Genomic DNA, 72,089 nt, shown 5'->3' on the forward strand with positions numbered 1-72,089 from the left:
TCTGCCAAAAGCCACTGGGTTTTGAGATTTGTTCCTGAGTCTCTGGGATCATGGAGGTTGAGCAGCTTGATCAGGAGCGAGAGAGGCTGTTTGTGGCTGATGACTTGGGGTCTCGTTGGGACGGGAAGACCAGGACCAGCTTCACCCCCATCCTGTGAAGACCAACAAGTTTCGTCACTGCGGGCCCAGACCTGACTGTCCAATAGCCTCTGGAGTATGATGGCCACCGATTTGCCAAGGGGGAGCAGGCGGAGGGACAACATCCGTTCCCCCCTGGGGTTGCCCGGCGACAGTAACCTACTGCGGGGTCCGGCCGCATTTCTGCCAAAAGCCGCTGGGTTTTGAGATTTGTTTCTGAGTCTCTAGAATCATGGCCATTAAGCAGCTTGATCAGGAGCCAGAGAGGCCGTTCGTGGGTGATGACTTGGGGTTTCATTGGGGTGGGGAGGACAGGCCCGGGTCCCCCCCCACCGCCCCCATCCTGTGAGGCCCAACAAGTTTTGTCACTACGGGCCCAAGCCTGACTGTCCAATGGCCTCTGGAGGATGACAGCCACTGAGCTGCCAAGGGGGAGCAGGTAGAGGGACAATAACCTTTCCTCCCTGGGGTGTCCTGGCGACAGTAACCTACTGCGGGGTCTGGCCGCATTTCTGCCAAAAGCCACTGGGTTTTGAGATTTATTTCTGAGTCTCTGGGATCATGGCTGTTAAGCAGCTTGATCAGGAGCCAGAGAGGCCGTTCCTGGGCAATAACTTGGGGTCTCGTTGGGGTGGGGAGGACAGGCCCACCTCCCCCCCCCCCCATCCCATGAGGCCCTGCGTGTCTCGTCACTGGGGCCCAAACCTGACTGTCCAGTGGCTTCTGAAGAATTGCGGCCACAGAGCCACCCAGGGGAACAGGCAAAGGCACGAAACCCATTCCCATCTGGGTTGGCCCAGCATTGTTAACCTACTGCAGGGACCGGACGCATTTCTGCCCAAAGTGCTGGGTTTTGAGATTTGTTTCTGAGTCTCTGGGATCATGGTTATTAAGCAGTTCAATCAGAAACAATAGAGGCCATGCCTCTAATTATATAGCTAAGCCAGAGGTGGTTTGTGGGTGTGTTTCCCACATACCTAACTTTTGGCCGTTTACTTTCTTGGTAAACTTTGCCCCAAGTTTTTTGGGTCTGGCCAGAGGCATAGCAGCAATTTGGGGGCACCTGAAAGTCTGAAGGCGCCATAAAGCTGCTGATGCACTCACCTCACAGGTACAGATTGACCCGCTGGTGGCACCATACCCCTGAGCTGTGGAAATTTTTATACGTGAAATTTTAGCACTATATATGGGTTCTGAAATAGAAAAGTATATCAGGCCCTAGATTCAGGTGTAAGTACTGACATTGATAAAGTACACTTGGTATGTTACAAGAATTAGTTCCAGTATGAGCAAAGGAAGCAGAATAGTACTGAGGGCAGAGAAAAAGGCAATTAAATCATAAATGATGTTGAAGGCATTTTGAACAGTTTGAAACCAGGGAATCAAGTGGTCTGATTTTAATTTTTAAAAGAGGAAAGAATTATTGAAATATCACATTTTTTGAGAACAGGGCAAAGTCTCCTGCCTCCGCGCTTGGCTGTCCTCACTGGGGCCCCTTGTAGGAGAGTGGGTTGAGCTTCCCTCCCCACCCCGAGCAGAGCCCCAGCCGCTGAAGACCTCTGGTTCCAGCCATAGTCATGCTTAAAACCATTCTCCACATGTTCAGATGAGCCTCAAGCATGAAAGAACTGGCAGAGGAACCCAGGTGTGTGGGACCCGGGGCGTAGATCTCCAATCCTGCTCGGATTGGGATTAGGGCCTCCTCCACCCAGATCCCCCATCTTGCGGTATGTAGGCATTACACCCACCAACTGTCTCTGGTGCCGTGTAATCCCATCAATGGCCAAGACCCAAAGACTATAAAACCCTGCTCTCAGAATCAAATGTTGCCGCGCAACATCTTATTATGTAGTTCTTACTCTGGAGAACCTGGAAGGCTACCAAAAGTATCCTGCCCACACGGAAGAGTCTGGCATACTCCCCGTGGCATATTCAATATGCCAAAAATCAGTAATAATGATAGGTCTCATTCTCCTGACCCTGAAAGAGCCTCGAATGTGGCACTTTTTAAAATCTCAGGGCTAGGACGAAGGAGACGTTGCTGGGGCCTGCTCGAGGCAATGGATGAACAACGGGATGACAGTGATACAATGATACACATTTTTTGAGATTTCAGTTATTCTAACACTGGTATTTTGAAATACCTTAGTCTAAGAAACAAATGACTAAAGCCATCGGCAAAAGGCTAATTAAAAAGTTTGTAGACGTTTGGCTGGAGCAATAACACAGTGGGTAGGGCATTTGTCTTGCACTTGGCCAACCCGGATTTGATTGCTCTGTCCCTCTCGGAGAGCCCAGAAAGCTACCGAGAGTATCCCTCCCCCACGGCAAAGCCTGGCAAGCTCCCAGTGACATATTTGTTATGCCAAAAATAATAACAACAAGTCTCACAATTTGTTGTGAGATGTTACTGGTGCCCACTCGAGCAAATTGATGAACAATGGGGAGGACAGTAATACAGTGCTAGAGTAGAAGTTTGAGTAGGGATAAGGGAAAAAAATCATGCTAAACTGTATGAAAATCTGGTATTCCATATATTCTCCCTTCATATATTCTTCTCCTCTTTTCCTCCTCTCACCCCTTCACCTTCCCTTTCCCTCTCCCCTCTCTTCCCTTACCTTCTCCCCCTTCCCTTCTCTTCTCTTTTCTATTTCCGTTATTTAGCTTGTTGCTGTTGCTATTGTTTGCTTTGCTTTGCTGTGCTGTGCTTTGCTTGTTTTTGACTTCACCTGGTAATGGTGCTCTGGGCATACTCTTGGCTTTGCATTCAAGAGATCCTACTGGTGGGATTTAGGGGACCATACAGGTTGATATCAAGTGCTAGGAATTGAGGGGTGGAAACACCAAAGGCAAGCACCCTACCTGTTGTACTATCTTTCCCTCCTATGGTTATTTATTCTTATTATGACTACTTGGTGATCTTTTCTTTACTCATCTAAAACAGAATTTGTTAATCAGTGTTATTGTAAGAAAATATAAAAGGGCTACACAGTGCATTCACTTTGCTTCAACTAAAGCTTTTGCTTCTGAAGACTAATTTCTGTTGTGTAATCACTATCAAGTATCTGGATCTATGCAGAAACTCACTTTCCTAACAAGATTTAATGATATGAAAAGTACCAAATGAAGAAAAGATTGTTCCACACTGAAGACTTCTTCCATTTGTGTGAAAAATGTTCTGAACATACTTCTATACTAAAGAACCAAAGAATGAAAAGTGACAAGCAGATACTTTTTTAATGGAGTCACTGTGTAATGTAGTGCCAAGAAATACTTTCATTTCTGTGTTTTATTTCCTGGAAACCATAATGTAGCTATATGAAGCAGGTCACCTTATATTCTTCACTTGTCTAGGAAAGAAAATTATGTCATTTAAATAAGAAAAACATGCTTGCAGAATATTTTCTATTAGCTATTAATTTAAGCTTCAACAAGCTTTCCCACTTATTAAAAATTAAGATAGCTTTTTTAATAGATATGGCAAACCCTTAATTCTCAATCCAATATTTTAAATACTAAATATTTTAAATACTAAAAGTTAATACATTTCTATCACAAATTATCATATGTATACTTTATTTTTTTAATTTTTATTAGTGAAACACCATGTATACTTTCAAAATGGTTTATCATTCTTTTGATTTAGTACTTAAGATACTGTGTTGTTTTTCTGTTGCATATGCCAACTCTTCTTGGATAAGACTTGCTTTTTATGTGCCAGACTATTGGCATTAGAGAGGAATACGTTCTTTTTTGCAAGAGATTTCAATGGGATATAGACATTTAAAGATTTTTTTCCTTGACTATGTAAAATAAAATGTGTGATTATATATCTTGGAGGCCAAATATCTTCCTACACTCAGATAAATAATTTAGAATAAAAATCTAATTGATTTAGTAATTTTGTATCTCTTATATTCACAATCCAAAGTGGTTATTAAACAGTATTTAAAAGTACTATTAGAAAAAATAGTTAAAGGAATCCATCAAGATTGATTGAACTACTGAGTGCTAACAGTGGAATTAAGCAACCACTACCTTTGGATTCAGTGGGATTGGAGGTAAGAGCTGTTAGCAGAACGTAAGAGCAATCCAGTCATAGATAAAAAACACAATCAAGAAATAAGACCTTTAATAGAGAAAGTCGTTTACCCCTGTAGAGTCACAAAAAGGAACGTCTTGTTTTATTACACTGTTCAGTTTCTTGCTAGTAATTGCCATCAGTCAAAACCAAATAGAAATCAGAGAACAAATGGTCATTAAACTAATACTTCGGGGACACACCAGAACAGAGGAAGGTGGAAATTATGGAACGTGGAAGATTTAGAAGAACTAGCAATCACCTCATATTTATCATTTCCTTCTGTGCATTTTATCTGATAACATTCACACAAAAATAACAAAATAGTTTTGGGAGTGGAATTGCAACTCCTGAAAATCAGTCTCTTTCTTTTTACTTTCATACTCTGAAACTTTAGATGTCTCAGATTAGTCGTTACGAATCTGAACCACGGACTCGTGTATGTACTCTGAATACTGCTTTGCTCCCAGCAAGCCCGACAGTCATATAACAGGGATTCCATTTTGTTATTTATTTCTTGAAAAAAACAATAAGGCAAGATGGACATTAAAATTACATTAATTTACTGAAATTACTTTAGCTCTGCTAACTTCTGTATAGACTACAATTTGAAGTGAACTGTTCAAGACAATGGTCTATAGAATCTCTTTTCATGTTTCTTTAACAAAACAGAACAAAAATAAAAGGAACAGGTGTGAGTATACCTTACTTTAGAAGGCACAATTTCCATCTGTTATGGATCATTATTACCTATTGAAAAAATTGAATATGATTACCAAAGGCATTCTTTCAAGTTCCAATAATTTAGCTAGATGAGAATAAGCCAATGTAATTCATTCAGTATATATTAATGGGCATATTTGCTGAAGATTCTTAGAGAACTGTTAGATTACTATATACCTACATTTACATATTAATTAAGTGAATTAATTTTATGACTCACAGAGGAGAAAAATACAGTAATTCATGCTGCATAATGTGGGCATTGGATATCAAAATAAAAAAAATTATATACACTTTAATACTATTTGATACCTGTCAAATATTACCATCTATATCTGTAGAAAATTATACGATATAGTCACTGTCACTGTCACTGTCCTCCCGTTGTTCATCGATTTGCTCGAGCAGGCCCAGTAACGTCTCCATTGTGAGCCTTGTTCCTGTATTTGGCATATTGAATAGGCCATGGGGAGCTTGCCAGGCTCTGCCGTGCGGGTGAGATACTCTCTGTAGCTTGCCGGGCTCTCTGAGAGGGGTGGAGGGATTGAACCCGGCTAGGCTGGGCCTGCCATGCACAAGGCAAACATCCTACGGCTGTTCTATCGCTCCAGGCCCTAAACTACAGTAACAAAATTCAAAAGATGTGGCTGGGGGTGGGCAGGAACATGGGGACCCTGGGTGTGGATGCTTGAAATGGGTTTGGGATTGGAACACTGTATGTCTGAAACTCAACAATGGATAACTCTGTAAATCACACCTTACTAGAAAGATAATACGGAGAAAGTGAGAGAACAGAGATAGCAGTGCCAAGTGAGCCACTATCTCCACTTCATTCGGACTGTGTCCTGTCCCCACCCCACTATCCCACCCCTTGCCAGCCCTCTGTTACCACTCTGAGGCTACCTTCAGGCTGTTCTTTTTTTCTTTTTGGCTTCTGGATCACACCTGGTGATGCTCAGGATTTACTTCTGACTGAGTGATCCCTGAGTACAGACTCAGGGATTTCTCTTCGCTGTGCTCAGGGGATGCCATGGATCAAAGCAAGGTCGTCCTCATGCAAGGCAAACACCCCACTCACTGAACCATCTCTCTGGCCCCTCTAGACTATTTATTCTTAAGCTTCATTTCTGAGAGAGAGGGACAATTCTCAGAGCTGCCCTGGAGGTGACAGTTTTATTTCAGGGTACCTAGTACAAGTGTAGGAATGCCCCTAATCCGAATCTCCCCCTAATATTATTCCCCCACCTGACTCTAGGAACCTGAGTGATTTTGGTGGGCGTGGGTGGGTGAGAGGTCAGGAATGACAGGGATCTTGAATTCAGGAACACACACACAAACACACACTGCTTTGCATTTTCTTTTCTTTTCTTTTTTTATCTTAATTTAGAGAAGTCGTTGGGCAGAGCTGTTAAATATTTAGACAAAAACGTTCTTCCCTCTTCCCCACCCCAGGGCAAGCTCATGGGGTGCTCAGGCGGCCATACTCCAGCCTCAGCGGGCTAAGCCTCTCTGCTTCTGCTGCATCATTTTCCCTTCTCTAGGGCACTCCCGTCAGGAGGCCACTTGGTGTGGTCAGTTTCAAACTGACCAGCTCCAGGCACAAGTCCCTGAACTGGTGAATTATTACCAGTAAAGGAAGTTACAGCAAAGGGCTCAATGATCACCTCAGGGTACCATGCTCCAGGGGCTAAGAAACAAAGCACAATAATATCATCACAACTGCAAAGACATTGTATAAGAAAAAAGAATCCAAGTGCCAAGTAAGTCCAAGATACAGGTAGATGGTCAACATTTGTCTTCAGTTAAAATATATGATATATTCAGTTAAAATATATGATATAGAGGAAGATAAATTTTAACTTGTGTGTCTGTGGTATTTATTGCTTTTATAATAAATACACAAACATATATTTGTTCCAGTATTAGGGAGATGTCAGACAACCCTTGCAATTTGTTATTGTGTTGAGAACAATGCAGGTGTCACAATATATTACATGGCATTTGGAAAGTATTCAAGGATACAGTAACTGCAGGTGGAGCCAAGCTTGATTTTAGAGGATCAGAATTTTTTATTCTAACCCAGATTTCCAGACAGAGGAGAGGTATGATAGTTTGAATTAGTTGAAAATATCCAATAACTTAATTAGCCATGCCATTCAATGAAGTTCCATAAAAACTCAAAAGGAAAAAGCTTTGGGATTAGTGGATATTTGGAGATACTTAGAGAGTGGGACTCAGAGAGAGGACAGGGACATTGCTAATTCTTTCCACATAGCTGCTCTCAATGTCTTTCTCATCTGACTCTTCTTTTATTGGTACTGGAAGAAAGCTTTCCCTTCCCATCTATAGTATTAGTAAGATGGATGGATTTAATATACATTTTAAAAACATATTAAGAAAAATGTTATCACTATCACTATCATCATGTTGTACATCGATTTGCTTGAGGGGGTGCCAGCAACGTCTCCATCCGCCCCTGTCATGTGCTAGTGTAGCCCGATGGCATATTGGGGGCTCTTTCAGGGTCAGGGGAATGAGGACTCAGGGGAATGAGGACCATCATTGTTACTGTTTTAGGCATATCAAATATGCCACGGGTAGCTTGCCAGGCTCTGCCATGTGAGCGGGATACTCTTGATAGCTTGTCGGGCTCTTTGAGAGGGATGGAGGCTTTTGGGGCAGCCTCTAATCACCTTTACAGGTGTTCCCACTAAGGCATATATGTGGGCAGGATACTCTCGGTAGCCTCTGAGAGCGAGACCTAGACAATAAGAGTTCGCAAGGCCTCTAATGTGGCTGTATACTTCTAGGAACTTGGTTTTACAGTCTCTGGATCTTGGCCATTGATGGGGTTACACGGCAGTTGGTGGGTGTAACCGTCTAGCTACTGGAAGATGGGGGATCTGGGTGGAGGAGGCTGAACCGAGCAGGCTTAGAGATCTCAGTCCCTGGTCCCGCACACTTGGGTTCCTCTGCCAGTTCCTTCATGATTGAGGCTTGTCTGAGCATGTGGAGAGTTGTCTTAGCATGGCTGTGGCTAGGACCCGGAGGTCTTCAGCTGCCAGGGCTCTGCTCAAAATAAAGAGGGAAACTGAAAAACAAATGTTGTAAGTCACGGTCATGGTCCTCCCGTTGTTCATCAATTTGCTGGAGCAGACCCAGTAACATCTCCATTGTGAGACTTGTTACTGTGTTTGGCATATTGAATATGTCACTGGTAGCATTCCAGGCTTTGCTATGCGGGCGGGATACTCTCAGTAGCTTGCCGGGCTCTCCAAGAGGGGCGGAGGAATCAAACCCGGCTCACAGGGCTGGCTGCGCACAAGGCAAACGCCCTTCTGCTGCACTATCGCTCATGATGTAAGTCGAATATTTAAAAACAAATTGGACCAATGGAGCTGGAAAAAGAACAGTAGGGTTAAGGCGCAGTCCTTGTATGTGGCTCACCCAGTTTAATCCCTAGCAGCACATTGTTCCCAGAGTACCCCATGACTGGGTGTGACTCTAGAGTCTTCTGAGCACCATCAAGGTGGCTTAACTAATTTCTTGTACCAAAGGACCCATGCAATGCCTCATCTTTGGTCCCTTACATCAAGCCATTGACCTGGTTGATCAAAAGTTGTTGGAAGATGCTTCATGGCTTCCCTGAGCAACTTTCATGAACAGCCTCTTCTAAGAAATTGAACATACTTAGGAGAAAAGCATTGAACAAATATATTATGAATAGTATGCAGATAATATACATGAATATGATGTGTGAATAAAAAACTTACTGATAAATAATACCTTATTAAAAGCTGCTGATGGGGATCTTTTAGATAGAGAGTTACATGCTGGCCTTGCACATGGCTGACATTATGTGATGCTCCGAACCAGAAATGATTCCCCAGCACTATCTGGACTGGTTTTTGAGAGCAGAGCCATGAGTATGCTTTGTGCAACTCCAACAAACAAACAAACAAACAACAAACAAAAACAAAGGATGCCTTGCAAAGGATAGTAATGCTTCTAATTGGATACAAGTAGTGTAACTAATAAAAAACTCTATTTTACTTTGGGACTTAATATCTAACTGTCTTTGGCACAAAAGTTATGTCAATAATAACCTGATAAATGACTAGCAATTATTACTTGCTTTGTTTAATTTTTAGTAGGTTGGAATGATAATTCTTTAATTACATATAAATAAAATGTCACAGTCATGGTCATGGTCCTTCCATTGTTCATCGATTTGCTTGAGCGGACCCAGTAACATCTCTATCATGAGACTTGCTGTTACTGTGTTTAGCATATCGAATACATCACGGGTAGCTTGCCAGGCTCTACCCCATGGGTGAGATACTCTCGGTAGCTTGCTGAGCTCTCCGAGAGGGGCAGAGGAATCGAATCGAACTCGGGTCGCCCACATTGGTCGCTAGTAAGGCAAACGCCCTACCGCAAAATGTATCAAGATTATAAAAAATGATATTCTTTAATATATCCAAAATATTTCATCTTTCTATCAGTGATTCAGACTTGATATAGTAGTTAAAAGCAGAAAAGGTGAAATTAATAATAATAAGCAATGCATATGTAACACAGAATGAATTGATTGACAGTTCTTAGAGCGATTTAATTGTAGTAGGCAACACAACCCAATTTGCACAAAAATTTAAAATTTTAGTTCAAGTTAAAAAAGAGAACATTATAACACAGGATACAAAAGCAACATCATTGCATTATGTTGTCTTAATTTTATAGGAAAATAGTATTTATTTTAAAGAAAGGCTTTTACTCTCTTCCTAATTTGATAATTACAACCATGCAGATCGAGTATTCTGGAGGACAGGAGCTATAATAGCCTGCATGAGCTTCTGTATGGCACAAGGCTTAAAATTTTGATTACCTGGGCTGAAGAGATGGTACAATGGGTAGAGCACTTGTCTTGCATGCAGCTTACCTGTGTTTGACCCCAGCACCACATACAGTTCTATGAGTTCTACCTGGAGTGATCTCTGAATACAGAAATAGAAGTAAGCCCTGAACACTGCAGGATGTGGCCCCCCAAATAAAAATAAAATAAAATTCTGACCTCCATGCCAGCTTCTCAAGGTTACTATTGATCCTCACACACAAAAATCATATCTGGATAAAACAGATAATAAAGTAGCTTTATTTAGAAAATAGGGAAGAGAGAGACAGAGAGAGACAGAGAGAGAGAGAGAGAGAGAGAGAGAGAGAGAGAGAGAGAGAGAGAGAGAGAATATGAGTTTCTGCAAAGAGAGGAGAGTTTACAAACCCCAATTTAGATGAGGTTAACCTCTTAAGAAAAGAGTTCATCTATAAAAACATTCCAAATACAGAGTAGATGAGTATGGGAAGCTCAAGAATAAATTGACCTGCTTGCTTTTGCAAAGCTTGTTTTATAAGATTTTCCAAGTGGCTCAGATTTAGGGGCTGTTGCTATGATGTTAAGGAAGATTTTGTGAAACTTTTTTTAGTGACTTCTTTATGGAATAGAGGTGGTACCCTCATTCTGAATATTTTACTGGTGGCAGCAACCCCTTTTCTGATATTATTTTGGCTTCAACTTTTAAAAATTTTACCTGAAGACATTTCCTGCCTACTTTATTACTTCTGAATGCTGTTTGGGAAATTCATTGCTAAAGGGTTCCATATAGAATATATTTTGGATTAGAAATATGAAATTATGCTCATAGTATAGGACTGGCTCAGTTTCAGTTTTACTGTGCTTATGAACATATAAAGAAAAAATTCCTCTGATTTTAATAGGGAAGACCTAATCCCTCAAAGAAAGATGCAACTTTTATTTAATGAAAGGGAATAAATTATGGATTAGAAAAAATATAGTAATCCTAATAAGAGTACTGACACACCAACATCTATTTTAAAATAATAGATTCTAGGAGGTATGCTTCCTCCTACATACATATAACTCCTACATATATTTAACTTAATATGTGGTGTGTTTTTTCTATTCATTGGAACCTTATTTTTAGATAGAATCTTTCATAAACATCATTCTCTCACACATATCTTAAAAGGCATGTTTCCACTACATTTGCCAATAGAACTCTAGTATTTTAGAGAATAACTTGTAATGAGAACATAAAAATAGACAGAGATTACTGACCCAGAACAAATGCTGTGAAGAGCATTTCAAGAAAGGGCTTTTCAAAACAAAAAAATATAACTCAACAAAAGTGCTGCATAATGTGTAATTATAAGAGACTAAACAAAATACACATTTGTATTGTAAATAACAAAAAAATAACAAAGGGCATACACAAGAAAACTCAAACTAAATAACTGTTGCTATCGATGTTTCTGCTTTAGGATTATTGTTTGCTTTAGAAGAGGAATAACTTGATACTGAAAATATTTTATATTTCATATTGCTTAATTATGTAGAGTGACCATAGCAGATCATTTTAACAGAATTTCAGCTATAAAATAGGATGTCAGTGCAATTTAGATGAAAAGAGACTTTCTTTGTTTTCTAGATTTTAAAGTTTAGGGCTGTCTGGATTAATTAGAGTTCTACTTAGTTCTCTCCAGTACTCTAGAGCAAAATTTTGAGCAACCCTGACCACCTCTGGGTCTGGTCCAAAAATAATAATAATAATAATCTGCATCCTAATATTTGCCACCTCAGAACACAAAACAAAAAAAGGCTGACATTAACTGAGTTTTTACAAAATGGCAGGTGCTTTTCCGAGAGCTTTTCAAGCATTTCATTGTACTCTTGTAAAAAAGATTCCATTATGATATGCACATTAGCACTGTAACACTGTCCTCCTGTTGTTCATCGATTTTGCTAGAGTGGGCCCAGTAACATCTCCATTTTGTGACTTGTTGTTACTGTGTTTGGCGTATTGAATACGTCATGGGTAGCTTGCCAGGTTTTGCCATGCGAGCGAGATACTTCTAGTAGCTTGCCGTGCTCTCCGAGAGGAGCAGAGGAATCAAACCCGGCTCTTCTGGGCTGGCTGCGCCCAAGGCAAACGCCCTACTGCTGTGCTATTGCTCCAGTCCATATACACATTATAAATGAGAAATGTATTACCTCCATATCTATGAAGCTATGTTTCTAACCCAAGTTATTAATGAACTATGTATGTTTAAAGGATACCATATTAAAGTTTAAGATATAAAATGTCCCATACCATATCATTAACACATCATTATATTTTAGATATTTTGTGCTTTCATCTTTAAAGGTTGGCAAGGAAAACTATGACTCCTGTTCAAAAATCTGTGTGACTTTTCAAGCTAAATGTCCTTAAGTACAAATGCTTTAGCCACATGTGCTAGGTGAGAAGGAAGCTCAGATAGAGAAGAGAGCACCAAATAAAGGGTGTTGTGAAGACCCTCCCAGGGTGGGAGAGACATGCTAAAAGTGGTCTATAGACCAAACATGACTGCCACTCAATGCCTCTCTGGCAAAACACAGTACCCAAAAGAAGAGAGAGAGAACAGGGAGGAATGCCCTGCCACAGCGGCAGGGTGGGACGGGGGGTGGGGGGGAGGATGGGGGGTGGGAGGGATGCTAGGACCCGTGGTGGGGGAGGATGGGCACTGGTGGAGAGATGGGTACTTGATCATTGTATAACTGAAACCCAAGCACAAAAATTTATTAGTCTATAAGTGTACTTCATGGTGTTTCACTAATTAAAAAAAAAATGATAATAAAAAAAAAACAAAACAAAACTTTGTCTCTCTGACCCAGACTTGTTGCATAGCTGATACATCAGTATATTGCAATCCATTGAGTCCTTTAGGGGAGGAAATTACAGAAGAGACTTATCTCTACTTTGTACTCAGTCATCTTCCCACTCCAATCACTTTCCTTTTGCCCTCTTTTGGCCTCCAGAGTTGCTAAAATCTGAGGTTCTTTATTCAACACCCCTGGCAGCAAGCTGAACCTTGTAGTCTGTGCTGATCCACATGACCTTTGACCAGTGCAGTGTGCTGGGTGGGAAATGAATCAGGAGGGAGATGACTGTTTCTCTGAGTTAAGCTTAGCTGCATAAAGCCACAGTAAGTGATAAAAGACTTCTCTGTTATTTTTATTTTGGCTCATTTTTAATCAGTTACTCTGACATCTGAGAGCTCAGGTCTCTAGCCAGTTCAGATGAGTTCCTGGCATAAAAGAATGATCTGTTTACATTTTCTTACTTTATAAAAGATATTTAAAATTGGATGAAATATTTTCCTTTCTGCTTAGGTGATAGAACTCACTGGAGAATTCCCTTCTCATCTTTACAATCAAAACATGGTACAAAAATCTTTTAGAAAAAAGCCAGTTAGATAAAATTTCAAGGAGCTGAAATGAGCAGGTTCTTCCACAAACACAAATACAGCTACTTTGTATAAAGAGGGATTGGAGAAAAATTCTAAAATGAACTACATCAGAGGGCTTTTGAGATCTCAATTACCAAAAGTGTTTAGAGAAATGTATCTCAGGACGGGAGAGAATACAGAGGTTAAGTGGTTTACCTTTCATGCATGAGGCCAGGTTTCTCCCTCACAAAAACAGGGAAAAACTCGGAGCATCTTTGGGTATGGCCCCCAATTAAAAAATAAACCTGTTTCCCAATATTTGCCACCCCCAAAGACAATTAATAAAATGTGTAATTATAGCCAGTGAGACAAAGTGTAGGAGTTGAGATTTCTTCATTGTGTACAGCTGACCTTGATCTTGTCTTTGTCGTGGTTCCCATGCATCACTTGGTCCAGCCCTGGAGCCTTCACAGCACTTCAGAGTGATATTGTGGAGGGGGTGATAATTCCTGGCACTCTAGTGCTTCCCTATATAACACCATATCCCCAAGTGCTAACCTTGTACCACCTTAGTTGACTGAGGATAGTTCTGAGCACCATATCTGGCTCCCTAAATCTTCAGGAGTAATCCCTGTATGCAGAGCTAGTAGTAGATCTGGGCACTGCTGGTTATGGCCTCAAAACAGAGCGGGGGTGGGGGGGGTGGGGGGGAGTGGGAGAGAGAGAGAGAGAGAGAGAGAGAGAGAGAGAGAGAGAGAGATTGAATATAAGAGAGAAAGGAAGTACCTACCCCTTTCGAGGATAATTTCCCATTGCATTTAGAATGCTATTCCTGAGTACAGCAGATAACAGTGGCAGATTCCATTTCAAAGAAGGCAAGTAGGCAGTTTTTCAAAATTAATTATCTGGGGTCAGAGAGACAATGCAGTAGGCAGGACACTTGATTCTCAGCACCCCATATGGTACCCTGGATTCTGAGTTCAGAACCAGGAGTAAGCCCTGAGAAAAATCAGTTTTCTCTCCCAAAGACAAATAACACCATTTAAAATTTTAAATCATCTGGAGTTCTGAGGTCCATCTTTACTACCAATTCTTGGTAACTCCAAAGTGCGTTAATACTTTGTTTCAAAATTATATTGTAAATGTCAAAATTGTTGGATGAAAAGGCTTTAGGATAGAAAGTACCTTAAACCGGAGCTGGAGCGATAGCACAGCGGGTAGAGTGTTTGGCTTGCACGCAGCTGACCTGGGAATGATTCCCAGCATCCCTTGTGGTCCCCCGAGCACCACCAGGAGTAATTCATGAGTGCAGAGCCAGGAGTAACCCCTGTGCATCACCGGGCATGACCCAAAAAGCTTAAAAAAAAAAAGAAAGAAGTACCTTAAATCTTGATTCTACCTATTGTCATGAGAGGTTCTAGATACTTTCATTGTTTGTCTGAATCTTTATGAGAATGTTGGGACCAAATTTTTGAGACAAAAGAAAATATGTTTGTGACCAATTTTAAATTACTAAATATCTCTAAAATCAATTTTTTGTGTGATTTTGCAAATTTTATCTGAGAAAAAATTTCATGAACTTTTTTTTCATTAAAAGGAGAAATTAGTGTGTAAAAAACCTGGAAGATTTTAAAAAACTAATTTGGAGCAAAAGTTATAATAAAAAGGAAGGGAGAAAGATGGAAAAAGAAAGAAGGAAATTAAGAAAGAAAAAAAGGAAGGAAGGAAGGAAGGACGGAAGGAAGGAAGGAAGGAAGGAAAAATAATTAATAATACTTTATTTGTCAAAGTCTTGCACTGCTGATTAGAAAATGGGCAACCACATATGGTCAATCAGAGGTTACTTCCTTTAAGAAAAACAGTTAGAAAAGGTCCTTGAATGTTACTATGTGTGTGCCCTCCGAGACACAAGACAATAACAAAAGCTGGAGAGATAGAACAACAGGTCAAGGTCTTGTGCTGCATGCAGTGGATCTGAGTTGGGTTGGATTGTCAGGATCCCAAATGGATCCCTGAGCATAGAGTCAAAGTGTTAGGCGTGAAGTGATGGCAGATGTGCTTAAAAATCAAAGAACAATAGCGATACATATATATATAAATCAAATATGATTTCAAATTATATATATATGTGTATATAACTTGAATCCATATTTAAATCAAAGTTTGATTTGGAACTTTTATAAGAATGAACAGGAAGCACTATATTTGGCAGTTATCTTTTCTGTGACAAATGTTATTTGTTCTGTTCTTAAATTTAAAGTAATTTTGAGAGTTTGGAGACTCAACTCTTTGTTTCTAGTATGAATTTTGAAGTTATATATGTGTTATTTTCTGAGAAGTTATAAACTTGGTAATCTTTTGGTTTGCTTTTAGTTAGATTTCTCTCTACTTTGAGCCAGGGTTAAATAAATTGTAAACATTTTAAAAGATTTTGACAGAATCACTTTCAGTTTTTGATGGTTTTAAAAATTTCAAAAGCGTATCAGATGTTTTATTAAGAATAATTAACATGCTTTTTTGCTTTAGTATTTACCCTAAGGCTATTTGTCATTTAAAAGTTTTCAGTGGTTCCAGAGAATCACATGGGTATTTCCCACTAAATGAATTCTATGCAAACTAAACAATTTCTCCTCCCTCCCTCCCTCCCTCCCTCCCTTCCTTCCTTCCTTCCTTCCTTCCTTCCTTCCTTCCTTCCTTCCTTCCTCCCTTCCTTCCTTTCCTTCTTTCTGTTCTTTCTCCTCTTTCATGATACAGGATAGGTAACTGAAAGAAGTCAATTGGAATTTGTTGCACTCTTATATGGGAATTACTATTGTAGCTCTGCAAGTACATGAAGCAATTTTTATCTCTTACTATAACTTTTGATTTTCTCAGCATTGTTCATGCCTCAACAAGAGTTTTCATTCTGGGATTTAAACCCTACACCACCCTAAATTCATTGCCATAATTTTAAGAGTTGGTTGTGGTAAAATCCACACTTATAAAATCTATGATTCATTTATGGATTGCTATGAATTTTCTTAAAAAATACAACCCAACACCCATATCCCATAGCTGCCCCCCTTTAAATGACTCAGCTTCACAGGTTCATGACTAATTTCAGAAGAGATGCAAAACAAGCTGATGAAACTTATTGGTACACCAGTTCTTCAGGCTGAAAACCCTCAGGCTGAAAACCCAAAGGTGGGTGGCAGGTTGAATTCTCTCCTGGGTAAAGCCTCAGCAGGTGCACCAACATATCAAACCTGCCTCCATGCAAACTGATCAACCTCATTACTTCAGAACTAATCTCTGAAGAGATGCCAAGTGAGAGTGCAGCTGAATATGAGGTCAAGTAACAGCTCCAAGTTCCAAAATATTGCCAGTTAAACAGAAGCATAGCAAATTAGATGGGGAAGTAGCCATCTAATTTCAAGTAAAAACAATGTCACAGAATGTTCAACTAGCAACTGACACTCAGTAAATCCTCAGACAATAACTTTAATAGCCCCAGTTCTGAGATAGAAAATTTTTCAAGGACTTCCTTCTACTGAATTATTTTTTCATAATCCAATTTACCACTTCCTTGTAACAAGCAACATAAATTATTTTGTGTCTGCTTAGGGGACAAGTTTCGGGGTGGATGGGAAACTGGGGGCAATTGCGGAATTGCGGAGGGGAAGTCACATTGGTATTGGGATCGGTGTTGGAACATTGAATGCCTGAAACAACTGTATTGTAAACAACTTTGTAAAACACAGAGTTTAAATAAAGTTTATAAGAAATGCAACCCAAAAGTCAGCAAGAGTTTCTTTTTTTTCCCCCCTAAAGTTGTGTTAGATAATTTTTTTTTCCTTTGGGTGGTTCTTCTAGACTTTCTCCTGAGATTTCAAATTGGAGGAATTGTTATGACCTACCTTATAAACTTACTTGTTTAACAGGCAATACCTGCTGCCTTAATGTACCACTATGAGATTTTCTTCCTTTCACTTTGTTAGGCTTCTGTTTGCAGATATGGTATTCAGATTTAATAAAGTGCATATTCTATAGCACCTTAATTATAAAGGACTCAGTCTATCACTCTGACAGAAACTTAAACTTGCAAATTCCTCCTGACTAGATTAGCAGTTCTTTTTTAAAAAAAAATCTATGGCACCCCAAGGCTAAATATCTGTCAACTTGTAAATTCTTCAGGGCAACATAACTCTACTACCCCTCTTGTAGAAACTTTCCCTCCAGCAGAGTATACAAAACGTCCCTATGCTTGGACTTCCGCAGTATTAAGCAACCCATCAGCTTTCACATTTTCCTGGGCCAGAGGTAATGAGCAACTTTTCCATCTTAGGAGGGACTTATGACAATTATTATAATAATACATGAAGTTCCTCTAGGTGACTGAAAAGTCTCCTGGCATTTTCCCAGAAAGTTGCCAGGTTAGATAAGTACTCTAGAATTTTATTGCACTGAAACTTAAACACCCCTGCTCAAACTCCCTTTGGGAAGTCAGCTGGTTTTCGGTGTTGCCTCCTAAGTACTTAAGTATAAGTATCATATAAATCCTGTTGTTGGAAAAATAATCAATGTCTTTTTGTCAGTTTTCATTGCTTGCAAATCCAAGGAACCTGGATTCTTTAAGTCACCTTTACTTTTTAATTCAGAGAAGTGTTACGTAAACTATAATAATAATGGAAATAACACTGATAAATATAAAGGGAATTTTAAAAGCTGGTTTCTATAACATGCTCCATGAATAGAATCCTGACTTTAATTTCTCTCCTCATTAAATCCAAACTATGCCACTTACATACAACCCTGCCTACATAGTTCAAGGCTAATGATGCATGCAGTATTTGAGCAATATATAGTTTTTAAATAGATACACATATTTAACTCCATCCCAAGCATGTTACTCCTGCCTAAATACTTCTGAATAATCCTGCACATAGTTAACTCACTCTTAAAAACACTAAAACTTAGCACTCGACTTTCTATCTTGAGAGTGGCCTTACCAGTGTATCGTTTTTCTGTAATCTAAATCTCAGCTACAAGAATGTTCCTAAATTCTTTGTCTAAGGCATAGAAACAGACTAAGACTTGGCCCTCACCCTGTAACCCTTTTCTCTGTGACTCAAATACAAGTTGAAAATAATAATAAGAATAGGTGTTTAGTGGATTTAGCAAAATGATTTTCATTGTGTTGAAAGTAATACCTGACAACTTGTAGACCAAGTTTAGTGATGATTTCTATTGCTAAATCACAACTATGATTTGAGGAAAGATAACTTCTGAATCTCTAAACTCTTCTGTGTAAGAATCTAGCAAAAGTAAATAAATTCTAGATAACCTGATAAGTTAGTTCACGACTTTGCTGGTACATTAGGATTTTTTTCGGGGGGTCACAGCCGGCAATGCACAGGGGTTACTCTCCTGGTTCATGCACTCAGGTACTACTCCTGACGGTGCTCGGGGGAACATATGGGGTGCTGGGAATTGAACCCAAGTTGGTTGCATGCAAGGCAAATGCCCTACTCGCTGTGCTATCACTCCAGCCCCTACATTAGGATTTTAAAGGAATTCTTAAATATGCAATAGAAAAACAAGTGAAGACAATGAGATAAAGGACTCTTGTAAAGTGGTTTGGAAAAATATAATGTATATCCAAGCAAACTCACTTCCAAGACATGAAGGCCGTTAAAATATAGAAACTTTCAGAGAAACTTGAATGGGAAACATTTGATATTTAATATTTCAGGCCTAGGACATCTGCAGTACCTCTTGGGAGGAGAGACTTAGTCTACAAGGATAAGTTCATATGTTCAAAACCTTCAATCGACTTCTATTTCTTAGAAGAATTACAAACCAATTCAATTATGAAAAATATCTATAACACATTCCCTTACCCCAAATCACTGAGTATTCCCTACACTCTGGAGTTGTCCACATTCTCACTATGTTACTTTTTATTTCTCTTGTCTCATATCTTATTTCATTCTTCATCTCCTTCCTAGCATTTTTTTTTCTGTGAGGACATGTGACAGACAAGAAATAGAGGTGAAATATAAGGACAGAGGTCAGTAATGGCTTCTGTTTTCTGATGAGTAAAATTTTATTCTAGGTGGAGTCATTGATTTCAGAAAATTGGCTGGTAGGGTTTAATTTCTGTATCATAAAGATCAGACTGTCTGACTACTGCCTGCTCAAACTAGTGAGACTCAAGTGTCTGAACCACAAAGGATGATGGTAGTAGACTCTATCAAACCTAAATTTGGTCCTCAGTCATTTCCATGGTGACTGAGGTAGGATCCACACTTTACACAAATAACTGCAGCAAAAGTATCACTTAAGAATGTTACATTTGCACTCGCATTCAAATTGTATAGCTATCTCTACAGCTATCACAAGTACTAACAAGCAAGTAAAAAATTCCTTGATTGGTTACACACTAAAGGAATATTTATTTGGAATAACATTTTTTCTAAACATAAAAATTTCAAAACAAGAGGAGAAAAGCTCATGTTAAGTGATGCTTTACATTGCAGTAAAACGCAGGTAAAGTCTCTTAAAGAGATAATATAATAAAACTGTAAGTTAGAGAATTGACAGATATCCATAAAATCCCCTTTGTAGAGGCTCTGATCCAAATGTATTGGTTTGATTTGGCATCCTTATAATAGAGGAACAGAATGGGCATTTACTTAGAAATTTGTCTTTGGCACAAGGTTTAGCTAGGCATTCATCACACAAACCAGATGAAACTTTTCCCATTCATTAATTAAACTACTTTATTACATCTAATGTGACCAACATAAAATATAATTCTAGAGGGTCCTCCAAGGACCCCATACTTGGTGGTCCCTTCTCTATCTGAGCTGTCTTTTCCCCCAGCACATGAGGCTGCCTTGTAAGCTGTGGAGCAATCCTCCTATTCATCTCTACTGCAATTTAATTCTTACTCCCTATTATCACTCAAGAAAAAATAGTATATACATATATGTAATTCAATCTCTTGCTCTTAAATATTATTTTATTATTTTCAATATGTATGAAAACATTGCATTTTGGGCAAAAGTAAGAGAACAGGACTTGCCATACATGTGGTTAACATTGGTTCAATTTCTGGCAGATTGGCAGATCATTTGGTTTCTGAGTACTGCCAGGAGTAATCCCTGAACATAGAGCCAAGAGTAAGCCCAAGACTAAGAGCATTGACAAGTATGACCACCAATAAACAAACTAAACCAATCATTATGAAGCCAGCATTCTGATACTTTTTGAAAAAAAAATTGTAAACACTATTTTAATGACACATTTCTATCTATAAATACTGTCACTGTCACTGTCCTCCCATTGTTCATCAATTTTCTCGAGTGGGCCCAGTAACGTCTCCATCGGAGACTTTGTTGTTACTGTGTCTGGCATATTGAATACGTCACGGGGAGCTTGCCAGGCTCTGCCGTGCGAGCGAGATACTCTCGGTAGCTTGCCGGGCTCTCCAAGAGGGGTGGAGGAATCAAACTCGGGTCGGCCATGTTGGCTGCGTGCAAGGCAAATGCCCTACTGCTGTGCTATTGCTCCAGCCCTATAAATACTCCATAATACTCCGCAGCCACCTCTATAAATACTAGTGAGTAAGAATTATGAATCTTTAATAAAGAATTTATGAATTACACATAAATCACTTAACACTTGTTAAAATTATAATAAAATGTACTTTAACTTGACAATGAAATTTAGGGTAAGGAGGTAAAAAGTATGTAAAGAAATAAAATTAGTGGCTATGTTGTGAAAGGGACTAAATTCAATGGCCTACTTTAAAATTATGTCTAATTATAACAATGTAAAAGCAAGAGTTGAAAGCACTCCTACAAGAATATCTGAGAAACACATTTCAAAAAAAGTTATTAAAAAGAAAAAAATTGTAAAATAACACACACAAAAAATTGAACATAAGGATACATGAAGACAAGATATGATTACAAATAATGTGTCATCTTGATCTGAATCCTGAACTAAATAAAGGAAATTAAGGATAAAACAAAAAATTACTTTACTAAAAGTCCAGGTTAGTTATTATAATCCACTAATTGATTTTGACAAATGTGCCATTGTGATATACAATATTAAAAATATAAGAAACTGGGTGAAGAAACTAGGGCTCTCAACTATTCTTACAGCTTCTTTATTAAAACAATTTAACATTTTTTTAAAGGGAGAAGTCTGAAATATACTTGACTATGAACTTAGATTAGTGGATAACCAGCAGGGTTAGCATTCTGCAATTTTCATAACTACCAAATGAACTATTATTAGGAAATGAAGTTAATAAGTTCTTGTATATTAATCTCTATAGCAAGTAGAAAAGCTCACATTATAGTGCCATCAGATTGAAGGAAGTGAGATTTATATTTTTAATGAGGATAGCAGGTGCTTTTGTAATCTGTGAAGTTATACCTAATAATTTTTCACACTTTAGAAATGTAATAAAGTTATATAGTTCTAGAACTCTCTGAGAATCAAACTTAGAGATATATTTTGTTCAAATGTCAGCAATTGTTAGGGAACCTACGAAACATACAGAGACTCTGCCTTAACATGTTGGACAAGATTTGAAATGCTTTCTGTTGGAAACTGCTATTACTTAAAGCAAAATAGACTAGAATCTATAATAAGGCAACCAAAATAAAATGTTAACAATATTGCATTGTTCTAGCTGCTCACAACTCAAAAAATATGAGTTAGCTAAAAATTTGGGAACACTGATGGAGGAAAGTTCACACTGATTTTGGGATTGCTGTTGAATCATTGTAAGCCTAAAAATACAACTATCAGGACCTTTGTAAATAAATCATGGCTGTTTAATAATATTTTTAAAGGAAGTATTAGTAAAGTCACAGGTATTCATAAAAAAGTGTTGAAAAATTAAATCTTAAAACTCAAATGCTATGAACTGAAGACTTACTGCAAATATAATATAGAGTAAAACGTCAATGTAAAAGATGGATAAAGAGTTATGCATATGCTCATAGAAGAAAGAGGTCTACATGTGTAAGTAGAATAAAAGTTAAGGAAGTCTCCAAGATGAAGAAATACTTGGTGTATATCTTTAAATGAACAGGCTTATGTGAGAAAATGTGTGCTTAGAAGATTTTAGAGCAAGAACGAGTATCTTTCAATATATAAAAAAACAGTTCATTGTGTAAGAATGGATATGGTTGCCTCTCTTGTCTAAAATTCAGAACAATATGTTAATATTGGTCCTTGTGGGAGAAGACTCCAAAGATGACAGATAAGTAAAAGGATCTGGTTTTGCCTTCTCTTGTATTTTCAGCTAAAGTGAATGAAAACAGATGCTAAAGAAGATCTGTTTTAAAACCTATGCTTAGGGGCTGAAGCAATAGCACAGCGGGTAGGGCGTTTGCCTTGCAAACATGACTAACCCGGGTTTGATTCCTAACATCCCATATGGTCCCCTGAGCACCGCCAGGGGTAATTCCTGAGTGCCGAGCCAGGAGTAACCCCTGTGCATTGCCAGGGTTACCCAAAAAGCAAAATAAATAAATAAATAAATAAATAAATAAATAAAACCTATGCTTATACCAAATAAGATTTCAGAGATACCAGAGAGGGTAGGAATACATATAAAATAAGAATTATGTGAATCCTCCAGAACATCATGACATAAGAGGAGTAAGGCAGTGATTCATTGATAGCCATGTTACTAGGAGCAGATTGCTCTCATACCTATGGCAGATGCTCACTGTATCAGAGCATGAGCGAAGGCACTCTCAGATGCCAAGTAGAAAGACTTTCTTCTGGGGAACAGTGTGGCATTAGGTAGCAGGGTTTATGCTTGGTGCTGGGGGAACAGATGATTAGTAGCCATGTTAGCAATAAATATCAGCAATAAACAACCAATGAGCAAGAGCTAAATGGGAGATATATACATGCTGCAGGGAGTACCTGGAGATACTCGATGGCATCTGTGGCTGTTAGTGCAGCATCTGCTTACAGTGGAGACAAACAACTTTGTCCTGTGCTTGCCAAGGTCAGTCATCAGTAGTTGGGGAAGTTTTTGGAAATTGAACAACTCCACCTGTAAGTACAGAATTTACTATCTGTAACTGGCCTGTATCATCAAGATACCTGTTATTTCTTCTCTTGGAGCCATCACTGTGATTGGAATTAGTTATAGTTCTTTTGCCTTTAATCAGAGCCTAGAGCACTCAAACAGGAAACAACTCTCAAGGCAGGCAGACTTCTAAAAATATATATTTAAGTCTTTATTGAAGGCACCTTTAAACTTTGAGAATTATTCTAGCTTTATGTGTGTGTCTGTTACTGAGATTGTGACAGGATTGCAGTCGGAACTCACAGTTCCTATGTCACCCTTTTCATTCCAGCACCCCTTTGAAACAATTGGGAAGACAAATCTAAATGTCAGGACACAAGAAGTCTAAGGAACAACCAATATTTTTGCAGTGAGCCGAAACTGTGGTTCACTAGCTTAGGGGACAAGGTGGTTACAGACTTTACCCCTTCAGTTTATACCTCAAAGCCATTTAAAATGCATGAATTAATGAATTCTTCCATTAGTATTCTTGGAAAATAATCTAGGAGTAACAGACATCAAGATAACCATAAAATAAAAATGTGAGTAAACCCGAAAGAGTTGCAAGTATAGCATGGAAGGATGATGTGAAGGTATAAGGGAATACAATATGATAACTACAAAAATAATTAAGTATAGAAAAATTTAGGGCTGGAGCGATAGCACAGTGGTAGGGCGTTTGTCTTGCACGCAGCCAACATGGCAGACCCGAGTTCGATTCCTCTGCCCCTCTCAGAGAGCCCGGCAAGCTACCGAGAGTATCTCGCCCACACGGCAGAGCCTGGCAAACTCCCCATGACATATTCGATATGCCAAACACAGTAACAACAAAGTCTCCAATGGAGACGTTACTGGGCCCGCTCGAGCAAATCAATGAACAACTGGAGGACAGTGACAGTGACAGTGACAGAAAAATTTAAAAACATAATAAAATGGCAAACTTACATTTCAGTAATTATCTTAAATATTGGTGTTCTAAACTCACCAATTAAAAGGCATAGGGTGGAAAAGCAGATTAAAGCTTGTAATACAACTTTTTTTTGGGAGTCCTCAGTAAGTACCACTTAGCTTTCAAAACAAATATAGACCAAAGGAAAACACTGTCCAAACACTGTCCTCTCATTGTTCGTTCATTTGTTCAAGCGAGCCCAGTAACGTCTCCATTTTGAGACTTATTGTTGTTACTGTTTTTGGAATATTGAGTACGTCACAGGTAGTTTGCCAGGCTTTGCTGTGAAGAAGAAATACTCTCTGTAGCTTGCCGGGCTCTCCAAGAGGGGCAGGGGAATCAAACCCGTCTCGGCTGGGCTGGCTGCGCACAAGGCAAACGCCCTATCACTGTGCTATCACTCCAGCCCAAAGGAAAAAGTAGAATAAAACATATAATCAAATGATAAATTTAAAAGGGCTGGTACAGCTATAATTATAAAACAACATAAAATTTTAGCTAATGCAGTTAAGAAACGGTAGAGATGCATGTTATGTAATGATACAGGGCTTAATAATACCAGATTTTCTACTTAATGCATCTATATGAAAAAGAAAATAATAAATGTTTCCTAATTACTAATAAAATGAGTGATATTGACAGTAAAACTGTAATGTTTCTCATACCTGTGTACAATAAGAGACAATAGTTCTCACTGACATAATATAACAGATAGGTTTAATAGGTATCTATAAGATATTTCACCAGAAGTCAGTCAAATTTTTCTTCTATAATTGCATATGGAACATTTTTGTTTGCTTATTTCTGGGTCACACCTGACAGTCCTAAGAGCTTACTCCTAACAGTAAGCTTAGGTATTACCCCTGATGGGCTACAGGGACCATATGGGATGTCAGGGACCAGACCTATGTCCACCTTATGCAAGGAAAGTGCCCTACTCACTATACTATCTCTCTAGCCTTAATATTTTTTAAGGATATACTTTACACTTTACCCTGGGGCTCACAAAAGAAAATCAAACTTATTATTTTTCAGTCACCATTCCTTTATGCATTTATGTGATTTTACTTATCTCTCCTCAAAATATCTTGGGGTCAGAGAGGATTATATAGCCTGATTCAAAAATGCTCGTCCAGGGGTTTATGGAAGTAAAATAAGACAGAAGGGAAAAAGTGATAAATATTGTGTGGGTCAGCAAGGTAGTAAACTGAACCTCTAGAGCATCTTCCTTGCATGAGACGATTCTGATTGGATTCCTTGCATTCCATATGGTTCCCTGAATTTGCCAATGGTAATCCCGGAGCACTACCCAGTGTGAGTCAAACTCTCTCCTTGCAACCCCTCAAAAAATGATAAGTGTTGTCTTATTTTAAGAAACTAAATGTAAGGCTATAAAAATTGTGAAAAGTAAATAATGAAAAATAAAATAAAATAGTGGGTATAGATAATGAAATTAATTTTACTTGTGGGGAAGAAAGTAAGTTGTGGAAAACAAGTTGGAGAATACAAAATAAATCGGAGCAGTTAAAAGCAAAAATAAAACTGGCTTGGAGCTGGAGCTATAGCACAGCATTCCATATGGTCCCCTGAGCTACTGCCAGGAGTAATTCCTGAGTGCAGAGCCAGGAGAAACCCCTGTGTATCGCCAGGTGTGGCCCAAAAAGCCGAAAAAAAAAACCTGGCTCTTAATTTATTTTGGTTTTGGGGTCACACACAATGTTACTCCCAGCTTGTTCCTGTCTCAGTGCTCAGGAATCCATACTGATGGGACTCAGAGTTCTACCAGAGGTAGAACCTGGGTTGGCTCTATTAAAGGCAAGTATACCCTACCCACCACACTATCTTATCAGCTCTAGTCCTTAATTTATTAAGATTTATAATGATGAGAAAGAAGAGCCGATAGAAAACAGAGAAAATGTAGAATTTATTCTCTGTGTCCCAAAGCACTTTACTGCGTATCTCATGATGACTTACTTAATAAATATAATTGTTTTGTATTTTCACCTGTATGCTGTGACAATTTATCTCAGAGAAGCTAAACACTCTGCCCAATATATCATACTTGGTATTGTTTATAATACTAATAAGACCATTGTGTGTTGAACACTGTAAATCTTCACTAGGAAGTCAGTAGTCTTGATGTGTATCGATTTATTAAGATATCCCGAGAGTGTCCTCCAATCTGGATATCTTAGGTCACTCACTAGTAGACCAATTAAGTTATGAAAGTCTGCAGCCGAGTTGGTACAGTGGCTGTAGATGGCTGGCACACCACGTGAGCTATTTAATCAGGAAGGTAACCAATCAGTGAAGGTAATAAGGTGGCTGTGGACAGGAGATAGTAGCAGATAAGAGGAAGATCTCAGGTCCAGCACAGTTGACAGGCAACAGAAGACAGGGATCTCATCTATGTGCATATGGCTGTGGCCAGGTTAAAGAAAGCCGAAATGACAGGAAACCACTAGTGCACAGTATTAAGGAGGCCCAGCAACACAATTTCAGACTAGGAAAATGAGAATTGGATATGGAATGGCATATGGATGAGACCAGGCCATCATACACTGGAAGTGAGCAGATGGAGAAGGACTCTTAAACTGGGCAGGGCATCAACGGACAGGGGAGTGATGTCAAATTTGGTTAGAAGAAGAGGTTTGTGGGGCTGGAAAAATAGTACAATGGGTAGAGCGTTTGCCTTGCACAAAGCCAACCAGGGTTTGATTCTGAGCATCCCATATGGTTCCCTGAGCACCTCCAGGAGTGATTCCGAAGTGCAAAACCAGGAGCAAGCCCTGTGCATCACCTAGCATGACCAAAAAAGCAAAAAAATAGAATAGCTTGGGTCTAGACACGGATCCATCTACTTGAATTGTACAATAAATTCTAACTTCTTCAATTTCTTGAATTTTGTATGAAAACCTTTTACACAATTCTCTAGACCCATTGGTTTCGAAAAAAGCTGCTTTGCAGCTAAAAGAATCAGGTATAGTTTTCAAAGTTTCTCAAGTGATTCCATTGTGAACCAGAGTTTGAAAAGAAATGTAGTGTATGATCTCTTTTGAGTCTCATAGCAATACATCTTTAACTAATTTTATTTATGTTCCTGCTGTTCAAAATAGAAAATGTATGCTTAAGTTATGTGAAGTGGCTAAAGCCTTACTTCAGAAATTACGGAGTCAGAACTTGACTTCAGATGTTTTTTTTCCCCCTGCAGAATCTCTTCAGTCTTGCTCTGCTCTTCACATGCATATTTTAATTTTTCAATGAAGTTAAACATGTTTAACTTTTTCTCCATAACACTTGCTGAGAGAATGACTTTTGAGCTGTAGAGAAAATGTTTTTCTGAGTTTATGTTTTTTTTTTTTTTTAAGAATTAAACATGTGTTCAAACCTGATTATTAATGCCATTGTGGCAGTTTATTTTGATTTGGGTGCTTGATATCTATTCTCATTATTTATGGAGTTGTCTTATCTAAAATCCTTTTCCTAGATAATATCTATGAAATTTCTCAACTATTGGTTTAAAATTTTAACTGATTCTTCATGAAGTTGACTATCATCCATCACCTATTTATAAAGTCAATAGATAGTAATACCTTAATAGTTTCAGTGCTATATAGACAATACCTAAAAAACTAATTGTGGAAACAATTTCAATTTTGATCATCAAAAGGAATGCTTATTTTCTAACTTTATTCATTTTAGTCTTGCCCCCCCCAAATACATAATGGTATAGTGGAAGATTATTTAAACTTTGATTTAAATACTATTTATTCACAGCATGACTCAGAATCTTTTCTTTTTTTTTGTCGGTAGGTTTTTGTATCAGGGCTGAGATATTCAGGCCTTACTCCTGGCTGTGTGCTTAAGATTAACTCCTGGTTGTGTTCAGAGATTCATATGCAGTGCCTGGGATCGATCAAACCAGGATCAAAGACATACACCTAACCAGCTGTATTCACTCGCTGGTACCTGAAACATACTTTTATTATACTTTAATTATTTCTGATATTTAATCTTCATCTGTAGTTCTTAAAGGTTTTGGCATCTCATAACTGGGGTAAGTGATGAAGGCATATCTTTTCATCTTAATGAGGGCAACTATATGAAAACACTTGATAATGGTAGCTGGTTTCCAGTTTAATCAATCCAGTCATAATATCCTTAAATTTCTTTAGGAGGAGAGAGAGACTATAGAGATTTAGTTCATTGTTCAATGACAAACTACTTCTTATGTTTTTATAATGTAACCTCCTAGAATAAAACCTAAATGAAGTGTCTTTGGGTAGCTTCTCAGTGTAGAAACATATAGAGATTAGGGAGAAATGTGCTCTAAGGTAGAGCATGAAAACTTCATATCTTTGCACCATGCTTCTTTTCCATTTAGCTATTATTTTTATGCTTTTAATAAATTGCTGATTCAGTACGTTTTCTGAGTTCTGTATACCAGTATACAGAATTAATCCAATCTGAGTATTATCTCCTAGGAACCTCTGATTTATTGCCAGCTAGCCAGAAGTCTGGGTTCGTGATTAGCATATGAAGTGGAGGGTGTCTTAGGAGGAGCTTTGGGAACTGATCTTGCCTCTGAGTGTATAGTGTCAGTGTCAGAAATAAACTCGAATTGAGATATGTTGGCATGAAGAAATGTTTTTTCATGTTATTTTAATAAATAAATCCTACATACACACATACAGGCATGCATGTATACACACACACGTGCATACACAAAAATTCAGTTAGAAACTATTCTCAAAAATTTCAGTACAAGTACAATGTCCTAATACATATAATTATGCCACTTGGAAAATTCTAAAGTTTTACACATAAATGTTTGTGTCTTTATGACTATTTTGGATTTCTACTTTTCTTTCACTGGTCATGATATAGAGAAAACTGAAAGGAGCATAGCTGATATTTACTAAATAAATAGCAAAGGAGAGATATTTTGATTCTGTTAAACACAGTTAAGGATCAATCATATAGGACAAACAGATTCCAAATGAATGGAATTTAGAGTCCTAAGTATCTTTCAGATAAGCAACTATTAGTCTGAATGTAGGTTTCCTCGTGATACAATATAAAATAAAAGACTCAGAACTTAGGTTGTACTACAAAGTTATGGTGAACTTACAAACATAGCACTTTTTGTGTTAGCTGTCAATATACTTAATTCCATACCTTGAAAATATTTTAATATGTAATATGAATTTATCTTATTGATTACAGTAACTATTGATGTATTATAATTCTATTTAAATTAAAATAACTAATACATTTTATTCAATAAAGTCAATACTATTAAAATCACTGTCTTTATCAGTGACTTCTCAAAACTCTGCTCTACAACTTCAATGTTCTAGATTTTTGGATCTTCAACAGGCAAGAATTTACCTCGTGGTCATAGTTATCCTGGGATTGCTACTTCAGTTGATTCCACATGCCAGATATTGGCTCTGCACTTTTGGTGAGGTTATTTAGAAAAATAACGTTGAATTTTTGGTATTTTATAAAAGATAGAATTCGAACACTTGAGATGAGTTGGAGAGAACTCAGAGACACATTGACATTTGGGGGAAAATGTTTAAATTTTTCTAACGCATAAATTTATTTTATTTTTTATTATTTTTATTTTTGGATCACACCCAGCGATGCACAGGGGTTACTCCTGGTCCATACACTCAGGAATTACACCTGGCCATGCTTAGGGGAACATACTGGACTCTGGGAATCGAACCCGGGTCAGGCCACATGCAAGGCAAACGCCCTACCCGCTGTGCTCCTACTCCAGTCCCAAATTTATTTTAAACAGATTTGATAAGGGATGATATAGGATTTACATGGGGAAAACATGAATAAAGCAATTTTATCCTGTTTATGCAGCTTGGAATTGGGAATTTATATTATTTAATAATATAGAAAAATAAATAGTCCATTTTATTTTAATTTTTGCTTATAATTTAATGTTCAGCATAAAATATTTTCTAGTGTTTCCAACTCCTAGTTAGAACAGATGTTCATTGTTTTATTTATGGGATGAGAGTAGGAAATACAAAAATGGCAAATATAGTTTTTGCAGGCTTTTCTCTCATTTACTTCAGGTTCTTCACATCCCTTATCTTTGAGGGAGTGGTTGTTTAACATGTAATTATTGTCCAAGGATAATAAGAAAATTTTAAATTATGGAGCAAAGAAGAAACATTGTGCCAGACTTTTCAAGTTAAAACACTGATCTATTGCCCAGAGATTTGTGAAGACTCCATTTGCTCTATTCCCATTAGTAAGTCTGTCACCACTGTAGACTTTGATGAGTTTTGGACATAAACTTGATGAGCCTTTTTTTTTCCCCCTTAGCTCAATTGTGCTCTACTATAATTTGAAGCAGTAAACACATGTTCAGAAATATCACTCTGCCAGTGACTCTACATCTGTCAGAAGAGGTTGCTTCAGAGAACATTTGTCACTATATGTGGTTCTATTTTGTTTGAAGAAGTTTCTCCATATAGAAACTACAGACCTGAAGTTTTCTTAGTTTTTAAACTATTAAGTTGTTTACCAGTTAGATAGCTCCCTTACATGATAATATGATATTGACTTTATTATCCTAATGTTGTCTTTTAGATATTTACCGAGTAGAGTAATTTTGTTCCTGTGCAAACTGTAAAGAAAATTCATGTTAGGTAATGGGGTGGGGAGTATTAAATCAAAGACATGTAAATAAAGATTGTATAGCAATTCCTTTAAAAAAAAGTTATTTCAGCAGTTTGTTTTCCTTTATTCCCTTCAAATATAAGTTAGATTGTTAAGATCTTTCTTGTTCATTTCTGTAGGTCAGTATTGTTATGCATATCCTTCTTAACACAACTTTTGCTATATTACACATCGTTTGAGAGTTTGTCTTTTTTGTCTCTGTTATTCTGCAGTTAATTTTTTATTCTCCTTTGATTCTATCATCACTGGATATTTAGAAATCTGTTTGTTGTTGGTCTCCCTATGTTTGATGCTTTCCCCATTCGCATCTCATTGTTAACGTCTAGCTCTATGGCCTGTTTAGTTTATTTTTTTTCTCAGATGACACTCAGCTGTGCTCTCACTTATTTTGGCTCTGCACTTGGGGGTGCAGGGGACTGAACCCAGTTTGGCTGTGTGCGAGGAAGGCACCTTACATGCTGTACTATAACTTCTGCCTCACTGTTGACTTCTAGGCTGGTGCCACTGCAAGTAGATTCTTGTTATTAATATTTATTTTGTGTTTTAAAATATAAACATTTAGAGAACATTTCATGTGCACTTAAAAAGAGTGTGCCTTTATTTTTGGTGGAAAATTCTGAATATTTATGATCATTATATTTCAATTATATAACAATATATGCCCATAAGTATGCCTGACTGGGAAGACCTGTAAACTTGATTAGAAGCTTCCCCAAAAGCCTCCATCCCTCTCAGAGAACCCAGCAAGCTACCGAAAGTATCCTGCCTGCATGGCAGAGCCTGGCAAGCTACCTGTGGCATATTTGATATGTTAAAAAAGTAACAATGATGGTCCTCATTCTCCTGATCCTGAAAGAGCCCCCAATATGCCGTCGGGCTACACTAGCATGTGACAGGGATGAATGGAGACGTTACTGGTGCCCGATGGAGGAAATCGATGAACAACGGGGTGATAGTGATAGTGATATCTCAACTATATTTTTAAGGTTATTATTTTCACAGAAATTCTTCACTTGTATGATCTGTCTAATGCTTAAAGTGGTATGTTGGTAAACTCTGTATTGTGCTGCTGTCAATACGTTCCTTGAAGTATGTTAATAGCTGTTTTGAATATTTTTCCATGTTTAGTGTTTAAATATTGATCACCATTATTTCTTCTTTAAGAATCCCTTCATTATATACTAAGCACTGCTTTCTTATAACCTTTTATAGCTTAAAGTAAATTTGAAGAAATATGAGAATTGCAGTTCCAATCCTTATCTCTGCAATAGTGGATTTGAACAACCTATTCAGCCTTTTATACTGAGTCTGATTGTCTTTATATCTGTATGAGACTCATTTATTTATGCATAATGAACTAATTAATTATGTGTGACTAGTCCTGTTTTTTTATTCATTTAGCCACTATTTGTTTTTATTAGTGTGTTACCATTATTCATATTTATAGTGGTTAATGATCAATAAGGTAGATATATCATGTTCATATACGTTAAAAACCTGATGTTCACTAATTGACATAAACTTTTTCTAGTTTTATATGTATATTTTTGTATATGTTTCTGTATTCATCTGATTCACTCTTTATAGCAATGGCCTCCATCTCCATGTTTTTTCTTTTCAATATCTTTATGCTACAGATTTTTGTTTTCTGGTTATTATGAGTATTAGATTCATCAGTTTATTTTGTATATTTTTGAAGGGTCACACTCAACAATTCTCAGGGCTTATTCCTGATTTGTGCACTGTTGAGGTTGGAATTGGAATCAATGGATGCAAGGTAAGCACTTTACAACCTATGTCATCTGTGTCCTCTCTTTTAAAATTTTATGTAATCTTGTTTGTTTTGGTTAGCAATCCATTTTTATAGTCTCAGTCTCTTTGGTGATAAACACTGAACACTCTTTATTCCTTCATTATTATTATTATTATTATGTTTATTTAATTATTATTTGCTCAAGTGGGCCCAGTAACGTCTCCATTGTGAGATTTCTTTTTTTTTTTTTCCCTTTATTTTATTTTATTTTTTTTAAAGTTGTAGATTTACAATTTTTTGTGCTTTGGTTTCAATTATACAATGATCAGATACCCATCCCTCCACCAGTGCCCATTTTCCACCACCATGGATAATATCCCTCCCACCCCCATCCCCCCATCCCCCCGTCTCTGTGGCAGGGCAATCCCCTGTGTTCTCTCTCTCCTTTTGGGTGTTGTGGTCTGCAAAAGAGGCATTGAGTGGCAAACATGTTCAGTCCATAGTCTACTTTCGACATGCATCTCCCCTCCTGGGAGGATCCTCCAAACATCCTTTATTTGGTGCTCCCTTCTCTATCTGAACTGCCCTTTCCTCTAGGATACCCGGCTGGCCTCTAAGTTATGGAGTAATCCTCCTGGTGCTGATCTCAGCTATTCTTGGGTATTAATCTCATACTTTGTTACTTTATATCCCCCAGATGAATGCAATCTTTCTATGTCTATCCCTCTCTTTCTGACTCATTTCGCTTAGCATGATACTTTCCATATTGTACCACTTGTATGTAAATTTCATGACTTCATCTTTTCTAAGAGCTACATAGTACTCCATTGTGTAGATGTACCAAAGTTTCTTTAACCAGTCATCTGTTCTTGGGCATTCAGGTTTCTTCCAGTTTCTGGCTATTGTAAAGAGGGCTGCAATGAACAAACAAGTGCAGATGTCACTTCGACTATATATTTTGGCCTCTCTGGGATATATTCCCAGGAGTGGTATTGCTGGGTCAAATGGGAGCTCAATTTCTAATTTTTTGAGAATCGTCCATACGGTTTTCCAGAAGGGCTGAACCAGTGGACATTCCCACCAACAGTGAAGGAGTGTCCCTTTCTCGCCACATCCACGCCAGCATCGGTTGCTTTTGTTCTTTTGAATGTGGGCCAGTCTCTGAGGTGTGAGATGGTATCTCATTGTGGTTTTGATCTGCATCTCCCTGATGATTAATGATGTAGAGCATTTTCTCATGTGCTTTTTTGCCATTCGGATTTCTTCTTTGAGAAAGTTTCTGTTCATTTCATTGCCCCATTTTTGGATGGGGTTGGATGTTTTCTTCTTGTGGAGTTTAACCAGTATTTTGTATATGCTGGATATCAACCCCTTGTCAGATGTGTATTCGGTGAATATCCTTTCCCATTCTGTAGACTGTCTTTGTATTTTGGTCACTGTTTCTTTGGAGGTGCAGAAGCTTCTTAGTTTAAGATAGTCCCATTTATCTATCTCTGTTTTCACTTGCTCGGCCAGTGGCGTGGCATTTTTGAAGATACCATTAGCTTCAATGTCATGGAGGGTTGTGCCAACTTTATCTTCAATGTACCTTATGGTTTCTGGTCTGATGTTGAGGTCTTTAATCCATTTTGATCTTACTTTTGTACATGGTGTTAGGCAGAGTTCTGAGCCTATTTTTTTGCATGTAGCCGTCCAGTGATGCCAACACAATTTATTAAAGAGGCTTTCCTTACTCCACTTCACATTACTTGCACCTTTATCAAAGATTAGATGAGCATATGATTGAGGAGAGATGTCAGTGTATTCAACCCTGTTCCATTGGTCTGCAGTTCTGCCTTTGTTCCAGTACCATGCTGTTTTAATTATTACTGCTTTGTAGTACAGTTTGAAGTTCGGGAGGTTGATTCCTCCCATTTTCTTTTTCCCAAGAATTGCTTTAGCTATTCGTGGGGGCTTATTGTTCCATATAAATTTCAAGAGTGTTTGCTCCATTTCTTTGAAGAATGTCATGGGTATCCTTATAGGGATTGCATTGAATTTATACAATGCTTTCGGTAGTATTGCCATTTTGACAATGTTAAGTCTCCCGACCCATGAGCAGGGGATATCTTTCCATTTCCTCATGTCCTCTTTTATTTCCTGAAGTAGCGTTTTGTAGTTTTCTTTGTACAGGTCCTTTACTTCCTTAGTTAAGCTGATTCCTAGGTACTTGATTTTCTGGGGCACAATTGTGAACGGGATTGTTTTTTTCATGTTGCTTTCTTCTCTCTCACTGTTTGCGTATAGGAAAGCCATGGACTTTTGGGTATTGATTTTATAACCTGCAACTTTACTATACGAGTCTATTGTTTCTAAGAGTTTTTTGGTGGAAGTTATTGGGTTCTCTAAGTAGAGTATCATATCATCTGCGAATAGTGAGAGCTTGATTTCTTCCTTTCCTACCTGAATGCCCTTAATATCTTTTTCCTGCCTAATCGCTATTGCAAGTACTTCCAGTACTATATTGAACAGCAGTGGAGAGAGTGGGCATCCCTGTCTCGTCCCTGATCTTAGAGGGAAGGCTCTCAGTTTTTCCCCATTGAGGATGATGCTTGCTGTAGGCTTGTGGTAGATGGCTTTAATTATGTTGAGGAAGGTCCCCTCTATACCCATTTTGGCTAGGGTTTTCATCATAAAGGGGTGCTGGATCTTATCAAATGCTTTCTCTGCATCTATTGATATGATCATATGCTTTTAATCTTTTCTTTTGTTGATATGGTGGATTATGTTGATTGATTTCCGAATGTTGAACCATCCTTGCATCCCTGGGATGAATCCTACTTGGTCATGGTGTATGATCTTTTTGATGAGTAGTTGGATTCTATTTGCTAGTAGTTTGTTGAGGATCTTTGCATCTGTGTTCATCAGGGATATCGGCCTGTAATTCTCTTTCTTTGTGGTATCTCTGTCTGCTTTTGGTATCAGTGTGATATTTGCTTCGTAGAAACTGTTTGGAAGTGTTTTTGATATTTCAATTTCGTGGAAAAGCTTAAAGAGTATTGGGAGTAAGTCCTCTTTAAAGATTTGGAAGAATTCACTAGTGAATCCATCCGGGCCAGGACTTTTGTGCTTGGGGAGACTTTTTATTACCATTTCAATTTCGTTGATGGTGATAGGTCTGTTCAGGTATTCCAGGTCTTCTTGGTTCAGCCTTGGGAGTCTGTAGGAGTCTAGGAATTTATCCATTTCCTCGAGGTTTTGATGTTCCGTGGCATAAAGCTTCTCAAAGTACTCCCTGAGGATCCTCTGAATTTCTGTGGTTTCTGTTGTAATGACCCCCTTTTCATTTCTGATTTGGTTTATTAGGGTTTTCTCTCTCCCTTTCTTTGTGAGTTTTGCTAGAGGCTTATCGATCTTGTTAATTTTCTCAAAGAACCAGCTCTTGGTTTCATTGATCTTTCGGATTGTTTTTTGGGTTTCCATCTCGTTAATCTCTGCTCTGAGTTTTATTATTTCCTTTCTCCTGTTCGGGTTGTGCTCCTTTTTTTGGTCCTTCTCCAAGCTCTTAAGCTGTGAGGTTAGGTTACTTATGTGTGCTCGCTCCTCCTTCCTGAGGAATGCTTGTAGAGCTATAAACTTTCCTCTTAACACAGCCTTTGCTGTGTCCCATAAGTTTTGGTAACTCGTGTTCTCATTTTCATTCGTTTCTAGGAATCTTTTGATTTCCTCTTTGATTTCCTTTCTAATCCACTCGTTGTTCAATAGTGCACTGTTTAATTTCCAGGTGTTTGATTTAGTTTTCTGTTTTTGTGTGTGATTTACTTCTAATTTCAGCGCATTATGGTCTGAGAAGATTGTTGATACAATCTCTACCTTCTTAATTTTATGGAGGCATGTTTTGTGGCTCAGCATGTGGTCTATCTTGGAGAATGTTCCATGTACGCTTGAGAAGAATGTGTATTCAGCTTTTTGTGGATGAAGTGTCCTGTATATATCTACTAAGTCCCTTTCTTCCATTGTTTCCCTCAAATGAAGTATGTCCTTGCTAAGCTTGAGTCTGGTTGATCTATCAAGAGGTGACAAAGCAGTGTTGAAGTCTCCCACTAGTATTGTGTTGCTATTGATGTCTTTTTCCAAATCTATGAGTAGTTGTTTTAAGTACTTTGCTGGTCTCTCATTAGGTGCATATACATTTATTATTGTAAGTTCTTCCTGTTGTACAGATCCTCTGATCAATAAGTAATGGCCTTCACTGTCTCTTATGACCTTCCTCACTCTGAAATCAATGTGGTCTGATATAAGGATGGCTACCCCAGCTTTTTTATGGGAGCTGTTTGCCTGTAGGATTGTTTTCCAGCCTTTGACTCTGAGTCTGTGTTTGCTTTGACTATTGAGATGCGTTTCTTGCAGGCAGCAGAATGTTGGGTTCAATTTTCTAATCCTTCCTGCCACTCTATGTCTTTTAATTGGTGCGTTTAGCCCATTGACATTGAGAGAGATTATTGTTATGGGATTTTGTCCCATTGTTCTGTTAAAATTGGGTGTATTTGAGGGGCCTTTCTTGCCTTAAAGTAGCCCATTTAGTTGTTCTTGTAACCATGGTTTTGAGTCTATGAAGTTCCTGAGCTGTTGTTTGTCTGTGAAACTGTGTGTTGTTCCTTCTATTATGAATGAGAGTCTTGCTGGGAAAAGTATTTTGGGGGAGGCATTTATTTCATTGAGTTTTTTTACTATGTCCCACCACTGTTTTCGGGCCATGAGGGTTTCATCAGAAAAATCAGCTGTGAATTTTAAGGATGCTCCTTTGTAAGAGATTTCTTTCTTCGATCTTGCTGCTTTCAGAATTTTGTCTCTGTCTAAGGTTTTGGTCATTTTGATCAGAATGTGTCTTGGGGTATTTTTATTCGGATTTCTTCTAGCTGGTACCCTTCGGGCCTCCTGAATGTGGTCACAAGTTTTCTTCAGCTCTGGAAATGTTGTAGCAATGATGTCTTTGACAGTTTCTTCTTCATCGAGGTTTTCTTCCTGTCCCTCTGGGACTCCAATAATTCTTATGTTACCCCTCTTGGCTTCATCACGATCTTCTCTTGCCATCTGTTCCCGAATTGTGAGTCTCTTTTCCATTTTCTGCTCTTTTCGGGAGAGTCTCTGAACTTCATCTTCGAGCTCACTGATTCTGTTCTCAGCCGCTGTTACTCTGCTGCTGAGGCCTTCCACTGAGCTTTTCAATTCGCCTACGAGATTTTTCAGGTCTGACATTTCTGATTGCATTTTCCTCATTTCTGCCTTTAGATCCTCTTGTCTTCTATTGGCATTGCTTTCCATTGTTTCTTTTAATTCCCTAAGCATCCTAAGTAGCTCCCTTCTGAATTCCTTGTCAGAGAGGTTGTCTAACACTACAGTACTGTTGGTGTCATCTGGGCTAGACTCTTCAATATGAATGTTTGGTGGGCTTTTGCGTTGCTTTACCATTGTGAGAGGTGTGGTTTAGTCCTTCACGTTCAGTGTTACTATTCTGCTTGATATGCAGTGTGAGTTAAGATAGGCTTATGAGTTATTGGCAACTGTATTTCTAGTGGCTGAGCTAAAATAGAGAAGTTTCCATCTAAGAAGTTAGCTTATGGTTCCTATGGCATATGTAGTGGGAAAATATTTCGCGGCCGCGTTAGCGGCCGCGGCTCCGGAAAGAGTCCCTGGCACTGGGCGAGGAGTTGGGAATGTCTCCTGTTTGGAATTGGAGCCGTTCAGCTTTGTTGCCCAGAGCTGGGCCTCTGTGCCCGTCCCACGCGGCTCAGGGGTTGAAAACCGGCTGTCTCGGGGCTGTTTCTAGCTGCGCGTGCCCAGAGAGGAACCCAGGCCCTTGGGGGCGGGCTGCACCTGTTGGAATTGGAGCCGTTCAGCCCTGTTGCCCAGAGCTGGGCCTCTGTGCCCGTCCCACGCGGCTCAGGGGTTGAAAACCGGCTGTCTCGGGGCTGTTTCTAGCTGCGCGTGCCCAGAGAGGAACCCAGGCCCTTGGGGGCGGGCTGCACCTGTTGGAATTGGAGCCGTTCAGCCCTGTTGCCCAGAGCTGGGCCTCTGTGCCCATCCCACGCGGCTCAGGGGTTGAAAACCGGCTGTCTCGGGGCTGTTTCTAGCTGCGCGTGCCCAGAGAGGAACCCAGGCCCTTGGGGGCGGGCTGCACCTGTTGGAATTGGAGCCGTTCAGCCCTGTTGCCCAGAGCTGGGCCTCTGTGCCCGTCCCACGCGGCTCAGGGGTTGAAAACCGGCTGTCTCGGGGCTGTTTCTAGCTGCGCGTGCCCAGAGAGGAACCCAGGCCCTTGGGGGCGGGCTGCACCTGTTGGAATTGGAGCCGTTCAGCCCTGTTGCCCAGAGCTGGGCCTCTGTGCCCGTCCCACGCGGCTCAGGGGTTGAAAACCGGCTGTCTCGGGGCTGTTTCTAGCTGCGCGTGCCCAGAGAGGAACCCAGGCCCTTGGGGGCGGGCTGCACCTGTTGGAATTGGAGCCGTTCAGCCCTGTTGCCCAGAGCTGGGCCTCTGTGCCCATCCCACGCGGCTCAGGGGTTGAAAACCGGCTGTCTCGGGGCTGTTTCTAGCTGCGCGTGCCCAGAGAGGAACCCAGGCCCTTGGGGGCGGGCTGCACCTGTTGGAATTGGAGCCGTTCAGCCCTGTTGCCCAGAGCTGGGCCTCTGTGCCCGTCCCACGCGGCTCAGGGGTTGAAAACCGGCTGTCTCGGGGCTGTTTCTAGCTACGCGTGCCCAGAGAGGAACCCAGGCCCTTGGGGGCGGGCTGCACCTGTTGGAATTGGAGCCGTTCAGCCCTGTTGCCCAGAGCTGGGCCTCTGTGCCCGTCCCACGCGGCTCAGGGGTTGAAAACCGGCTGTCTCGGGGCTGTTTCTAGCTGCGCGTGCCCAGAGAGGAACCCAGGCCCTTGGGGGCGGGCTGCACCTGTTGGAATTGGAGCCGTTCAGCCCTGTTGCCCAGAGCTGGGCCTCTGTGCCCGTCCCACGCGGCTCAGGGGTTGAAAACCGGCTGTCTCGGGGCTGTTTCTAGCTGCGCGTGCCCAGAGAGGAACCCAGGCCCTTGGGGGCGGGCTGCACCTGTTGGAATTGGAGCCGTTCAGCCCTGTTGCCCAGAGCTGGGCCTCTGTGCCCATCCCACGCGGCTCAGGGGTTGAAAACCGGCTGTCTCGGGGCTGTTTCTAGCTGCGCGTGCCCAGAGAGGAACCCAGGCCCTTGGGGGCGGGCTGCACCTGTTGGAATTGGAGCCGTTCAGCCCTGTTGCCCAGAGCTGGGCCTCTGTGCCCGTCCCACGCGGCTCAGGGGTTGAAAACCGGCTGTCTCGGGGCTGTTTCTAGCTGCGCGTGCCCAGAGAGGAACCCAGGCCCTTGGGTGCGGGCTGCACCTGTTGGAATTGGAGCCGTTCAGCCCTGTTGCCCAGAGCTGGGCCTCTGTGCCCGTCCCACGCGGCTCAGGGGTTGAAAACCGGCTGTCTCGGGGCTGTTTCTAGCTGCGCGTGCCCAGAGAGGAACCCAGGCCCTTGGGGGCGGGCTGCACCTGTTGGAATTGGAGCCGTTCAGCCCTGTTGCCCAGAGCTGGGCCTCTGTGCCCATCCCACGCGGCTCAGGGGTTGAAAACCGGCTGTCTCGGGGCTGTTTCTAGCTGCGCGTGCCCAGAGAGGAACCCAGGCCCTTGGGGGCGGGCTGCACCTGTTGGAATTGGAGCCGTTCAGCCCTGTTGCCCAGAGCTGGGCCTCTGTGCCCGTCCCACGCGGCTCAGGGGTTGAAAACCGGCTGTCTCGGGGCTGTTTCTAGCTACGCGTGCCCAGAGAGGAACCCAGGCCCTTGGGGGCGGGCTGCACCTGTTGGAATTGGAGCCGTTCAGCCCTGTTGCCCAGAGCTGGGCCTCTGTGCCCGTCCCACGCGGCTCAGGGGTTGAAAACCGGCTGTCTCGGGGCTGTTTCTAGCTGCGCGTGCCCAGAGAGGAACCCAGGCCCTTGGGGGCGGGCTGCACCTGTTGGAATTGGAGCCGTTCAGCCCTGTTGCCCAGAGCTGGGCCTCTGTGCCCGTCCCACGCGGCTCAGGGGTTGAAAACCGGCTGTCTCGGGGCTGTTTCTAGCTGCGCGTGCCCAGAGAGGAACCCAGGCCCTTGGGGGCGGGCTGCACCTGTTGGAATTGGAGCCGTTCAGCCCTGTTGCCCAGAGCTGGGCCTCTGTGCCCATCCCACGCGGCTCAGGGGTTGAAAACCGGCTGTCTCGGGGCTGTTTCTAGCTGCGCGTGCCCAGAGAGGAACCCAGGCCCTTGGGGGCGGGCTGCACCTGTTGGAATTGGAGCCGTTCAGCCCTGTTGCCCAGAGCTGGGCCTCTGTGCCCGTCCCACGCGGCTCAGGGGTTGAAAACCGGCTGTCTCGGGGCTGTTTCTAGCTGCGCGTGCCCAGAGAGGAACCCAGGCCCTTGGGGGCGGGCTGCACCTGTTGGAATTGGAGCCGTTCAGCCCTGTTGCCCAGAGCTGGGCCTCTGTGCCCGTCCCACGCGGCTCAGGGGTTGAAAACCGGCTGTCTCGGGGCTGTTTCTAGCTGCGCGTGCCCAGAGAGGAACCCAGGCCCTTGGGGGCGGGCTGCACCTGTTGGAATTGGAGCCGTTCAGCCCTGTTGCCCAGAGCTGGGCCTCTGTGCCCATCCCACGCGGCTCAGGGGTTGAAAACCGGCTGTCTCGGGGCTGTTTCTAGCTGCGCGTGCCCAGAGAGGAACCCAGGCCCTTGGGGGCGGGCTGCACCTGTTGGAATTGGAGCCGTTCAGCCCTGTTGCCCAGAGCTGGGCCTCTGTGCCCGTCCCACGCGGCTCAGGGGTTGAAAACCGGCTGTCTCGGGGCTGTTTCTAGCTACGCGTGCCCAGAGAGGAACCCAGGCCCTTGGGGGCGGGCTGCACCTGTTGGAATTGGAGCCGTTCAGCCCTGTTGCCCAGAGCTGGGCCTCTATGCCCGTCCCACGCGGCTCAGGGGTTGAAAACCGGCTGTCTCGGGGCTGTTTCTAGCTGCGCGTGCCCAGAGAGGAACCCAGGCCCTTGGGGGCGGGCTGCACCTGTTGGAATTGGAGCCGTTCAGCCCTGTTGCCCAGAGCTGGGCCTCTGTGCCCGTCCCACGCGGCTCAGGGGTTGAAAACCGGCTGTCTCGGGGCTGTTTCTAGCTGCGCGTGCCCAGAGAGGAACCCAGGCCCTTGGGGGCGGGCTGCACCTGTTGGAATTGGAGCCGTTCAGCCCTGTTGCCCAGAGCTGGGCCTCTGTGCCCGTCCCACGCGGCTCAGGGGTTGAAAACCGGCTGTCTCGGGGCTGTTTCTAGCTGCGCGTGCCCAGAGAGGAACCCAGGCCCTTGGGGGCGGGCTGCACCTGTTGGAATTGGAGCCGTTCAGCCCTGTTGCCCAGAGCTGGGCCTCTGTGCCCATCCCACGCGGCTCAGGGGTTGAAAACCGGCTGTCTCGGGGCTGTTTCTAGCTGCGCGTGCCCAGAGAGGAACCCAGGCCCTTGGGGGCGGGCTGCACCTGTTGGAATTGGAGCCGTTCAGCCCTGTTGCCCAGAGCTGGGCCTCTGTGCCCGTCCCACGCGGCTCAGGGGTTGAAAACCGGCTGTCTCGGGGCTGTTTCTAGCTACGCGTGCCCAGAGAGGAACCCAGGCCCTTGGGGGCGGGCTGCACCTGTTGGAATTGGAGCCGTTCAGCCCTGTTGCCCAGAGCTGGGCCTCTGTGCCCGTCCCACGCGGCTCAGGGGTTGAAAACCGGCTGTCTCGGGGCTGTTTCTAGCTGCGCGTGCCCAGAGAGGAACCCAGGCCCTTGGGGGCGGGCTGCACCTGTTGGAATTGGAGCCGTTCAGCCCTGTTGCCCAGAGCTGGGCCTCTGTGCCCGTCCCACGCGGCTCAGGGGTTGAAAACCGGCTGTCTCGGGGCTGTTTCTAGCTGCGCGTGCCCAGAGAGGAACCCAGGCCCTTGGGGGCAGGCTGCACCTGTTGGAATTGGAGCCGTTCAGCCCTGTTGCCCAGAGCTGGGCCTCTGTGCCCGTCCCACGCGGCTCAGGGGTTGAAAACCGGCTGTCTCGGGGCTGTTTCTAGCTGCGCGTGCCCAGAGAGGAACCCAGGCCCTTGGGGGCGGGCTGCACCTGTTGGAATTGGAGCCGTTCAGCCCTGTTGCCCAGAGCTGGGCCTCTGTGCCCGTCCCACGCGGCTCAGGGGTTGAAAACCGGCTGTCTCGGGGCTGTTTCTAGCTGCGCGTGCCCAGAGAGGAACCCAGGCCCTTGGGGGCGGGCTGCACCTGTTGGAATTGGAGCCGTTCAGCCCTGTTGCCCAGAGCTGGGCCTCTGTGCCCGTCCCACGCGGCTCAGGGGTTGAAAACCGGCTGTCTCGGGGCTGTTTCTAGCTGCGCGTGCCCAGAGAGGAACCCAGGCCCTTGGGGGCGGGCTGTACCTGTTGGAATTGGAGCCGTTCAGCCCTGTTGCCCAGAGCTGGGCCTCTGTGCCCGTCCCACGCGGCTCAGGGGTTGAAAACCGGCTGTCTCGGGGCTGTTTCTAGCTGCGCGTGCCCAGAGAGGAACCCAGGCCCTTGGGGGCGGGCTGCACCTGTTGGAATTGGAGCCGTTCAGCCCTGTTGCCCAGAGCTGGGCCTCTGTGCCCATCCCACGCGGCTCAGGGGTTGAAAACCGGCTGTCTCGGGGCTGTTTCTAGCTGCGCGTGCCCAGAGAGGAACCCAGGCCCTTGGGGGCGGGCTGCACCTGTTGGAATTGGAGCCGTTCAGCCCTGTTGCCCAGAGCTGGGCCTCTGTGCCCGTCCCACGCGGCTCAGGGGTTGAAAACCGGCTGTCTCGGGGCTGTTTCTAGCTACGCGTGCCCAGAGAGGAACCCAGGCCCTTGGGGGCGGGCTGCACCTGTTGGAATTGGAGCCGTTCAGCCCTGTTGCCCAGAGCTGGGCCTCTATGCCCGTCCCACGCGGCTCAGGGGTTGAAAACCGGCTGTCTCGGGGCTGTTTCTAGCTGCGCGTGCCCAGAGAGGAACCCAGGCCCTTGGGGGCGGGCTGCACCTGTTGGAATTGGAGCCGTTCAGCCCTGTTGCCCAGAGCTGGGCCTCTGTGCCCGTCCCACGCGGCTCAGGGGTTGAAAACCGGCTGTCTCGGGGCTGTTTCTAGCTGCGCGTGCCCAGAGAGGAACCCAGGCCCTTGGGGGCGGGCTGCACCTGTTGGAATTGGAGCCGTTCAGCCCTGTTGCCCAGAGCTGGGCCTCTGTGCCCGTCCCACGCGGCTCAGGGGTTGAAAACCGGCTGTCTCGGGGCTGTTTCTAGCTACGCGTGCCCAGAGAGGAACCCAGGCCCTTGGGGGCGGGCTGCACCTGTTGGAATTGGAGCCGTTCAGCCCTGTTGCCCAGAGCTGGGCCTCTGTGCCCGTCCCACGCGGCTCAGGGGTTGAAAACCGGCTGTCTCGGGGCTGTTTCTAGCTGCGCGTGCCCAGAGAGGAACCCAGGCCCTTGGGGGCGGGCTGCACCTGTTGGAATTGGAGCCGTTCAGCCCTGTTGCCCAGAGCTGGGCCTCTGTGCCCGTCCCACGCGGCTCAGGGGTTGAAAACCGGCTGTCTCGGGGCTGTTTCTAGCTGCGCGTGCCCAGAGAGGAACCCAGGCCCTTGGGGGCGGGCTGCACCTGTTGGAATTGGAGCCGTTCAGCCCTGTTGCCCAGAGCTGGGCCTCTGTGCCCATCCCACGCGGCTCAGGGGTTGAAAACCGGCTGTCTCGGGGCTGTTTCTAGCTGCGCGTGCCCAGAGAGGAACCCAGGCCCTTGGGGGCGGGCTGCACCTGTTGGAATTGGAGCCGTTCAGCCCTGTTGCCCAGAGCTGGGCCTCTGTGCCCGTCCCACGCGGCTCAGGGGTTGAAAACCGGCTGTCTCGGGGCTGTTTCTAGCTGCGCGTGCCCAGAGAGGAACCCAGGCCCTTGGGGGCGGGCTGCACCTGTTGGAATTGGAGCCGTTCAGCCCTGTTGCCCAGAGCTGGGCCTCTGTGCCCGTCCCACGCGGCTCAGGGGTTGAAAACCGGCTGTCTCGGGGCTGTTTCTAGCTGCGCGTGCCCAGAGAGGAACCCAGGCCCTTGGGGGCGGGCTGCACCTGTTGGAATTGGAGCCGTTCAGCCCTGTTGCCCAGAGCTGGGCCTCTGTGCCCATCCCACGCGGCTCAGGGGTTGAAAACCGGCTGTCTCGGGGCTGTTTCTAGCTGCGCGTGCCCAGAGAGGAACCCAGGCCCTTGGGGGCGGGCTGCACCTGTTGGAATTGGAGCCGTTCAGCCCTGTTGCCCAGAGCTGGGCCTCTGTGCCCGTCCCACGCGGCTCAGGGGTTGAAAACCGGCTGTCTCGGGGCTGTTTCTAGCTACGCGTGCCCAGAGAGGAACCCAGGCCCTTGGGGGCGGGCTGCACCTGTTGGAATTGGAGCCGTTCAGCCCTGTTGCCCAGAGCTGGGCCTCTATGCCCGTCCCACGCGGCTCAGGGGTTGAAAACCGGCTGTCTCGGGGCTGTTTCTAGCTGCGCGTGCCCAGAGAGGAACCCAGGCCCTTGGGGGCGGGCTGCACCTGTTGGAATTGGAGCCGTTCAGCCCTGTTGCCCAGAGCTGGGCCTCTGTGCCCGTCCCACGCGGCTCAGGGGTTGAAAACCGGCTGTCTCGGGGCTGTTTCTAGCTGCGCGTGCCCAGAGAGGAACCCAGGCCCTTGGGGGCGGGCTGCACCTGTTGGAATTGGAGCCGTTCAGCCCTGTTGCCCAGAGCTGGGCCTCTGTGCCCGTCCCACGCGGCTCAGGGGTTGAAAACCGGCTGTCTCGGGGCTGTTTCTAGCTGCGCGTGCCCAGAGAGGAACCCAGGCCCTTGGGGGCGGGCTGCACCTGTTGGAATTGGAGCCGTTCAGCCCTGTTGCCCAGAGCTGGGCCTCTGTGCCCATCCCACGCGGCTCAGGGGTTGAAAACCGGCTGTCTCGGGGCTGTTTCTAGCTGCGCGTGCCCAGAGAGGAACCCAGGCCCTTGGGGGCGGGCTGCACCTGTTGGAATTGGAGCCGTTCAGCCCTGTTGCCCAGAGCTGGGCCTCTGTGCCCGTCCCACGCGGCTCAGGGGTTGAAAACCGGCTGTCTCGGGGCTGTTTCTAGCTACGCGTGCCCAGAGAGGAACCCAGGCCCTTGGGGGCGGGCTGCACCTGTTGGAATTGGAGCCGTTCAGCCCTGTTGCCCAGAGCTGGGCCTCTGTGCCCGTCCCACGCGGCTCAGGGGTTGAAAACCGGCTGTCTCGGGGCTGTTTCTAGCTGCGCGTGCCCAGAGAGGAACCCAGGCCCTTGGGGGCGGGCTGCACCTGTTGGAATTGGAGCCGTTCAGCCCTGTTGCCCAGAGCTGGGCCTCTGTGCCCGTCCCACGCGGCTCAGGGGTTGAAAACCGGCTGTCTCGGGGCTGTTTCTAGCTGCGCGTGCCCAGAGAGGAACCCAGGCCCTTGGGGGCAGGCTGCACCTGTTGGAATTGGAGCCGTTCAGCCCTGTTGCCCAGAGCTGGGCCTCTGTGCCCGTCCCACGCGGCTCAGGGGTTGAAAACCGGCTGTCTCGGGGCTGTTTCTAGCTGCGCGTGCCCAGAGAGGAACCCAGGCCCTTGGGGGCGGGCTGCACCTGTTGGAATTGGAGCCGTTCAGCCCTGTTGCCCAGAGCTGGGCCTCTGTGCCCGTCCCACGCGGCTCAGGGGTTGAAAACCGGCTGTCTCGGGGCTGTTTCTAGCTGCGCGTGCCCAGAGAGGAACCCAGGCCCTTGGGGGCGGGCTGCACCTGTTGGAATTGGAGCCGTTCAGCCCTGTTGCCCAGAGCTGGGCCTCTGTGCCCGTCCCACGCGGCTCAGGGGTTGAAAACCGGCTGTCTCGGGGCTGTTTCTAGCTGCGCGTGCCCAGAGAGGAACCCAGGCCCTTGGGGGCGGGCTGTACCTGTTGGAATTGGAGCCGTTCAGCCCTGTTGCCCAGAGCTGGGCCTCTGTGCCCGTCCCACGCGGCTCAGGGGTTGAAAACCGGCTGTCTCGGGGCTGTTTCTAGCTGCGCGTGCCCAGAGAGGAACCCAGGCCCTTGGGGGCGGGCTGCACCTGTTGGAATTGGAGCCGTTCAGCCCTGTTGCCCAGAGCTGGGCCTCTGTGCCCATCCCACGCGGCTCAGGGGTTGAAAACCGGCTGTCTCGGGGCTGTTTCTAGCTGCGCGTGCCCAGAGAGGAACCCAGGCCCTTGGGGGCGGGCTGCACCTGTTGGAATTGGAGCCGTTCAGCCCTGTTGCCCAGAGCTGGGCCTCTGTGCCCGTCCCACGCGGCTCAGGGGTTGAAAACCGGCTGTCTCGGGGCTGTTTCTAGCTACGCGTGCCCAGAGAGGAACCCAGGCCCTTGGGGGCGGGCTGCACCTGTTGGAATTGGAGCCGTTCAGCACTGTTGCCCAGAGCTGGGCCTCTATGCCCGTCCCACGCGGCTCAGGGGTTGAAAACCGGCTGTCTCGGGGCTGTTTCTAGCTGCGCGTGCCCAGAGAGGAACCCAGGCCCTTGGGGGCGGGCTGCACCTGTTGGAATTGGAGCCGTTCAGCCCTGTTGCCCAGAGCTGGGCCTCTGTGCCCGTCCCACGCGGCTCAGGGGTTGAAAACCGGCTGTCTCGGGGCTGTTTCTAGCTGCGCGTGCCCAGAGAGGAACCCAGGCCCTTGGGGGCGGGCTGCACCTGTTGGAATTGGAGCCGTTCAGCCCTGTTGCCCAGAGCTGGGCCTCTGTGCCCGTCCCACGCGGCTCAGGGGTTGAAAACCGGCTGTCTCGGGGCTGTTTCTAGCTGCGCGTGCCCAGAGAGGAACCCAGGCCCTTGGGGGCGGGCTGCACCTGTTGGAATTGGAGCCGTTCAGCCCTGTTGCCCAGAGCTGGGCCTCTGTGCCCATCCCACGCGGCTCAGGGGTTGAAAACCGGCTGTCTCGGGGCTGTTTCTAGCTGCGCGTGCCCAGAGAGGAACCCAGGCCCTTGGGGGCGGGCTGCACCTGTTGGAATTGGAGCCGTTCAGCCCTGTTGCCCAGAGCTGGGCCTCTGTGCCCGTCCCACGCGGCTCAGGGGTTGAAAACCGGCTGTCTCGGGGCTGTTTCTAGCTACGCGTGCCCAGAGAGGAACCCAGGCCCTTGGGGGCGGGCTGCACCTGTTGGAATTGGAGCCGTTCAGCCCTGTTGCCCAGAGCTGGGCCTCTGTGCCCGTCCCACGCGGCTCAGGGGTTGAAAACCGGCTGTCTCGGGGCTGTTTCTAGCTGCGCGTGCCCAGAGAGGAACCCAGGCCCTTGGGGGCGGGCTGCACCTGTTGGAATTGGAGCCGTTCAGCCCTGTTGCCCAGAGCTGGGCCTCTGTGCCCGTCCCACGCGGCTCAGGGGTTGAAAACCGGCTGTCTCGGGGCTGTTTCTAGCTGCGCGTGCCCAGAGAGGAACCCAGGCCCTTGGGGGCAGGCTGCACCTGTTGGAATTGGAGCCGTTCAGCCCTGTTGCCCAGAGCTGGGCCTCTGTGCCCGTCCCACGCGGCTCAGGGGTTGAAAACCGGCTGTCTCGGGGCTGTTTCTAGCTGCGCGTGCCCAGAGAGGAACCCAGGCCCTTGGGGGCGGGCTGCACCTGTTGGAATTGGAGCCGTTCAGCCCTGTTGCCCAGAGCTGGGCCTCTGTGCCCGTCCCACGCGGCTCAGGGGTTGAAAACCGGCTGTCTCGGGGCTGTTTCTAGCTGCGCGTGCCCAGAGAGGAACCCAGGCCCTTGGGGGCGGGCTGCACCTGTTGGAATTGGAGCCGTTCAGCCCTGTTGCCCAGAGCTGGGCCTCTGTGCCCGTCCCACGCGGCTCAGGGGTTGAAAACCGGCTGTCTCGGGGCTGTTTCTAGCTGCGCGTGCCCAGAGAGGAACCCAGGCCCTTGGGGGCGGGCTGTACCTGTTGGAATTGGAGCCGTTCAGCCCTGTTGCCCAGAGCTGGGCCTCTGTGCCCGTCCCACGCGGCTCAGGGGTTGAAAACCGGCTGTCTCGGGGCTGTTTCTAGCTGCGCGTGCCCAGAGAGGAACCCAGGCCCTTGGGGGCGGGCTGCACCTGTTGGAATTGGAGCCGTTCAGCCCTGTTGCCCAGAGCTGGGCCTCTGTGCCCGTCCCACGCGGCTCAGGGGTTGAAAACCGGCTGTCTCGGGGCTGTTTCTAGCTGCGCGTGCCCAGAGAGGAACCCAGGCCCTTGGGGGCGGGCTGCACCTGTTGGAATTGGAGCCGTTCAGCCCTGTTGCCCAGAGCTGGGCCTCTGTGCCCGTCCCACGCGGCTCAGGGGTTGAAAACCGGCTGTCTCGGGGCTGTTTCTAGCTGCGCGTGCCCAGAGAGGAACCCAGGCCCTTGGGGGCGGGCTGTACCTGTTGGAATTGGAGCCGTTCAGCCCTGTTGCCCAGAGCTGGGCCTCTGTGCCCGTCCCACGCGGCTCAGGGGTTGAAAACCGGCTGTCTCGGGGCTGTTTCTAGCTGCGCGTGCCCAGAGAGGAACCCAGGCCCTTGGGGGCGGGCTGCACCTGTTGGAATTGGAGCCGTTCAGCTTTGTTGCCCAGAGCTGGGCCTCTGTTGAGATTTCTTAATACTGTGTTTGGCATATTGAAAACTCTCTATAGCTTGCCCGACTCTCCAAGAGGGGTGGAGGAATCGAACCTGGCTTGGCCGGACTGGCTGCGCTCAAGGCAAATGCACTACCACTGCTGGAGTGATAGCACAGCGGTAGGGCGTTTGCCTTGCTCGCAGCCAACATGGCCGACCCGAGTTCGATTCCTCCGCCCCTCTCAGAGAGCCCGGCAAGCTCCTGAGAGTATCTCGCCCGCACGGCAGAGCCTGGCAAGCTCCCGTGATGTATTCGATATGCCAAACACAGTAACAACAAAGTCTCCAATGGAGACGTTACTGGGCCCGCTCGAGCAAATCGATGAACGACGGGAGGGCCTTTACCTTTACCTTTTATTTAATTAATTTTTATTCTACATTTGGTGTATTAAAAGCATTCCACCAATTTTATACATTCTAGTATTTAAAAGGAGGATAAATAAAGAAATGGGGCAGGGGTCAGAGAGACAGATGAGAAGCAATGGAGGGCAGGGATCAAGAGAATTCAGGTACATATAAGAGAAATTAAGGAATGATAAGCTAGATATCCAAACCACAAAATCAACAACACTGAAATCATGAGACCGGAAACGTTAACAACCAAATTGAAAAAAATATCTGTCAAAAGGGGCAGGCTGGGGGTAGGTGTTGAGGGTGAGGAGGTATAGAAGGGAACCTGGGAACAAAGGTGGAGGGAAGTTGACACTGGTGGTGGGATCAGCACTGGAACATTCTTATGTCTAATACTCACCTATGAATAATTTTTTAAACCGTGGTGCTTTAATAAAAATGTGTCTTTTGCATTTGTTTCTGTGTTCATGTGATTCATTTTTTTCAATGGCGTTTCGCCTCATTTCCATACTTTTTTTCTTTTAAACGTCTCTCTGTTACAGAGTTTGGTTTTGTGGGTACTATGAGTATTAGATTTGCTCAGTTCTTTTTTGTATGATTTGTTTTCGGGTCACACCTAGCTTCACTCAAAGACTTAGATTTCACTCATATTCAGTCACTGAATACGATCTTTTCTTTTCCTCCCCATTCAATCATGAACCAATTTGTTGGTTCAAATTCTGTTGTTTCCATGTACCTCCAGTGTGTGTAGGAGATAGGTAGTAAAGTTTTGTCAATTACTGTTTTGTAGAGGAAGTGCAGGCCTAAATATTAAATGCATGCCTGCCTATTTCCTCTTATGATCATAGCTGTTCTGAATAGAATAAGCCCTTACTCCAAACCCAGCTGCAGATATCTGCTGTTATTGGTGACATTATTTTGACAATAAACTAGAACAGATTTCCAGTAAAATGAGAAGTTTTAGCTTTTTATGATTTTTCAAATCTCTCTTCAGAACCTGCAGTGGAGCCAGGTTTCATTCCCTGAGGGTCCGATGACTTATGGTTGATATAGTGGGCTGGATATACATGGTTGATATACATGGGCTGGAGCGATAGCACAGCGGCAGGGTGTTTGCCTTGCACGCAGCCAACATGGCCAACCCGAGTTCAATTCCTCCACCCCTCTCGGAGAGCCCAGCAGGCTACCGAGAGGATCTCGCCTGCACGGCAGAGCCTGGCAAGCTCCCCGTGACGTATTCGATATGCCAAACACAGTAACAACAAAGTCTCCAATGGAGACGTTACTGGGCCCTCTCGAGCAAATCGATGATCAACGGGAGGGCCTTTACCTTTACCTTACCTTACAGAGGGAGAAGTTTTCTACTGCTTTGCTGTGATGTTGATATTGCCAGCACTTTGTTGAATAAGCCAGATTACTAGCTTTCCAACCATCTATGCCCCTTTCTCCTCTACAAAGAAGTCTGCACTTGCCCCAGAGACCTGAACTTTGCTCAGTCTTAAGATGGGTTTCACTGATAAAAATATAATTCAAATCAGGGAATGTGCATATTTTTTTTTAATTTTAATTTTTTATTTATTTATTTATTTTGCTTTTTGGGTCACACCCGGCAAAACTCAGGGGTTACTCCTGGATCATGAGCTCAGGAATTGCTTCTGGCTGTGCCCAGGGGACCATATGGGGTGCTGGGAATTGAACCTGTGTCGGCCATGTTGGCTGCGTGCAAGGCAAACGCCCTACCCGCTGTGCTATCACTCCAGCCCCTATGCATATTTTAAACTTAATAACTTAAAATATGAACAGTTTGTGTCATGACAGACATGGCACTATGTTTAGGTTCACATGCCAAAACCATTTCTAATTATGAATGAGAAAATAAATCCTGCCCTGGACATTTTGATTAAAGCTTATCTGAACATTTTTCTTTGCTTGTTTTCTTGAGCCAGTTGCAAGGGTGCTCAGTACTTTCTGCTGACTCTGTTTTTCAGGTATTTTTCCTGAAGTTCCTCAGGGGATCATATGTAGTAGTGCAAGGTACTGGACTAGAGTTAGTTGCATGCAAGGCAAGCACCTGAAATTCAGTACAATCTCTCAAGTCTATTACATGATTATACCAGATATCAGATACATTTTTTATTTTACACATAAAGGCAAAGATTTACTTCCCCAATCTAATAGGCTAAAATTTATTTCTATCGTCATGGGATTTTGGCTATTATTTTCTATTATTTCACTTTTCATTGTGAAAATCTACTACCAGAGAGATAGAACCAATGATGAGGTGCTTTTTCTTTCATGTAGATGCTCCAGACTCAGTTCTTGGCATTACACATTGTCATCCAAACATTGCCAACAATAATCTCTAAGAAAAGAGCCAGGCTTATGCCCTACACACTGTTGAATATGTTGCCAAAACAAAAACAACAACAAAAAGTTATCTTGTGTTCATCTGATATTCCTTTCCCTCTCTTCCAACCAATTTGTTCTCACAAATATGCAGGTTCATTCATTTACTATGTACCCATGAATACAATACCATAGGTTGGAGATATTATCACATTTGTGTATTGTATAGCAATTATTATTTATTGTGAACTTTTCCTGATTAATTGGTAGTAGAAGTGGTGCAGTAAAATTGCATGTGACACACAAATATTGATAATATTGCAAACCACATTCTCTTAATGCTAATAATAATAAAACATTTTTAAAAAGCAAAACAAAATAATATATCTGTGCACAAAGTATATTAGTCATTCAAAGATGAAAAATTTTACAAATAGTTTTGGGAGCTTCCCTGTTGAATAATGTTTTATTTAATATAAAATTTCTTGTTTGTAGGTCGGTTGTATATTTTTTATAGATGCATGTTGATTATAATGTCTAGCAAAATTGCTCATATTATGCTTTATCATTATTATTAAATTTAAAAATAAAAGGTATAGTCAGAAAAGGAATTGCATTTAATCAATCATTACACAATACAGAACATTTTTGATGCTAAAATTTACTGTTTCAAGTACCATAGTTTTTTAATATAACGCAAAGTAGCTTAGCTGCCATAGTTTTGACTGATGCTTGTAGTGGAATATACTTATGATAAAACTTTCACACTTGAGCAAAGTTTGTTTGAAATGTATTTAATTCTATTTCTGCAATGATCTTAAAAATTATTGCACAATTTTGTAGCAAATGAACTTTGTTCCATTATGATTGAGGGTCATGCTAGGATGAAGTCATTAATCACTGTAATTCTACATAAAGGAGCTTGAAATTGCTAGAGAGTGAAGGTTTAATAATTGGGAGATGCTGTAAATGTCACTCCAGATCTGAGTCAGTGGAGAGACAGATAATGATTCAAAGTGTATTTTTAAAACAACTTGTAGGTTAATTTATAATAAATACACTCATTCATTTTTTGAAATGATGATTATGGACAAATTTGAAAATGATTGCAGAGAAAATGATATTTATATGACATTCCTTTATCTGTTTATAAATCTTATTTGGAAGACAAATACTTTAAGAGAATACTCTTCTTCAGAATATTTCAGTCTGCATTTGTAATTCATAAAAAGTTTAACCATTTGCATAATCAAAACATATAGATATAAAATTTTTGCTCTAATTTCAAGCTTTACTTTTATTTTTATGGTTTTAAAAAAGAAAAAGGAACAAGATATGACCTCCTCTGGTTTAAGATCTGTAGATTAAAAATTCCATGAATGCAGAAGTATGACAGAATATATACCAAAAAATGGTAGTGCAATAGTGATAGGATTCGAAGTACTTCTATCTATACACCAAACGCGATTTAATATTACTATAGAATAACATCAAATTTTGTAACATTTTGCCCTCTACTTCCCTTGTCCATAAAACTAGGCAAATCTATGAGATGACACCTCAGACCAACTTTAAAGTTAAAATTAAAAACTAGTTAGACCACCTAATTTTATTTTAATGATGAATAATTCGACCACCTTCCAGAACTCAGGCTGCTCCTCCCAGATGGGAGCATAAAATGAGACTCCCATAATAACCATGTTTCCAGACTCTGCTCCAGGCTGTTTTCACTCTGGGCGCCCCAGAGGGGGTGGGTGGGTGAGAGCTCTTCACACCCCAAGGGACCCAGTCCTGGCAGCCAACCTCCACTACCCAACTGCTGCCACGCTCCAGGCAGCTTCCTGACACATCATAAGACACTTCCTACCCATTTTCCACAATTACCACACCATGTTTGATGGAGTTCAGTCAGTAGACAACAAATTGCCTCTCTGAGAGCCCGGCAAGCTACTGAGAGTATCCTGCCCGCACGGGCAGAGACTGGCAAGTTCCCCATGACTTATTCAATATGCCCAAACCAGTAACTATAACAGGTCTCATTACCCTGACCCTGAAAGAACTTTCAATTGGGAAATGCGAGTAAGGAGAGGCTACTAAAATCTCAGGGCTGGGACAAATAGAGACATTAATGGCACCTATTCAAGTAAATCAATGAACAATGGGATGACAGTGATACAGTGATACAGTTACAAATAATTTTTCCCTTAGTAAATCCTTATTGATTACTAAGAATAACAGTCACAAACTTATACAAAGAAGGTATATAAAGAAGATATTGCATGCCTATTTATATTTTATAAATATTAGTATATTTATATATTAAATATATATTTAGCATTTTTATATATCTTAAATGTGTGTTACACTTTATTAAGACCCATATAATGTCAAGTTGCTTATTTTGTGTAATAGTCATAGCAAGTTATTCTTCTTATTCGTCTCTTTGCCCAGTAGCCAATGTATTTATCAACAGAAGTCCGGAAGCAACTTTAGTGAAAGGCTGACCTCAACTTGAAAACTATGAAATTAATAAATATTTCTCATAAAACTACCATGAAAGTATACCTTTTAGTGTAGTTAATACTATGTATCTATCCAATAAATCTGATCTTTGTCAATACTTTCTGAACAAGTAGATTGAACTCTGAATATTTTTAAAAGTTATAGAATTCTAGAGGCTGTTACTCAGCCATTGTCTAAAATTTTATCTTGCTGAATGAAAAATTCTTTCAGCAGATGCCACTCAGTGTCAACATGTATAAGTAAGTGCAAAGGAGTACCAGCCTTGCCAGTCAGTGCTATTCTCTGTCAAAGTGAAAAATGATTTCATTTCAAAACATTTGCATTTTTATCACTCTGATTTTAAGCTTTTATAAAGGACCAAGAGGGATTTGGTGTAGTGCATTTAATATATCAGAGACATTCTCTTTGAGGTTTGGATAGATTTTACCATATTCTTAGAGTCTTGATCAATGTTAATTTGTCTGTGTGAGATAAATTATCTCTTTATAGATAAAACTTGAGATTATGGTGTCAATTCTCAGGCACAGTTAATTCACCTCTGTGTTGTTCTTGGTAAATTCTATGCTCTTGAACTTTATTTTGAAATTTTATCTATGCAGTTCATATTTTTGTTACTTATTCGTTACATACCATTTAATATTTATTTTCTGAAAAATACCTAACTGTGCACTTAGGTGGATTAATAAGTTCAATATAGAAATTCCACTTAAAGCAGTTTTTGACAATTTCCCTTGAATGTAAAATTTAATTTATTTTTTCTTGAAACTGTGTGCATATAAATTCAGTACAGAAAAGAGATGCTGTACCTTTCACTTGAGAAGCAAGACAATCATTCTCAAGAAAATCATGGGAATTTGGAGTGGAAGAGCTATATTTCAAATTTTAAATGATCATATACTACAGTAATTTTCAGAAAACTTTCCCATCTTTCTTAAACTTCTTTCTTCTCATCGATATATCAATACCTCTTACCTCACAGAATTATTATATTTTTTTCATTTTTTTATTTTATTTTTTTATTAGTGAAACTCCATGTGGTACAGTTGTTGACCTTACACATTTTTGTGCTTGAGTTTCAGTTATACAATGATTGAGTACCCATCCATCCACCGGAGAATTATTATAAATTTTAAGAAAAACTGTATAATATTTATGGAGCACTTACAATGTGAAATAAAATGTTAAATAAAATGAACTTGACCAACATCCTATGAATAGTTGTTGCAATTCCATATTACAGTAATATATCAAGTGCAGACTAACAATAATTTTTCCAAGGTCATGTATGTATGGTAAATCAGTTACCAGATATGTGTTATTTTTAAGATGGAATACAAATTATTTGCATAATAATTATTTGCATTATATAAATAATAACTAGTAGCATTTTCTTTTAGCATTTTCTCTACTTTGATTTTTTCTTTTTAGTGCCTCCCATGTGTTGTTCAGGGAGTCTAAGATAATTAATCATGTGGGCCTATGGTGCCAGAGACAACCAGGGACCACGCAGGCCTGTATTTGGGGGCCTGCAAGACTATACTAGATGATACTCAAATATTATATAATACTGGTATTGAACCAGTGTTTCAAACATGCAAGGTATATTGACCACTGTTCTATATCCCTGGCCTACACTATGTATTCATATCGCATGTTCCAAGTACACTATCTCTAGATATTTCGTTCTGATAGGAGCTTTAACTGTCCAACAAGGCATATATTCATTTCAATAATAGTGTATTTTCTTGGTGGATACACAAAACATTTAATAGTTATTTCTTTTGTGAGGAATTTACCACTATTAAATAAAGGTAAAGGTAAAGGCCCTCCAGTTAATCATCGATTTGCTCAAGCGGGCCCAGTAACGTCTCCATTGGAGACTTTTGTTGTTACTGTGTTTGGCATATCGAATACGTCACGGGGAGCTTGCCAGGATCTGCCGTGTGGGCGAGATACTCTCGGTAGCTTGCCGGGCTCTCCGAGAGGGGCGGAGGAATCGAACTCGGGTCGGCCATGTTGGCTGCATGCAAGGCAAACGCCCTACCGCTGTGCTATCGCTCCAGTGGCGCAATCGGTTAGCGCACGGTACCACTATTAAATAAAACCAATCAAACCAGCACCTTCAACTTTATCTGTCAAGGACTGTTACAAAGAACTATCCTCTGTAGGACAAATACAGGTTGACTTTCTTTTCTTTCAAGTACAAACTCCATTTTCCACTCCCTGTCATTAGGTACAGTATTTTTTATCAGTTAAAAAATAGAACAAAGGTTAAACTGTTAGCTCATCAGTGGGCATTTGGGAATTTGAGAAAGATAAACAATAATGTTAAGATTATGGGAATGCCCTCCTTTTCTTTGCAGAAATTTTCTTTGCAGGATTTTCCTTGCCAGACTATCTCCCTCCCTGTTTAAGATGAGAATGCGTTAAGTCTATCTAAGCCTGTACTTTCTCTAGAAAGATGTTTTCTGAATTTTCCCTAAACTGCCTAGACTTAAACTTTACTTTGCTGGATGTTTCTTGCTTGCTGTGAATTTGAAGGTCATGTGACATTGTCCTAACTTTGCTCTGCCCAGGTTTCTTCCCAGACCTTAGTTTCTGAATGTATGGAATAATTTCCCAATTCTCTTAGCAGTTTTTGATGTCCCTTCATTATCTACAATATTCTTTTTTTTTGCCTGTCATATGCCCTCTGTCGTTTTTTTATGCATTCATTCATTTCCAATTAGTTGGAGAATCATTATTGGAGCATTAGTACAGAGGGTAAGACCTTGCATGTTGCCAACCTTGGTTTTATCCCCAGAAACTCTATAAGGTCCCCTGAACCTCACCAGGAGTCATCTCTGAACAGAGAGCAGGAAGTAAGACCTGAGTACTTCAGGAAATGATTCAAAGCAAAACACAAAAGTTGGAAAAGTCAAGAATGCAAACATCTGTTCTTATTAAGACTAAATATACATATTATATATTTAATATATATTATACTAGATATAGCATGTGATGACTTAATATAGTTCTAAGGATATGCTACTTATGCATTTCCTTTTTAACACAGAAAATAATTTTTGTGGTGTATTTAATTCTTACATGTGTCCAGTCCATTTTCCTTAACATTCTCTAAATTTTGTTTGCTTATTGAATTTAGGGTTTGCACAGGATTATCATGAAAGAAGGACTTATTTTTAAGTTTAGGAATTTTGATTTACAAAGTTGTTGCCAACAGTTTTATATATACAATGTTCCGACTTCAATTTCACAACCAAGTCTAAATCCCTTCACCAATGTCCACAAGGTCCCGCTCTGGCCATTCAGATATATAAAGATATCTCATCTTTATACCAAAGTGAAGTCCAAAGCCTCTGATCCTTCTTTTTTTTAAATGCTAGGAAAAAAAAAACCAAAAAACCTCTTCCTGCTTCTAACTCAGATTCAATTGCTGAAATACCCGTCTTTTAATTACCTAGTTAATATTTCTAATCAACTATTATTTATAATGAAGTACCAGTATTGACTTCTGGCTTTGTTTTTGGATTTTACTTAGGCTCTATGCTATTTTGTTAAAGCTGTGCAATAAAATTGACTTTATTTCTGCAACTGAAATTGATCCACATTGCCCCCTCTTCATGATTGTAAACTAGCTGTTTTCTTTTTTCCCAACCTGGCTACTCTTAAGTAATATCTCTACCTCACTTCCATTTCCTTCCACAACTCTCTAGTAAAATCTCCTATTTTATTATCACAGGCTAGCCCTCAAAAACACCATGGGTGTTGTGTGTGTGTATGTGTGTGTGTGTATTTGTGTGTGGTATGCATCCACACACACTCATGTGCACACGTATTTAATGTTAATCCCTCTCCCACCCCTCTTGAATGTCCTAAAGCCAGTGCATATCAAATACTGTCTGCCTGAAATTAACACCGATGCAGTTAATTTTTAAAAAGTCTCTTAAAACTATTTCACATCCAAACAACAGTCACTGTTTTGAGATATTTGTGCTTCTGAGTGACTATACAAAGCAGGTTCACAGAATTCAAATAATCAGTTACTTGTTTGTGCAGTTTTCTTGCAAATAATAGTTTTCAGTCAGAAAAATAAAATAAAATGGATAAAGGCACACATAGGCCACACTGAGTCTAGATTGCAAAGCAGCTCCATTGTCCTGAGTGCAGGCAGGATGCCTAACTCTCCCATTTTGTTTATGCTCACCAGTCAGTAAGTTCACTCTGAACAACATAGTATAGAGATTTTTGATTGTTTTCAGGTCACACCCGGCTGTGCTCAGAGCGTTTTCCTGGCTCTGCTCTCAGAGATCACTCATAGTGGTCCTACTATATTATTCTCCAGCTAGTGAACCCAGGGCGGCAGTGTGCAAGGCGAATTCCTTCTCTGCTGTATCATGGGCTTCAGGCCCAGCGTTCCAGGATTTTTATGAAAGTTTCATCATATAGATTTGAGTCATGGTTCATGACTCATTGTTAACTCAATTTCCACTCTTCTTCCTTGTAAGGAAGTGAAAGTTCCAGAATTAGCTGAAAGTTTTTGCAACTGAAAGTTCCAGAAACTCACCAATAGTTGACTAATTTAAGGCAAAAGGTGCTCTTTTTGTCCAGAAAACTTCAAGGGGAGCAGAAGGTGTCTATAGGGAATGGGACTCAAAGATCAACTATTAATACTAGCAACTCAACATGAGCTAAAGTGTTTCACATTTTAAGTGCTGTGGATTTAGACAGTTTATGCAATTTAAAATATGTTATATAATCATCACATTTTTTTGAGATTTCTTGCAACTTTTACTAAGTATCACGATTTGCAATACTGTTAATATAACTAAGGCATAATGTTTCAACCTCTCTTCACTACCAGTTTTCCTCCCATGTGTCCTGTACGAAAATCCTTTTCTATTTTCTTCACCCTATACACTTGTCAAACTAAGTTTTAGGAAGGCTCTCAATGACTATTTTCATATTAAATCCCTTTACTGTGCATGGCAAAGCCTGGCAAGCTACCCATGACGTACTCTACATGCCAAACACAGTTACAACAAGTCTCAAAATAGAGACATTACTGGGCCCGCTTCGAGCAAATCGATGAACAACGGAGGACTTTGCCTATTTATATTCCAGATATGAGTGCATTTGAATCCTCTCCTGACTTTATTTAGCACGAAACACTTTAGTTCCATCTATGTAGTAGAAATTTCTTAGGTTTCATATATTATAGCTTAATAGCATTCCATTGTGTGTAGATGCCATTTTTTAATACACTCAAGTATTATTGGTCACTTGCATTGTTTATAAAATAGTACTGCATGACTGCAGATAGGACTGCAAATGTTTTTCAAAATATTTTTTTGCTTATTGAAGTGGTTGCCAAGAAATGAAATTACTGTGTCATATAGAAGACCAATTAAGGATTTTTTGAGAAGTTTCCACACATTTTTTCACAGAAGCTGAACTGATAACTTTCCTGCCATCAGTGAATAAGGGTTACTTTCCTCTTACATCTCTACTAGCTCTGGCTACTTCTACTCTTTTAATTAAAAAAAATATTTTAGTTACTGTGGTTTATAATACATTTAATGATCAGGTTTTATGCATACAATGTGACAAGGACTCACACTTTACCATAGTGATTGCTCCCTTCCAAGTTTTCTCGATGTCCTTCTCCCCTATATATTTGTCACAATCCCTGTCTCCCTGTCATGGTACACTCATATTCATAGACCAGTTCTTTTGACTTGGTGATTATTTGTTTGCATTTGGGCTACCCTCAGTGGTGCCCAGAGCCTAATCCTTGCTCTGTACTCAGGAATCACTCCAGACAAAGTTTATGTGGCCATATGGAATGCTGGAGACGTTACTGGGGCCTGCTCGAGGCAATCAACGAATGGAATGCTGACAAGCTCTCTGCCTGAGACACATCCAGATCCCTTTAATCTTACACAAAACAGAGATGTTTATCCCTAAGAGGACATAGTATGTTAACCAATAATAGTAATAAAAACAGGGATCAAAGGATTTACATATAAAAATATGCTGATTAGATTAGCACTGTAGCACTGTCCTCCCTTTGTTCATTGACTTGCTTGAGTGGGCACCAGTAATGTCTTCATTGTGAGACTTGTTGTTATTGTTTTTGGCATGCCAAGTATGCCATGGGAAACTTGCCAGGCTCTGCTGTGAGGGCAAGATACTCTCGGTAGCTTGCTGGGCTCTCCAAGAGGGACGAAGGAATCGAACCCAGGTCAACCACGTGCAAACGACCTACCCACTGTGCTATCACTCCAGCCACTGATTAGATTAATGATGTTTTATTCAGTAACTTAAAGAAGTGAATTAAAAGATGTAATTAACAAAAACACGCATATGATCATAGCACCCAAGTTTTCAAAACTACTGATCATTAAAACTAGTGTTCAAGCATAGAAGCCAAGCATATGTAATACAAATAATTTTAGAAACAACAACAAAAGGAAGGGAGGGAAAAAACTGTGTTGATTGTTACTTTTTACAGTGGATATGAAAGACACAAAGAGTCACGCGATTTGATTTTCAATCTCATTAACTTCTTAGAATTGCATAAACTGTCAGAAAGATTTCATATTAGCTTCTCACATGCTTAGAAAGAAAATTAAATGAGTAATTCTCAATGCATGCAGAAAATATCATTAGTTTATTACTATATGAGTAGCCTCATCCTCATACACAGCCTGAGCAAAGTTGCAGTAAGCTTTGCAATGACTATGCAAAAAATTGTAAAAGCTCATAAAGTACATTCCTACAGAAGAAGAAAAAAAATTAAGAGGAAGGATTTTTTAATCGCTATTTAATATAGGGCTTTCTTGTTCAAAACATTAATTATATTATTTGGTTTTGTGTCACTGGAGACTTGGGGAAGATGGCAGAGGATCTCTGTTCCTGGTTCTCAGATCTGTGCCACCGGACTCCGCTCCAGGCTGTTGGGTGGGTAAGAGCCCTCCCCACCCCAAGGGACCCAGCCCCAGCAGCCAACCTCCACTACCCAGCCACTGCCACGCTCCAGGCTGCTTTCTGGACCACATGACACATCATAAGACACTTCCATTTTCCACTATTACTACACCATATCTGATGGGGTTCAAACAGTAGGCAACAAATCATAGAAAGAAATATATAAATATATACCTCTCTGAGAGCCCGGCAAGCTACAGACAGTATCCCATCCGCACGGGCAGAGCCTGGGAAGCTCCCCTTAGCATATACTATATACCAAATACAGTAACAACAACAGGTCTCATTCCCCTGACCCTGAAAGAGTCTCCAATCATTGGGAAAAGACAAGTAAGAAGAGGCTGCTAAAATCTCAGGCTGGGAGGAATAGAGACGTTACTGGCGCCTGCTCAAGTAATTCGACAATCAATGGGATGACAGTGATACAGTGATACAGTAAATTGGTTTTCTACAATCCAGATCTATTTTTCAGCCTTTTAAGATTAAAGATTTGTTTTTCTTTAGTCATTTCCAAGTATTTCAAATCAAGGAAATGCTAAAATGGAAAGAAAAAGCACCGAGAAGCTTTCTGTTCACTTATCTAAAATGTTTCTTCAGAAGTTTCTTTGAAAGTTTCAAAAGTGTTTTTAATCCAATATTGATGAACTTGAAAACTATTCAGCAAATAGAATATTATATTGCAAAAACAGTCCAAGGGAGTAAAGTCTTTTATTCTACTTAAACGGGATATTAGGGAAGCCATTGCAAGCTATTAGTACTACAGAGCAAACAAATTGAATAATTGAATTTGATTCTTCCTCTGAATGCAAAGTAAGCTTTGTTTTGATAAAAATTTAATTAGCTTTTCATTTGAATAAAAAATTACATAAAATTTGACAGTTTATTTGGTCATCTCCTGGGTTGAATTATTACAATGGTTATTGCCAAGCTATAAATTATTTTATTTATATCATTCTTGGATATGTATGTATAATCATCTCTTCTTTAGTTAATTGAATCCATATTTATATTATAGATGAACTAGTCTATGCATTAGATAAATATTTATCAGTTCATATATAGTTTAAACTTTAGAGATGAACATAATAACCTAGTTGTGATTGGAAATTACAGCTGTGTTGCTTTAGTGAATTAGCCCTTGAGAACTCAAACTACCTTTATACAGATAAATCAGCTATGGAACCTCCATCCCATTTTGTCTACTAAAGAGAAGTAAGATAGTCTTATTTTAAACTGTGTATTCAGTATATAAGATACCTCATGGGGTTTATGTTATTTTCAGATAAAATATGTATGAGAGTTTGAGAGGTGAGTGATTTGAACTGATAGAGATGAAACTGCAAGAGTGTTTCATGTATTATTCAAAACATATAGATTCTGTCCTGGAAATTCAATAGGACATTGAAACATTTTGATATATTATAAAGGTTACAAAATAGAAACATAGTGTAGTTAGTAAGTGGTTAAATGAGAATGCATAGGTAATAGAAAGACTAATAAGAAAAGTCTATTTCAATAGTCTGGTGAATAATAAAATGGAATATACAATCAAAACAGAGGAAATTCTGGTATAATTTTGAGTGGAATGTAACATGAGTTTTAAGAGAAACAGAAGTAAGAGAATTATAGAAATCAATTTATTATAAGAAATGTAGTCAAGCGAATATAGTCAAGTGAAGTTTCAAGTTGTTCACTTTCTACATTTTAGAGGTACAAGAAAGCAAATGGTGCAATTCAGTCAAAATTCCAGAAGTAGAGGAAATAGGAGAACATATGATACAGATTCTTGTCTTGATATGAATGCATGAGAAGCAGGATCACTGAAGGAAAAAGAGAATTGGTGCTACAGCTCAAGAAATCAGATAAGAAATCTGAATAATTTTATCTTCTGCCTATGAACAAAATGAATAAATTTCATCTTGTTCCATTTTGGTCTTTATCAAATTTGACCATCTCTCCTAGTGTTGGGGAGGCAAGGATGAGATAATTCCCAAAAGCTATCAAACATTTCCACATATAAATTGGAAGCATATGTCCCAAATTTCAGAAAATGAATTTTTAAAATGAAATAAAAAAACATTTAGCACACACTATGCATAGTGCTCTACACTGTAAATTGTTTATAAAGTGATTTTTTTCTGTTTTGTTTTTAGGGCAATTACCCAGAAGTGCTCAGGGCTTACTTCTGTATCTGAGTTCATAGATCACTCCACATGCGGTTCAGAGAAAGCATGAGGTACTGACCATATCAGACTTTGGTTGGCTGCAAGCTAGGCAAGTGTCCTACATGCTGCACTATTGGTCTCCATGTTAAAAATTAAGCAACTAGGATTTTAGGAGTGGGGTTTGTAATATTGTTTATAGAAGTCTTTGTAAAAACTTAACTCAGTTTATTTTCCATACTCAAGGAATTATGATTATGCCTATTTCAAAGTGGTTGCATAGTAATTATTCTGAGAAGCCATAGATTGAACATACTTTGCCATTTTCTTTTTACATACTTCGAACATTTCAGGGATGAGTATACAAGTATCACAGTAAGTGCTCAGGCTTGCAGAAGTGTGGGCTATGGATGTGAAGGGGGGATCTATGCAATTATTCACCAACCAATCCAGACGTTTAATGTGATGGCCTTAGCATCTATTACATTAAAACATAAAATGTTATTTAATAATTATTATCACATTATGTGGGTCGGAGTGATAGTACAGCGGGTAAGGGATTTTCCTTGCACGTGGCTGACCCGGGTTCGATTCTTCCACCCCTCTCAGAGAGTCGGCAAGCTACTGAGAGTATCCCACTCACACGGCAGAGCCTGGTAAGCTCCCTGTGACATACTCTATATGCCAAATACAGTAAAAACAAGTCTCACAATTTGTTTTTAGATGTTACTGGTGCCCACTTGATCAAATGATGAACAATGGGAGGACAGTGCTACAGTGCTACAGTGCTATCATATTATGTATTATATGATATATCATTTGTTCCTTGTCCCTGGTTTCCTTTTTGGCAGCATTTCTAGTTTCTCTGTTATTGCACTGCTTCCAACTTTGAAAAGTACAGGCTCCAGGTAGCACCCACTTAGCCTTTAGGATGTGTTAATTACTAGGAATTCAGTTTTATTCTCCTTCGCTTTCTGGTATTCTTGAAATTTTAGATCCCACTACCTAAAATAGTCTGATTCTGGGCAGCTTTCCCAGACTGTGACAGTCTTTTGAATGGGCTCTGGGTGATTCTCTGTGACTCTGTGAACCTCTCCCAGTTGTTCATGTTTATTCAATCAGCCAATACTCAAAATAAGGACAAAAATGAACATGCCTGATGGTGGCTAGCATTTGCAGCATCATTAAACATATCTTTATAAATAAGTATAGTAAAACAGGTAACAATTTAGGTGGGTGCAAATGAGAAAGTAGAAACTTTCCAGAGAAGTTTTGTGAACATATGTGGCATACTTATAGTACTAAAACTTGAAAAAGAAATTGTTCATATCTGCTGAATCATCAAGTTTGATTTCAGAACAAAGATCTTAGGGCTACTTTTTGATGATTAGATATAATGATCCTGAATTTCTGCCATAAAACAGCTCCCTGGGGACTTTTAGTTCTAACATACTTTCATGTCCAACCCCTGGGGCACAGAGCTCTGAAGTTTTCTGCAATTTATTTAAGGAAGAAAAAGAAAGAAAAGTACTGACTAGAATGTTTGACTTATGTAGAGAGGAGAATAAAAATCTTGTGCTAGTTGGAATATTATCCTCAAAGCACAAATACGTGGTATTCAGAATGATGAATACAGAACATATCTCAGGACACTTGGGATACATTCTCTTAGTTATTATTTACTTTGTAAATAAATTCTCTTTTCTTGACTTGTGTTTGCCATTTGAAATAATGGAATTGGTTAAAATATATTATATCACATTAAATAAACCATTCAAAATAAGAAACAAGATTTATCCCCTCTGACTTTGAGCCAGAGACAACAGAAGCCAACAATTTTCTGTTGAAAAACAACCCTAGAAGTTACTATTCCTTTTAAACTTCTGAGGAATGATTATCACTGATAATCAGAAGGTCAGAAACGAAAAGAAAATTTGTTTGTAATATTTCGATTACTCTCCAATTTTAAACTTTTAAAATTCTATGACCAAATAAAAACATGCTAACCCCTCCTATAATTTTTAAGCTTTTATTTTTAATTATATATTCCTGTGAGCCAGGTAAGCTCCCCGTGGCATATTTGATGTGCCAAAAATAGTAACAAGTATTACAATGGAGACGTTACTGGTGCCCACTTGAGCAAATTGATGAGCAACGGGATGACAGTGATACAGTGATACATAGAAATCTATCTAAGTTAAGTTTTTGAACCTACTGCCAAAAGGTGACATGCTATAACATCTGAGAAGAGTTTTATTTAAATGTGCTTCTTGAATTATACCAGGGATTCCAGAAAGGCGAACACAATTTTGAATTTTAAGAAAACATTTATGATCAGATAAAAATTTTGTCAGAGATTTTGAGATTAAGGGAAAATGTCAACTCTAAACCAAAAACAAATGTAATCATATATTGATAACTTATATTGGTAATACACACTTCAAATTAGAGGTAATGAATATGTAAAATGACATGGATAATTCAATGTGTGTACCTAGCAACCTTTATAATTATGCACTTATTTGAATAGTACTATAACAGCGTAAAAATTATAGGTAGAATTAAAGAGATCTATGAACAAGTAACTTTTTTTCATATAAGAACTGTAAAACTTTCATTATTGTAGAGAAAGTGTTAAAAAATTTAGTAACCTTAGTAAAGACTTAAAAAATAATACAATGCTACTTAGCCTGTTAAAAATTATAGAATTTATCTCTCAAATTCACTTAAACACTCTGTAAAAACTAAAATAGTACATTAGATAAAATTAAGCATACATTGTACAATATGACTTTTCTCTGGCAATCATTAAAACAAAACCTAATTGTATTGATTGCTATTTTAATTTTTTCTATAATTGTATATTTTATACATGTATTTAATTCTAGAATACTGGAGCAAAGCTGAAAAGTAATCTAAAAAGAACCAAGAAGCAATTTAATCATCATGTAGTTTCCCACACTTTCCAGGTCTCCAAATTATTATTTATATTACAATAATATATACATGTTTTCTTTGCATATTTTTAAAAAGTTTTTCATTTTAATGTTTCCATTTATTGAAATTCAAATTTCTTTTTAGATTCTGTTTGAAATATTCTCCATTAAAAGGCTTTTAGAAACTTTTATTTCAAGAGACATAGCATATCTTACAGGTTGTCTATCCTCTATCCCAAAAATTCCTTTCAAAATCTTTGTAATCTAATACTAACTCTATTACTGAGAAAGATCTTTCACCTGAAGATATTTTTTGGGGTGAATGGGAAGCGCTCCCAGTGGTGCTCAGTGCTTCTTTTGGCTTTCTACTCAGGTATCACTGAGTCCAGTAGCTAGGGAATGATGGGGATCAAACCCGATTGACCATATACAACGTATGACTCTGCCTGCTGTACTATTGCTTGGGACTTGCTAATTGTTGACTTGCTAAAGACTGCTGCTCCTGTTCAATGTTAGAAATATGCATTGAAATGTTTGTATGCATCTATAAATAATTGTATAACCACATTCTTATGATGAATCCCCACCTATAAGGTCGTGAAGGTGGGTCCTCAAGATGTGATGTTTCCTTATATAAGAGAACATAGAGTTTGCTACGATGTGAGATCATAGCTTGGAAGATCCCCAAAATACATACATAAATACATATATATATAGCATAATATAAATTTTTGACTTATTAACTAAAAATTAATTTTGATGGAAGAGTTATATAGCACTGTAGCACTGTACTCCCATTGTTTATTGATTTGCTCAAGTTCTAAAATAAAATATGGTCATCAAAGTATAAATATACATTTAATATATAGATTTAATGAAATGCGGCCATCATACATTTTTGAATGTTTCATTCTGAAAGCACTGAGGAAACTGAAGCAGTGTAAGAATTATACAAAAAATGAATAAATGAAACCATAGAGAGAGTATAGAAATTAAGATATTTACCTGCCATAAGCAGCTGACACCAGTTAGATCTGGGAACTGCATACTGTCCCTCAAGTAGGAGTGATTCCTGAGTAGAAAGCTAGGAGTAAGTGCTGAGAACTTCTCAGTCACTGTCACTGTCACTGTCCTCCCATTGTTCATTGATTTGCTTGAGCAGACACCAGTAATGTCTCCACTGTGAGAATTGTTGTTACTGTTTTTGGCATATCGAATACACCACTGGGAGCTTGCTTGGCTCTGCTGTGCAGGCGGGATACTTTTGGTAGCTTGCTCGGCTCTCCAAGAGGGGTGGAGGAATCAAACCCAGGTTGACCGTGTGCAAGGCAAACGCCCTACCCACTGAGAATGTCTCAGTAGTGCTCATAACTGTATTTTAAGACTATAGACCACTTACAAACTGGCCTGTTTAATATTGATCCTAGTATACTAAACTAGTAAACACTCAAGACACAGTGGGGGGGGGGGGGGGCGTCACAACCATAGTCATGATCATTTACCTATTTACCTAAGAGTAAATTCAGAGAAATAAACAAGTGAGGAATGTGCTGCATAGTGTATTTTATGATTAGCACAAATGAACAAATAGATACCTATTAAAAATTGCATGTATTCAGACCAAAACAATAGTACAGTGAGTTGGGCACTTGCTCTGCCTATAGCTAACCTGGGTTCAATTCTCAGTTACCTTATATATTCCCCGTGTTCTGCCAGAAGTGAACCCTGACTGCAGAGTCAGCAGTAAGCTCTTAGCAGGTCTAGTTGTGGCACCCGATGCAGAAAAAATAAATAAATGAAAAGAAACAAAAAAGCATGTTTCTGCTATATATTTTATTTAAATAAATTTATAATTCTATATCCACATTAATTTATCATGATTTCATGCATTCAGAAAGGTTCTAATCAATCAAGTTGATCTGCTTTGGAGGATCTCACATTTGCACTCGTATTATATGATAAAATAACATAAGCTAGTTAAGAAAATATAACCCTTCAAAGCCAAAGAGCATGCAATTAGATAGTTATTTTCCAAAAGAATCCCTTTAGAAATTTAGAGAAATCTTGGTAAAGAGTTCATATTGCTATCAAATATGAAAATATTTCTGTATAGTTAGTATTGTTGTAACATAAAAGAAAAGACAAACTCAAAATTTTGGAGAGTTTGGACACACAAAATATGGTTATACCCGATTTTTTAAGTATAAATGTATTAATTAATTAACATTTTTCTTTTCTGAGTAATTATAATTTTATAATTTTGTATAATTTTATAAAGTATATGAAACCTGTATAACTCTGATATAATACTTGAAAAGTAATTATAATTGATACCATAGGCTATTTATTATACTATGTTTCTTATATTTGTTAAAGTTGGAGCCAAGAAAAATTGCTTAGAATCTCTGAGTCATATTTTGCGTCTCTAGAATGGTACCATTTGAAGAAAAATAGTTGTCATGGCTTCTGTTTACAACAAATTTAAGAGACACAACTAAAATAATAATTGCAACTTATTGAGTACCTATAAATATTGAAATTAATATATTTTTTAACTGTGGATACAACTTCTTAATTACATCATTTTGTTTTTATTTTACAGATAATAACATTAATTCTAATATGCAGTATTTACTATATTACCAAGGGGAAAACTTATGTCATAAGGAGGACTTAGAAAACATTTTTCACCCACAGAATACAGGGAGAAAATCATCTTGCCAGAAGAGTTACTTCATTCTCTATTGACTCTGTAAAGGTCAAAAGAGTTTCTGTTCTCAGGAGCTATGAATTGCCTTCTACATGCTTGTCAGCATTTTTGTTATGAGGAAACAGTCTGAATGGTGTAACAGGAATTCTTATGGGGATTGTATGCACACTTCACTAAAATCTAAAATGTAATGCCACTTAACTTCTCAGATGTTCTGGGACTGCTCCCAACTGTTCATGTGTACATAAGGTTGCTTCAATCAATACTCTATTAGGTGCAGCTTTTGTAGCAGTGAACCATGAAATTATCTGACTCTGCCTTCCATCCTTTTGCTTCATTAAAAGTCTGGGTGTCCAGTATGCAATGTGAGTAGAAGACTACAGGAAGTGAGTCAATTTAACAATTATTAATAAAATACATCCTGCATGATATTATATTTAATGAATTGCAAGTTCCACTATCACTAGTAGGTCATCTGGGTTCTCTTATTGGTTTAGTTGAATTTGTTTTTAGAGCTATTGGCACCAATGAAAAGATAACTAATTTTTATATTGCAGCAAATGACTCATTTCAGTTTTGATGAGCAGAAACTTCTTAAACGAGTTCTCAGAAGGCAGCCAAACTATATTACTTACCAAGTCAGCTTGGTAAACGATTCCAACAAAAATTATCTTTTTTTTCCAAAAACTATCTTTCAATGACAGATACACCACTAAGTTTGATACGGTTCAGAAAGTTTTAAGGTTTTTATCATTATGATTGCCAGGAAATATAAACTAAGCATAGTAAATAACTCCAAATTTAAAATAGTAATGGTGTCATTTTAAATGGGAAAATCATTGCCTATTTATGACAAGGCTAATAGTATTTCCTGATTATTCTTCTTTTCTTATTTTCTTCAAATATTATCACTATGATAAATACAGTTTCAAATTTGTTCATGATTGTGTTTCAGTCATAAAATGATCCAATACCCATGGTTCACCAGTATATGTTTCTCACTACCAATGTCCCCAATTTCCCTCCCACAAAACTCCCAAATTGCTTCTGGTCCCCACAACCCCCACAGAAACCTGCCTCTATGGCAGTCAGTTCAGTTTTCTTCTCTCTCTCTCTCTCTCTCTCTCTCTCTCTCTCTCTCTCTCTCTCTCTCTGTCTCTCTCTCTCTCTCACTCTCATGCTCTCTCTTTCCTTCTGGTCATTATAGTTTGCAATATTATAGTTTGCAAAGTACTGAGAGGCTATCATGTATATTCCTTCATCATTTCCAAATCACTGGTCTCTTCTCTATCCTAAAGGCCTTCCTCCAGCACTTCCGCTTATGGCAAGTTTCCATCCATGAACTGTCCTCCGGTTCCTTGTTTTTACTGTTTGTAGGTATTAGTTTCATATTATGCTTTTTTTTTGTATCCCACTGTGATTGCAGTCAGTTTTTGTCTCTGTCCTTTTGACTCATTTCACTCAGTATTATACTTTCCATGTCCATCCATTAATAATCCAATTTCATGACTTTGTTTTCCCTGGTGCTTATGTAGTATTTTGTCGTGTAGATGCACCATAGTTTCTTTAGTCAGTCCTATATTCTCTGTCACTCAGGTTTTTTCCAGACTGTGGCTATTGTGAATAGTGCTGCAATGAATATAGAAGTGCAGATGGTTTTTCTGCCGTGTTTTTGAGCCCCCCCCCCGTTAGATGTATCTCAATTTCTATTTTTTTAAATGCCCATATGTTTTCAAAAAAGGGTAGACCAGTCGCATTCCCACCAATAAATGAGTCCCTTTCTTCCCCCATCCACACTAGCACTGGTTGTTCCTGTTCTTTTGATTATGTGCCAATCTCCATATTGTGAGAAGATATATCATTGTTGTTTTGATTGGCAGCTCCCTGTTTAGAGCATTTTTTTCATGAGCCTTTTGGCCATTTATATTTCTTGACCAATCTTTGATAAAGTTTCTATTAATTTCCTGTCCCCAGTTTTTGATGGGGTTGGATGGTTTTTATTCTTGTACAGTTCTACCAGTGCCTTATAAATCTTGGATATTAAACCTTTATCTGATGGGTATTGGGTAAATAATTTTTTTCAATCTGTAGTTGTCTTTAAATCTTTGTCACCATTTCTTTCACCATTTCTGCCTATGTTTTCCCACATGTGCCTTATGGATTCAGGCCATAAGTGAGATTTTTAATCCATTTTATCTGAATTCTGTGACTAACATTAAAAAAAAATTCTGAGTTTTTTTTTTCCGCATGTAGCTGCCCATTTTTCCTAGCATCACGTGCTGACTAGGCTTTCCTTGCTCCGATTCATATTTCTTGCTCCTTTACCAAAGATTAAATTGTCTTTTTATTTGAGGGGCTATGGATGGATATTTAATCTCTATTACATTAGTCAGTGGAACTATCTTTATTCCAATGCTATGCTGTTTTAATCACTACCACTTTGTAGTATACAGTTAAAAGTTTAAGAAGGTGATGCTTCCATTCTTCTTTCTCCCAAGAATTGGTTTAGTTAGAAGGACAGCGTGGGGGTGGGGTGGGGAGGGAGGTTATTGTTCTGTATGAATTTCAGGAGCATTTGATATATTTCTTTTAAAAAATGTCATGGGTATCCTTTTAGGGACTGCATTAAATATGTATAATGCTTTGGGGAATATTGCAATTTTCCCCAGAGCATTATACAATTAACTCTCCCAATCTATTAGCAGCAGATGTGTCTCCAAGCTGCTCATGTCCTCTTGTATTTCTTGAAGTAGCACTTTGTAAATTTTCTTTGA

This window comes from Sorex fumeus, unplaced genomic scaffold (genome assembly GCF_029834395.1).
Source record: "Sorex fumeus unplaced genomic scaffold, SorFum_2.1 ptg000007l, whole genome shotgun sequence".
Classification (NCBI taxonomy): Eukaryota; Metazoa; Chordata; class Mammalia; order Eulipotyphla; family Soricidae; genus Sorex; species Sorex fumeus.